Raw genomic sequence first — 72,089 nt, forward strand, 5'->3', positions numbered from 1 at the left:
CACAGATCAGCCTATATCTGATGCAGATGTGCATGATGCACTTGAGGATGAGAGACAAGAGATTGAGGGCTCTAGGAACATGCCTAGATGGCTGGTGCAGACTTTGCGTGACAGCAAGTTGGATGCCCCTTTGTCTAGTCGCACTCGTTCTGGCTCTCATGGTGCCTCTTATGCGTCAGATTGTTATGCATTGGCTGTTTCTAGTATGTGCGATGAAAGTGAGCCTGTTTCATTTGATGAGGCACAAAGTTCAGAAAATTGGATGGCTGCTATGCAAGCAGAATACGATGCCATTATGAAGAATAGTACATGGTCTTTATGTGACTTGCCCCCTGGCAAGAAGGCCATTGGCACTAAGTGGGTATACAAATTGAAGCGTAAGCCTGATGGCACAGTGGATCGCCATAAGGCTAGGCTTGTTGCAAAAGGTTATGCTCAAGAGAAGGGCATTGATTTTGATGAGACTTTTGCTCCCACATGTCGTATGACCACTGTTCGTAGCATCTGTGCATTAGCAGCTCATAATGGTTGGAATGTACATCAGCTGGACATAAAGACTGCGTTCTTAAATGGAGATTTGCATGAGGAGGTGTATGTATCGCAGCCTCGTGGTTTTGTTCAAAGAGGGCAGGAAAACAAAGTGTGCAGGTTAAAAAAGGCTTTATATGGTTTAAAGCAAGCTCCACGAGCTTGGTATGAAAAAATACATGCATATTTGACTGCACATGGGTTTCAGAATAGTCCAACAGAAAGCACTTTGTATGTTAAACGTGTGGATGGTGTACATCTAATCATTGCTCTCTATGTCGATGACATGCTGCTCACAGGACCAAATGAGAGTCATATTGCTGATTTTAAGGCTGATTTGAATGCCTCTTTTGAGATGTCAGATTTGGGGCATTTGCATCATTATTTGGGGATACAATTTAAGCAGTGTGATGGAGGTATTGCTTTGTGTCAGACAAAGTATATTGAAACATTGTTGCGGAGATTTGGCCTTGAAGACTGCAAGCCTATTGCTACTCCAATGGAGACAGGTTTGAAGTTGAGTCTTCATGATGCTGGAGATCACTTTGATGTCACACTCTATCAGACAGCTGTTGGTTGCCTCATTTATGTATGCATTACGAGGCCAGACATTCAGTTTGCAGTCTCACAGGTGAGCAGATTTATGCATAGCCCAGGCATTAAGCATTGGCAGGCAGTGAAGCGTATCTTTCGCTATTTGAGTGGTACTCGGCATCTTGGGTTGTTTTATCCCAAGGGGGGATCATTGCCGCCAGATTTACATGTTTTTTCAGATTCTGACTGGGCTGGTTGTTATGACACACGCGTGTCCACGAGTGGTTTTTGCTTCATGCTTGGAAGCTCATGCATATCATGGTTGAGCAAGAAGCAGCCTACTGTGGCCACTTCTAGTTGTGAAGCTGAGTACAGGGCAGCTTTCACAGCTACGGTTGAGTGTGTGTGGCTCAGACGCCTTATGGCTGATTTGGGTGTTGGGCAGCCATCTGCCACCACCATCTTCACTGACAGTCAGAGCGCATTGGCAGTTGCGCGGAACCCAGTGTTCCATGCTCGTACGAAGCACATTGAGGTGCACTACCATTATGTCAGGGAGAGACTCTCTGCAGGAGAGATCAGTTTGGCTTATGTGCCAACACAGGATAACCTTGCAGACCTTTTCACAAAGGCTCTGCCTCGTGAGAAGTTCGAAGCTTTTCGCAAAGCTTTGGGCTTACTCCCTTTTGTGGATTCGTCCACATAGCTAGACACTTCCCTATACATGAGTGCTAGCTCTTGTTCACCGCATCACTCCAGGGGGGATTTGTTACCATATTATAGTAGTGATGTGTGTGAACACACTTAGGACCGCCGGGGCACTTTTTCCCTCACTAGGAGGTTTTTTCCCCCGTGCATTGTATATACGCCCATTATCTTCTAGGGCTTGTGATCTTTCATTTTTGGCACTCATAATACACTACTGTGTTGTGCTCAAGCTTCCTCATCTTCTTGAAGTTGTGTGTGCATTCCTGCAACCCTAATTCCAACATGGATGTGGATGTATGCATGTAGATGCGTATGTATGAATGTGAAATTGGAAGTATGATGTGGACGTACGAACATGGATATGTATGTAGAATAATGAATGTGAAGGTGTATGTGAAATAATGTGTAGTCTATATGAGTGAATGGATGAGAATAAGTACACATTGAATGGAATGTGGAATAAGTAATGTGGTCCGAGAGTGGATAATGTGGAAAAATGAGAGTTTATATAGAAACTGTATTTGTAAACTGTTTGTAAATACTGTTTGTAAATGGCTATTTTATGTCAGGAATGCTGGGGAAGCATTTTGACCGTCTTGTGATTAAGGTCGTGGAGACCTAACTGATTAAGTTGCAACTGCTGAGAACGGAGAGTCAATGGAGGACGTCTCGCGTAGCAAGGTCGATCGAGGTCTTGACCAGCCTCAGTTCGATTTAAATGGTGAGCTTCCGGTATGGTGGATGAGGGACCAAGGAAGCGGCGTATGAGTGAAGTGCTAGGTTACCTGCTGCGAAGGATACTAGAGGGTGCTGACTATACAGTGCTCGGGCTCTGGGTCGCCGAAGATACCCACACGTGCATCGTGGAAGATATTGGAACAAGGAGTAAGAGTTGTTTTGTGAAACCGGGCATAGATCTGGTTGATTGACTTGCTGGTCTTCAATGGATGAGTCCATGGCTCTTTATATGGATCTGGTTGATCTTGCTGATCTTCAACGAAAGTCCATCTTGATTTTTATAAGTGATTATATTGCCGAGTATTATGGGCTAGGAACTATTGAAAAGGCCCTTGAGTGGACAGGTGGTGAGCGTTCTAGTTGCCAATGATGCCATAGATACTCTGATGAAGGAACGATGGAAAATTAAGAATCAACCGGATAATTTGGAAGATTGTGATCAGTGGTACTATGGTTTCATTAAAGGATTGTTTTAAGTTAGCTGATGCTAAGAAAAAGGCAATTTCATATTGGTTGTGTAAGCAGTGGTGTGGCTAATTTTATGTTTGCATGAACTTCCGGCTAGGGGGCCTTGGAACTCTTTTCCTTGGTACCCGGGACAAAACCAAACCAAATTCCAAATTGGATCCCATCACTACAGTGGTTGGGCGGTTGGCTAACCCATGGGATCGGATGGGGTTAGGCTGGACTGATGGATCCGTAAATCGAGACTTAATTTCTGTTATTACAATAGATAAAGTTAATCCCGGATAGTAATTGTTCTATGGATAGGAATCAACGGCTGTGCCTCTTTGATGGGGAAAAAAGCGTTGATCCCAATGATCCAAGTGCAAGTTTCTTCCTTGATCTGACCGAATATCTTTATAGGTACAATCGGATCAGCTTGATCAGTAATGGTCTTGACTACGTTAGAGAAAAAAGTTATCTTGGTGGAATCGCCCGTGCTTTCCGGGTAAGAGAAGGTTTTCCGAGTTCGGTTTTTGGAAAAATCAACGGATTAGTCTCTTGTCCGGATATCCGTGGGACGAGGCCCCGAATGTGGGACCCTTGTCCCACACGAGAAGTGCTACTTCCGCTGCTAGTACCCCGAATTTGTTGCTCGGTTTGGGAACAAGGAACTCACAGTTGGTATCAGAGCAAATTGACTAATAAAGATCAACTGAGAAGTCAAAGATGTCAAAAATTTATTAGGAAGCACAAAAAGGTTGTAATTGTGTGATATAATTCATACAATTTGATATTCAAACTGAAAATTCGTAAATTAGCAATTAGGTCTTCAATTGGAAGTACCGCAATTATATGGAATCCCGGACTTACTTGAGGCCTAAACATGATAGTATTTACCTTATAGTTCCAAGTACCATGACTACCCGTATATACCGAGGGTATAACTGTAGCTCTTTATCGGCAGTATATACGAGTAAATCTAAGACTTGAAATTATAAGCCTTAATGCTATCCAGATGATGATTTCGAATGTGGTTGATATGATTTTTAATTCTGTTTGAGAATTGATGAATTGATTTGGATGCTGATTGAAAAATGATGATTTCTGAAATTTAGTTGAAATATAATAACCTGAACGAAACCACAATGAGGGTGAATGGGACGAGTCCCTGTGATGATATTCGTAACTAGAATGATGATAATGAATTCATCAAATCACTATGAGATTAGTGGATTATGCTGTCAGATTGCTACCGTTAACACTTGACCGGTAGACCAAGTTAAGGGATGACAAATTGAGAACTTACTTGACTGAAATTTCTGTGGAGGAATGTTCAGAAAGAAATTTGCGGTCTAATGGACCATTATAGCGTTAAAAATATGAATGTTATGATCCGAATGAATTATATTTAATGATGAGTTCTATATAAGGGATATTTATCCCAGTATTCTGTTGAGTTGACTAGAATATAAGGAACCCTAGAATAAATTGGATCTTAAGAAAAAGAGTTGTCCTCTACCTTGCGAGATGAGGACATCTCGCATTTTTAAGTGGGGTAGAATGTAAGATTCTCCTCCAGTCTTTGAGGTATACATGAGTAAGAATATCCCTTTTTGATCTTATAATTATTCCCTCTCTAAAATAAAAGAAAGATTCTGTTTAAAAAAGAAAGACCCTTTCCCTAGAATACTTCTCACGAGTCACACCTATTTTAAGGATTCAGAACAATGAATTCAGAAGTGAAAATCGGTGTTTTGGATACCAAGGTTTTGGTTTTCATTCGAGTACGGCCCAAAAGAAGTTCTTTATCTCTTGGGGAGTATAAGAAGTTATCCCCTAGATATTGTGAGCCTTATATCTGAATTCAATGAAAGTAGGTGACTTAGCCTACAAGCTTCTTTTACCTCCTCATCTCAAAGTTCTTAATGTATTTCATAGAAATATGTGCCAAACCCAAATCAATGGAAAGACGGTAAAACTTCAGTGATGACAAGATACCGTTGGCTTCTAAGTTACGTTAGCTCCTTCCTTTATATAAGTCGTAACTTTTACATGTCGCTCACAGTAATCTTACTTCCATCGATATCCCTTCTTCTTAATCTCCTTCATGGCTTGGCAAGAGGAATTAGTTTTATCCATGATGATTTCTCACCTTCAAGATGCAAGCGAGCCTATGAAGAAAGATTTTATAGAACAGTATGAGCGCTCACTTTTTCCTCACTTGGAAACTTCTGTAGCTCAGACCAAATGGCGAACTTATCAAGACATAACTAGGGTAACACCCTGGGATCAACAGCACTTTCGTAACAATGTCCGCTTGGCCATGGTTATTGAAGCCTTGGGTTTGGGTCCCCGATACTACTGCGTCATGAGATCAAGGCATCTTGGGTTTTCTGAGCGAGTCTTCTTACTGGCGTGTTTTCTTCCTCATCAAAAGATATGCCTTTACCCCGTTTTTGGCTTGCCTCTCAGAGGTCCTTTTGTTAGATCACCTCCTACCACCACTGAGATAGGTGCGGCAATAACCAACAGAATTATTCCCATAGATGAGTTACCTTATACGTGCGCAGCTTGTGAGTGCTGCTTTTGTGATCATATGATGAACGGGCTTATGGAAGTGTAAAGAGTTCTTCTATCTTTACTGTATATGTTTCAAGAATGAATAAAGTTTAAATCTTGTTCTTATCTCGAAATCCATGCGTAGGGAGGAGATAAATCCTATTTGTAAAAGAAGATACCCAAAAATGAGTAAATGCTCACATAAGCTGAAGAGTTGAATATGTACAAGGTTTATTAGTAAAAAACTATGAGTAATATCAAAAAAATGAGATAAATTGAGTATCCAAAAATGAGTAAATGCTCACATAAGATGAAGAGTTGAATATGTACAAGGTTTATTAGTAAAAAACTATGAGTAATATCAAAAAAATGAGATAAATTGAGTATCCAAAAATGAGTAAATGCTCACATAAGATGAAGAGTTGAAAATGTACAAGGTTTATTAGTAAAAAACTATGAGCAATATTAAAAATATGAGATATTTTGGGTATAATCATTCCATTTTGACACATATGTAAGGAAGGGGAGTCCATTAAAGGAGGTGCATATTTCACATGCTTGAATGAGTTTTAAACTCAAAAATAATGTGATATTTTTATCTCTCCTCTCTCTTGAACCAAACGAAATCAAAAGGGAACCAAACCGAATCAAAAAAGAACCAAATTAGATCCAAATCTAGTCCAAATTCAACCAAACTGAATCTGAAAAATTCTAGAATTCAGTTAGCTTTGGTTAGAGCTTCCCTCTCCTATAAATAGAACATGAGTCCTTTGAAAAAAGGAGAAGAATTTTACTATACTAGAGTTATGCTGAAATAATTCAATCCCCATTGGTGGCTCCATCAACATACTTAACCAATTGATTGGTTGGGGGCCTCTACCGTGAACAAAGAATCAAGCAATTCGTAAGGTAAATGGTGAATTTTGATCTTTTCTATAATTTCTCAATGCTTCTCTCTTCTCAACCCCTCTCAAGCTTGAGAAGCTTAATTGGAATGGTTTTTGAATGTGCTATTGAAGTTAATTGATGAATGGTAGTGAAGAGTTACATAAATTGATGAATGCTATTGAAGTTAATTGATTAATGATAGTTAAGAATTACATAAATTTCCATTTAGGCTTAATTCAAAGGGTTTTTATGTAATTTCTCTCTCTCACTCAAGAAATGGTCATACTCATGACCCATTCTCAATCCAAATGAAGCTTTTCATAAAGCTTTTCCTTAATCCAAGATTAATCTATGCTTGAGGTCAAATTAATGGCTTTTTTGTATGCTTCTAGTTTATGTATTTCATGAATATTGATGATTCAATCCATTATTGGGTTAATGATCCAATTAGGGATCATTCTAATCATTCTCTTAATGATAAGCTTTATTCTTCAAAATAAATTGAGATTTATCAGTCATAGTAGCGAAGCTATGGCAAATATTTTATAAAAATTACACATAAAATAATTTCATTCAAAGCATGAAAAGAGAACTTCCTACCATATTCTAGGAATTATCATCCTAGATTAATTGAAATAATTTTATTGTAATCATGGAGAAATTGATTTTTATGTTATGCATAAAAGAATTGATTATTTTATTATAAAAGTGTGACTTTTATCATATTTGGATTTCATGCGTAGAGGTATGCATAAAAGTTGATTATTTTATTATAAAAGTGTGACTTTTATCATATTTGGATTTCATGCGTAGAGGTATGCATAAAAGTTGATTATTTTTTTATAAAAGTGTGACTTTTATCATATTTGGATTTCATGCGTAGAGGTATGCATAAAAGTTGATTATTTTATTATAAAAGTGTGACTTTTATCATATTTGGATTTCATGCGTAGAGGTATGCATAAAAGTTGATTATTTTATTATAAAAGTGTGACTTTTATCATATTTGGATTTCATGCGTAGAGGTATGCATAAAAGTTGATTACTTTATTATAAAAGTGTGACTTTTATCATATTTGGATTTCATGCGTAGAGGTATGCATAAAAGTTGATTACTTTATTATAAAAGTGTGACTTTTATCATATTTGAATTTCATGCATAGAGGTATGCATAAAAGTTGATTATTTTATTGTAAAAGTATTACTTTTATCATATTTGATTTCATGTATAGAGGTATGCATAAAAGATATTATTTTTATGCTAAAAGTGTGATTTTCATCATAAATGGATTTTATGCATAACTTAGATGCATAAGAGAAATTCTTTTATTCTAAAAGTGTAATTCCTACTAAATTGAATTTATGCATAAGAAGATGCATAAAAGATTGATTTTTAAATTCAAAGTGTCATTCTCATCTAAATTGAATTTATGCATAGGAAGATGCATAAAAGAATGGAATTTCAATTCAAAAGTGTTATTCTCATCCAAATTGAATTTATGCATAGGAAGATGCATAAAAGATGGATTTTTAATTCAAAAGTGTGAATTCTCATCTAAATTAAGTTTATGCATAAGAGATGGATTTTTAATTCAAAAGTGTCATTTTCATTTAAAATGAATTTATGCATAGGAAGATGCATAAAAGATTGATTTTTATTTCGAAAATGTTAGTCTCCTTAAATGGAATTTATGCATAAATAAATGTGTAGAGAAATCTTATATCAAATATAAGAATTCTCTTGTATTCTATAAAAAGATATAAGATGTGATAAGATGCGTATGGGAAGTGATAGGATGTGATAAGAGGTGTATGAGATGTGAAAAGATGTAATAAGATGTGTATGAGATGTGACAGGATATGATAAGAGGTGTATGAGATGTGATAGAATGTGTTAAGATGAGTTAGGATGTGTTAAGATGTGTATGGGATGAGGTAGAGAGTGTATCTGATGGGATAAGATGTATATGGGGTGTGTTAGGGCGAGAATGGATGTAATATGGATGTATGAATGTAGATATAGATGTATGAATGTGAATATGGATGTGTGGATGTGGAAATAGAAGTGTGGATGTATGAATGTGGATGTGGATGTCTGCATGTAGATGTGTATGTATAAATGTGAATGTGGATGTGGATGTGGATGTATGGATGTCGATACGGATGTGTATGTATGTATGTGGATGTGGATGTATGAATGAGGATGTGAAAATGGATGTATGTATGTAGACGTGGATGTATGGATGTGAATGTGAATGAAGATGTGGATGTGGATGTATGGATGTAGATACAGATGTGGATGTATGTATGTGAATGTGGGTGTATGAATGAGGATGTGAAAATGGATGTATGCATGTGAATGTGGATGTATGAATGTGAATGTGGATGTGTGAGAAAGTGGAAATGGAAGTATGGATGTATGAATGTGGATGTGGATGTATGCATGTAGATGCGTATGTATGAATGTGAAATTGGAAGTATGATGTGGACGTACGAACATGGATATGTATGTAGAATAATGAATGTGAAGGTGTATGTGAAATGATGTGTAGTCTATATGAGTGAATGGATGAGAATAAGTACACATTGAATGGAATGTGTGGTCCGAGAGTGGATAATGTGGAAAAATGAGAGTTTATATAGAAACTGTATTTGTAAACTGTTTGTAAATACTGTTTGTAAATGGTTGTTTTATGTCAAGAATGCTAGGGAAGCATTTTGACCGTCTTGTGATTAAGGTCGTGGAGACCTAACTGATAAAGTTGCAACTGCTGACGGAGAGTCAATGGAGAACGTCTCGTGTAGCAGGGTTGATCGAGGTCTTGACCAGCCTCGGTTCGATTTAAATGGTGAGCTTCCGGTACGGTGGATGAGGGACCAAGGAAGCGGCCTATGAGTGAAGCGCTAGGTTACTTGCTGTTGCAAAGGATCCTAGAGGGTGCTGACCATACAGTGCTCGGGCTCTGGGTTGCCGAAGATACCCACATGTGCATCGTGGAAGATATTGGAACAAGGAGTAAGAGTTGTTTTGTGAAACCGGGCATGGATCTGGTTGATTGACCTTGCTGGTCTTCAATGGATGAGTCCATGGCTCTTTATATGGATCTGTTGGTTGATCTTGTTGATCTTCAACGAGAGTCCATCTTGATTTTTATAAGTGATTATATTACCGAGTATTATGGGCTAGGAACTATTGAAAAGGCCCCTGAGTGGACAGGTGGTGAGCGTTCTAGTTGCCAATGATGCCATAGATACTCTGATGAAGGAACGATGGAAAGTTAAGAATCAACCGGATAATTTGGAAGATTGTGATCAGTGGTACTATGGTTTCATTAAAGGATTGTTTTAAGTTAGCTGATGCTAAGAAAAAGGCAATTTCATATTGGGTGTGTAAGTGGTGTGGCTAATTTTATGTTTGCATGAACTTCCGGCTAGGGGGCCTTGGAACTCTTTTCCTTGGTACCCGGGACAAAACCAAACCAAATTCCAAATTGGATCCCATCACTACAGTGGTTGGGCGGTTAGGCTGGACTGATGGATCCGTAAATCGAGACTCAATTTCTGTTATTACGATAGATAAAGTAAATCTCGGATAGTAATTGTTCTGTGGATAGGAATCAACGGTTGTGCCTCTTTGATGGGAAAAAAAGCGTTGATCCCAATGATCCAAGTAGAAGTTTCTTCCTTGATCTGACCGAATATCTTTATAGGTACAATCGGATCAGCTTGATCAGTAATGGTCTTGACTACGTTAGAGAAAAAAGTTATCTTGGTGGAATCGCCCGTGCTTTCCGGGTAAGAGAAGTTTTTCCGAGTCCGGTTTTTGGAAAAATCGACAGATTAGTCTCTTGTCCGGATATCCGTGGGACGAGGCCCCGAATGTGGGACCTCTGTCCCGTGCGAGAAGTGCTACTTCTGTTGCTAGTACCCCGAATCTGTTGCTCGGTGGGAACAGGGATCTCACATAAGCATAGGCTTAAGGCGTATGCATAGGCCTTAAGAATAGGCTTATGCATAACTTGATCTAACCCTAATCTTGACACCCAAGTGTGTAGTAACACAAAGAGAAGAAGCATAGTCAAAGAATGGAAAAATAAGGCTTACCTCTTCATTGAATGACTTACCTCTTCATTGAATGGCCGTAGGAGAGGATGAATTTTTTATAAATCAACTTAAAAGTGAGCGAAGTTTGGACATTTAGAATCTACTCTCCAAAACCTTTCTAATGAAATATAGCATGACGAAAAATTTTACATATTCAAGAAGTCCCTAAATTTGGTGATGACATGGCACGTTAAATGCCATGTCATCACCAAATTTGGGGATTTCTTAAATATGCAAAATTTCTTGTCATGCTATATATCATTGGAAAGGTCTCGCGAAGAGTAGATTACAAATATCTAAACTCCACTCAGTTTTGAGTTGATTTGCAAACATTTTACCATGAGCCCATTTTTGTGGAGAGAGAATGTGTCCAAATCCTTAAAGGGCCTACTTCTAGTCAAAATTTCCCCTAATGTTCCTCCATCTGGTGCTTCACCCTTTTTCCAATCCATCCAACTTAGCTAGCCTTGCTTTGAGCCCAAGAAGAGAAGAGAAGAGAAGAGGCAGTTGGTCTTGAAGCTGCGGAGAGAACCCTCCATACCTCCTCCTATGCTACAACCAACTCCATCTCCCACTTCTACACAAAGGTGCTAGAAAACCTGAAATGCTTCGTACTCTCCCACACTTTCATCGCCATCATTGACGACGACGATGCCTATTACAAGGGCACCCTCACCCCCATCATGGGCTAGATCATGGAGGTCCATAGAGTGCACTCCCTCACCAACGGGCCACAAGGGTGACTTTCTCCCAAAATTTGGTTAGGCGGATTATCTTATTGGTGTGAATAAATGCTTCAAAGGTGCATGCAGCTGATTATCAGGTATCGATAATCCTTTTTCCCTAAATTCAACAATTATTTACTAGCATTGCTTTACTCTCATGACCTCACGTCCTTGGTCCTATGGAGCCCTCTAAACTTAGCTCCATACGTGCATTCCTTTTATGAGAAATCAAATTATGTTTCTTAGTAGAATTACATGATTTGGTCCTCTTTAATATATTAGAATTTTCTGTCATCATGATATACTTTAGAGTTTTCTTTCAGCATAGGATACTCCAAGGTTCAGAATAATATATTTTAGGGTCTCTCCTCCAATGACTTGCTTTATGCTATTATCCAAGGCTTTTCTCTAAGGCTAAAGATTTATTGTAAAGTTTTTAATGTTTTCTCATAAACTTTTTAAGGTTTCTCTATGCCTACATGTTACGAGAGTGACATGAAACACTATAAGGTAAGACTAGAAAAGATTACTTATATGTAAAAGGTTTTCATATAAATAAGGTTCAGGGGATTTCAAATTGGAAATACCTAAAGCAATGGTTAATAGGAATTAAGGTCAATGTAAAAGCGATGTAAATGATGCATAAGGGAAGCCCAAGGGTCACAAAAGCAGGCGCTCCCTTCTAGCGGGAGTTGAGGAGGCATTGGATAGTGAAAGGGGCATGCCTAGCCATTGAAAGGTCAAGGGGCTAAAGTTTGAAAGTCATGCATCACCTAGGCCTATATAACCATGTGTTTAGGATCCATTTGGGATATGGTTGGGTGGAGAATCAAAGTTCTAGTCTTATAAGTCCTCAAGCTATTGATGCAAGGAGCATTACATTGGTATCAGAGCTAAGTTCTTTCTTTTCCATGTTTCCATTTGAGATAGTCATTGCTAACTCGAATCTCTACTCCTTAATCTCTTCTCTATTCATTTCCATAAGCTAATCCCTAATCTCTTCTCTATTCATTTCCATAATCCTCATATTTCTCAAATATTCTCCATACAAATATTACTTAATAGATTGGGCATACCTCTTGCCTAAATGATTGAGCATAATTCTTGCATAATAAATTGGGCATACTTTGGAGATTCTACATGAAACAAGTGGAGTAAATGACAACATTGAGGAATCAACAAAATTGTTCTTCACATCATTAGAGATAATTCATAATTACCCAACCTAGTAAGGCCGTTGTGTTGCATCTATTTTTTTCTTTGTAAGAAACTTTCCTTTTTTTTAAATTGCTAGAGTAAATGGCTTCTCAAGGTAGGAAGGATGAAAATGGGGAGCCGGGAAAAACCCAATGTCCTCTTTCCACAGGAAAGACGATATTACAAAAACAAATGAAATAGATATGAAAGATTTAGATCTTAATGAGTATGAGGCTATAGAGATGAAGAAAATGAAAGAAAAATATCTAATATAGAGAATAAATTTGAGAAAATGATGGGTCTTCTTAGCTACTTAATGAGATGGGAAGGATTGGGAGTAAAAGAAATATCTAAAAATAACATTGATGAAGGAAGGGAAAAAACTCTAGAAAAAGGATTGAATGAAACCATAGTTGAAGAGGGTCCCAAAACTAGAAACCAGGGTATGGTATTCAAGGTTTAAAGGCACCCACTTTTAGTGGAGAAGAGAAGGAGAGAAATAAAGATGCGGTCCATATTTTTCTTCAAAAATGGTAAGATTTGCATATTTTAAGAAATGTGCCTGATCATAACTGTCCCATTCAAGCTAGCCTATCCTTACAAGGTAAAGCTTATAAGTGGTGGATGAGCTTAGTAGAAGCTACGCAAGTACCCAATTCCTGGGACTCATTTAAGGAATTATTCTTAAAGGAATATCTTCTTGAAAATGAAGAAGACCAAAATTAGGAGGAGTGGGATAATTGTTCTATGGAACAAAAGCATTTAAATCTCACTCAATATATAGCTTGCTATAGAGAAATTATCTTAAAGATTAAGGAAATAGATAATTTTAAAAAAGTGAGAGTCTTCATTAGAGGCCTAAAAATGGAGTACAAGAAGGAAGTTCACTCCAAAGAGCCAAAAAACTTAGATGAGGTTATAATTTTTTTTTAAAAATAACGATACCATGGGTAATGGTAATCGTAAAGAAAATGATTTAAAAAAAATTCATATAAGCCTTATGAAGAAAATTTTGGCTCTAAAAAAGGAAAGGTTTTTTTCTTTAAAAAGGAATAACCTCTTAAAAATAAAAAATCCAATCCTAGTAAGTTTCTAAAAAAGCAAGATTTTGAGAGAGCGATTAAAGAAAAACTTTGTTTTTCTTGTCTTGAGATAGGACATGATAAAAGGAATTGTCCTAAGTCCTAAGAACAAGAACTTATTATAGGAATGGTAATGATAACCCTAAAAGAATGCCAACTTAAATTATTTTCATTGGGAAAAATACTTTGAGAAGCTATTTACATAATACACTAACATTTCAGTATAAAGGAAAACTTATTACATTGCAAGGAGAGCACAATGTACCAAATCTACTTTTTTATGTAATATTGAGCTCCAAAAGCTTCATCAAGATAATGGAATAGAACAAATGTTTTTCTGTTATGCAATGTCTTAGTTTAAAAACCATTTTAAAAATTTTGATTCAAGTATTTGTGTAGTTAATCCTTCTTTAAACAATTTATTAGAAGAATTTCAAGATGTATTTCTAGAAACATTGCCAAAAGGCTTACCCCCAGATAGAGGGATAGATCATCCCATAGAAGTTTTAAAGGATTCAAAACCAATTAGCAAGTCATCTTATACAATTCCTTTGACAAAAACACAAGAAGTTGGCTGAATATTTAGAACAAGGCTTAATTAGGCCAAATAAGTCTCTCTAGACTTATTAGGCCAAATAAGTCTCTCTAGACCACCAATATTAGTTGTGAAGAAAAAAGATGCATATATATGTGCTTGTGCATATAGTATTGTGGATTAAATTCAATCACAATAAAAAATAAATTTCTTATTTCTAGGATAGATGAGTTATTTGATCAATTCAAAGGTGCTAAAAATTTTAGTAAGATAGATTTTAAGTTTGGATATCATCAAGTAAAAGTTAGAATTGAACATGTGCTAAAAGTAGCATTTAGTACATCTTTTGGGGACTTTGAGTTTTGAGTTATGTTAATTCTCTTGCTACTTCTATATTTAAGAAAATATGTGGTGGTTTTTATTGATGATATATTACTCTTTAGTTAAAATGAACAAGAACACATTAAGCACCCTAGAAAAGTATTTCAATTAAGAGGAATTATTTTTCCCAAAATAATTCTAAATTATTTGAAAGTAAAAGTTGAACAAATCTCAAAGTAATTATTCAACTTATGAAAAAGAACTATTTGAAATGCTGCATGCTTTTAAAAAGTGGAGTCATTATTTGTATAGTGCTAATTTGGAAGTATTGTCTAACCATAAAAGTCTTAAATGGTTAAGTACTCAAAAGGAGTTAAATCGACCTTTCTTGGAGTCATTATTTCCATAATGGCAGACATGGTACAAGAAACATTATAATTGTTTCTATATATGTATAAAACGTTTTCAAGTAAATAAGTTGCTTGAAAAGGGTATATAAATAAAAAGAAATGCCTATGTGGACATTGTTTCACTTATTGAAGTGTAACGAAGAAGAAGTTATTACCTAGATCAAAATTCAAGGACGTCCAAACTTTTAAAAAGGTAGCGTCTAGTTTTAATGGCTAGTTACTCAAGATACTTGGGAGAAACTAGGTGGAATGGGATGCCTAGTGATGTGTGCTATGCCAACGTATGAGTAATCGAAAGGAGTTGACCGAGAAAGGTTGAGATTGTCTCATCCAAAAGAATTTCTCGATTGAGTTGAGGATCGAGAAGTAAAAGGAATTGGGCAAGGGAGTAAATGGATACTTTACTCTTCATTTCTTATGGTATGCAAGGTCAGGCAACTAGTACATAAATGGATACTTTACTCTTCATTTCTTATGGTATGCAAGGTCAGGCAACTAGTACGTAAGGTACTAAAATGTAATAGAACAATCTTATTTGGGAATTGTGTCTCACAGAAAGGAGGCTATTCATAATATTGGTTCTAGTTAGTGTATACAAGTGTGCACTAGGAAAAGGGTTGATGGTAATCAAGTAAAGCTTCTGAGTGATCATGACACTTGAGAAGTAAAAAAGAGCAATGAAAATTCATTAATTGCATACAAGCCTTTAATCAAGGACATATGCAAAGTTGCTGGACATAATCATATTGGTTTGTCTTCATTTTTAGCATCAACCAGAACAAAATATTCATCAATGCTGACTGAAGTTCAGGATTCTATCAGGAGTGCTCAAGATAGGTCATAGTTCTATGCTAATAGAGGATGTTCAACTTGGTCTTTTGAACTAGGAGCGTTGGTTTATTTAAAAGTTCCTAAAGATTCTCAGACTTTGTCAATAGAAAAATGCTCGACTTTATCTCCTAGATATTGTGGTCCATTTCGAGTTATACATCGGATTGTTATGGTTGCGTATGAACTAAAACTACCTCCACATGTTAGAGTTCATCCAGTCTTTCATATCAGTGGATTGAAAGGGAAACTAGGAGGTGAGGATAACACTAGAAATATGCCCCACCCATGACTACCCAGCACGTAGCTCGCTTCTGCCAAGTCTTGAACGAATCTTTGGATTCCCAACTCAAAGCAATAAGGCTAAGTACATTGCAAGACGCTTTTGTGAAGGAGTTGAATTCTAGCAAAGCTAGGCCCTAAAAGAGCCTATACGTAAATTTTAAGTTAAATTATAGTAGACGTCCGATCTTAACAAATGCCTGTTCGAGTGTTTGATTCACATACAGATTGCACCCTTACCAAAAAAATAGCTCGTAAAATTTCACCTAAATGTTTTTGGGACAATGCTAGCATGCATATCAAGGCCAACATCCTAAAAAGGGTTTCGCGTCCCAAAAGATGCCTCCTTGGGAAGCGTACATCAAAGGACCTTACCTTGGATCATACACATACCAGAGCATCCACACACGAACCAAAAATTGGCTGCCCTAGTGTCATTAGGGGAAGGTTGAGGTCTATAGGGGCCCTTTAAGCTGCCATATTATGATTTTAATGACTTTTTGTTAAAATGTTAAGTTTCTTTGACTTTAGATACCTTTTATTCTTCAAATGGCTAGAAGTTTGAATTTCAAAGTTTCCCGCCAAAATTAAATTTAAAATTGAGTCGGCAAAACCATATCATGTGACATATCTATGGAAAGAGCTCAGCGGAGTAGATTCTGGATCTCTAATATCTGACAAATTTTGAGCTCATATATAGAAGTTATGGATGTCCGAAATTTCAAAAACTTTTCTCCCCACTTTTTGGGAATGAAAAGTACAAAAAGGCATCTTCTAGAGAATCTTTTGACCACCTTTAATCACCCAACGTTTTTGTATACATGGCATCACATGATTGGTCCTTTTCCTTAATAACCTTTTAATCACATGGCATCTTAAAGGGCCCCTATAGACCTCAACCTTCCCCTAATGACAGTCTTTCCTGGCCATCGCCACATGGACACCCATGTGACCACTGCCTTGGAAGGCCCATGCGTACCCCACCTTTAGCCCGATTATAGGCACCACCCTTTCTACATGATCATGCAACCACAAACCAGTGTACTTTCACATACACCATCCTTTACACTCCTCTTTGCGCTCTCCTTACCCGTATCAACAGACCCTATATAAACCCCTAGCCCCAACACCCCCCTCTATGTCCAACAACCGACTCTCTGAGTGCACATTGACCTCATATTGCTTCACCTCATGAGAAGTATAAGCCATTTTTCTTCCTTCTTAGGCTAAGAAAACACCAAGTGCTAGACTACTGTGGCATCAGTAAAACCACCTCAAATTATCTACTAAAATCAAAAAGTTTCAAGACTAGTTCTGATGCAAGGATGGCTTTGAGCTAATCAAAGCTGACTTGATGGATTGGTAAACACACTATTTTGCAATCCTTCTTAAAATGATCGATCAAGAGTGCCGCTACCAGGGAGTAATCCTTAATGAAAATCCTATACCATTCTGTGATTCCCAAAAATCTACAAACTTTACAGATTGAATTAGAGGGTGGGGATCTACTGAGATACCATGTTGGGAGACAATGAATCCAAGATACTGAAACTAGTGAGAAAAGAAGGTAAATTTATTTTTCTTAGCATAGAGTTTATGTCTATGTAGCAATTGCAACACTCTATGCACATGCTCCTCATGTTCTTCCACTAACTTGGGGTAGACTAGAATGTCATCAAAAAAGACAAGAACAAATTATTCCAAGTAGGGATGGAATACATCTTGCATTAGGCGGTTGAAAGTTTGCAGGAGCATTGGTTAACCCAAATGACATCATAGTAAACTCATAGTGTCCATAACAGGTATTGAAACCTGTATGGGGTATATCTATTTCCTTGACTCTGATCTAATAGTAGCTAGATCTTAAATCTATTTCAGAGAAAACCTTGGCCCTATAAAGCCTATCAAGAATCTTGTCGATGCGAGAGATAGGGTACTTGTTCTTGAGAGTGACTTGATTTAACCCCCGATAAACTATGCAAAGAGGAAGAGTGCCGTTCTTCTTTTTTTGGAAAAGAATGGGTGCTCCCCAAGGAGAACTTATTGGGCGTACAAATCCTTGCTCATAGAGCTAGCAAAGTTTCTCCTTCAGTTCAATGGCTTCTAGGAGAGACACCTTATAGGGTTTTTTGGTGAGACAGGTTAAGAACTAGGGATTATCTCAATTTCATGGGGTCAGCTTATGGAGGGGGTGGTAGTCCTGTAAGCTCATCAAAAAAGATGTTAAAGAATTCTTGTAGCCAAGAGAGTTCTGATTCTTTACTAGGTTTAGGACCTTTATTAATCTTGATAAGGAAAACCTGTTGTCCCTTACGTGCTACCTTGAGAAGATGTTTTGCTTTGACTACCCTAGACTTGGGTTTTCCTGTCTTCCCACCATGAACTAGTACTACTTGGTCTTGCTTATTTTTAAAAGTAATAATCCCCTAGTTATAGTGAATACTAGCATTGTTTGCCACTAACTAGTACATCCCAAGGATCTCATCATAAATGCTTAATGATAGGACTCTAATATTGCCATAAGTTTGTTCACAGGCGACGACCCAATTAAAAATAAAGGTTTCCTATAGAGTGGTGAGATACTACTTCCTTCCCATTAGCTAGCTCTACAACCATTTTCCAAGTTTTTTTTAAATCCACGTTTAATTTCTGTAAACACCTTGGAGAAAGAAATAAATGGGTACTGCCTGCAACAAATCAAAAGCTCGAATGGCTTACCATGATGAGTATCTTGGGTTTGAATAACACCGAATTTCTCATTTGGCCCTTGATTCTCTACCGCCAAATGGATGATGGAAAGCTTTTCTTTGGTCATTTTCAAAGTTGGTTCTTCATTTATAGCACATGCATGGACAACTTCTCCACATGCATGGGCAACTACTCCACAATCTCTACCACATCCACTACCCCTTGTACCTTGGTGGATGGGGGTTCCATAACCCTAGTTTTCTTGACCTCATTGAAGAAAGGATGTTGAAATATTGAGGAAATTGTCTTTAAAGTGTTTGGGCTAGGAACACATAAGGGCCTCTCTAGTAGAGGAAGTATATGTGTAGGGAACAAAGAGGTTGCCATCCTCGATTGTACTTTGGAGCATTTTCCTGGGGTTTCTTGTAAGACTAGTAATTAGGGTTTGACTCAAGTCCATTTTTTTTAGTGTTATAAAATTCTATGTTAGGGTTAAATTACATTCAAATTTCAAATTTGGACTCAAAATTTTAAGATTCTAAATAGCTCAATTATTAAAATAAATTTTTTAATAATTAAGCTATTTAGAATAGCTTCATTATTAAAATAAAATAGCTCAATTTTCAAGTCTAAATAGCTCAATTATTAAAATAAAATTTTTACACTATAAAAGGGACCATAATCTCATCTATTGAATGGGCATATATTATTATTAAAAGGGACCATAATCTCATCTATTGAATGGGCATATATTATTATTAAAGATGGGCATGTTACATCCTTCTCCCCTTAAAGAAATTGAGATGGCCTCATCTCGCCTCATGAATTAAGGATAATCTCTTTAAGAAGGTAGCTTCATCTTCCTAAGTTGCATCCTCTTTAAGGTAGTCTTTCCTTTACACTAGATGTTTTGTAAGGGTTCGATTATGGAGTTACCTTTCTCTAGAATCTATGATTCTACTAAGTTGCAACTTAAGGACTCCTTGAGTTGGGATTACAATTTGTTCATCATCAAGAATATGATTGAGAATAGGTACATAAGGCTTCAACAAGCTTAAATGAAATACATTGTGGACCTTAACATGGGTTAGGAGTTGTAGCTTATAGGCACTTTTTCCTAAACACTTGATGTTTGTATAGGGTCCACAATATCTTGGATTGAGTTTCTTATATTTCCCAAGTGATAAAGAGCTATGCTTGGGTTGCACTCGTAGAAGAACTTTGTCTTCTTCCTTGAAGATCCTTTCAGACCTCCTTGTGTCGGCATAATATTTCTACCGACATTGAGTAGCTTTAATATCTTTTTGGATAGCCTTCGTCAGCTCTTACATCTCTTGTTTGTATTTTTTTGGAGGTTTCAACTCTAAAGGTTGGATCAGAGAAATTTAGAGGAGATAAGCATTCTTGCCCATAGAGAGTGCTTTAAATGGTGACATCCCTATGCTCTTGTGATAAGATGTATTATACGCAAATTCTACTAGAGAAAGGTATTGAATCTATCTTCTTGGATCCCACCTGCAATATGCTTTGAGAATCTCTTCAATTACTTAGTTGACTCTCTTAGTCTGGTCATCAGTTGTTGAGATATCGAGCTCGTCTAGTGAGGCAGTGGACACTGAGATGACCCGCCTGGGGGATAGGCCCCACACTTACACCACACTGGCATGGGTGATATGCGGCCAGTGGCATAACAGGCTGTGTGACAGCTATTCTAGAGACTGGCATAGTTATAGCGCCAGCTCATTTAGTTGGGTTCACACTATAGAGAACCCTTGTATGTATTGGTTGAGTACCTTTCATATTGTGTGTCCTCTTATCTTGTATATGGTGTGTTGAGTGTTGAGTGAAGAAGAAGATTTTCAGCCTCTCACCTTGTGTGTTCTCTATTAGGGTTTTGTGAGTGTGTGTGTGTGCTTATTTGCAAGAGCTCAAGCTCTCTTTCCCCCTGCATCTTTTCATGGTATCAGAGCCTGGTTCATGCTAAGGGCTGAGCTGCAAGCAAGAGAACCACAGGAAGCGGTACGAGGGTAAGAGCTTCAACTACTCATCCCTATTTGTGTTGGTGACTACACCCTTGTCGGAAGCTCTACGGGAGGCACCGCGATCTCTGATTGAGGAGCTTTCTTTGCGGGAGTAAAGCTATAGGGAAACTATACTGTCCTATCGGACTAAATTTCCTGGGCCGAAAAAGCGTTTCGGGCACGTCTAGACCTCTGTTTTTTAGAAAGCAGGCAATTTCGAGTACTGTGGGTAAGTCATCGACTCTCTACAGAACTCTGTTTTAAGAACTGCAGGAAGACAGATTGACTGTGCAGACACAGTGGGTGCTACAAAGAGGTCAACAGTTGCCATTGGGTGTATGTATGCACATTGAAGTCACTGGTTGTGACATTTGAGAGTACAGTACCACTGCAGAAAATATAGTAGTTTGTGCAGGACAAACCAGAGTGCTATTTCTAGTAAAATTGTGTGTTTGGCAAGATGTCAAATGATGGCATAACCCAGATTGTGACTGAGAAGCTTGATAAGAACAACTTCCATGCTTGGAGGTTCAGGTTGATGAATTTCCTGATGGAAAAGGGCTATTGGGACTACATAGAAGGTGAGCATGAAGAGGCACCGGAGATACCGGACATAAATCTGACTGCTACACATGTGAAAGAGTTTGAAGACTGGAACCAAGGAGCCAGGAAAGTTATGTATTGGCTCTCCATTAGTATACAGGACACCATGATTGGGCACATTCAGGATGCCAAGTCCCCCAAGGAGGCGTGGGACACCTTGGTTAAACTCTATGAAACAAATACCAAGGCATGCAAGATACAATTGAAGAACGAACTTCATACTATGGAGAAAAAGAGCATGTTTGTGAATGACTATGCATTGAAGATAAAGGGTATTATGGGATCCCTTGCATCTATTGGTGTGTCAGTAGATGATTATGATAAGGTGGAAGTCTGTCTACGTGGTCTCGGGCCACAATACAAGGCATTCAAGACGTCTATTCAGACTCAGAAAAACGTTCCCAACTTTATAGATTTGGTGTCTATGCTGATTATAGAAGAGAAGAGCCTAGGTGAAGACCAACAGTCTTCACAAAACAAAAACAGTTCAGAGCAACAGGCCTTCTACACAAGTTCAGGAAGAGGACGAGGTAGAGGAGGCCATGGACACGGTCAAGGAGGTGGCCGAACAGGTAATCAGAATTATGGCTAGCAGCAGCAACAACAACAGTCCCAGAATACACAACAACAACATCAACAACACATAGGTGGAAGAGGCAAATTCAGAGGCAGGGGGAGTCAAAGAGGACGTGGAAATTGGCAAAGGCAATATAATGATGCACGTGAATGCTTTTATTGTGGTAAGCCTAGACATGTGTAGGCAGAATGTTATAAGAAGCAAGCTGACATGCAAAATGGGAAAGTGCAGCAGAACAGCTATGCATCCTCAAGCAGAAACAATGAGGATAATGAAAGGTTGTTTGTTATGTAGCATGTCGTGAATGCCATGTCTGAGATGATGTATGCTATGTGGATTCAGGTGCTTCGAACCACATGACAAGTCATGGGGAATGGTTCAAGCAGATGAAAAACCTTGAACGACCAAGTTTTGTGGAAACAGGGGATGACACTGCTCATCCAATTGCCCATGTTGGAGATGTGCCATTGTCTATGCAGGATGGCAAAGTGAAGTACCTTGTAGATGTACTTCACATTCCGAACATAACAAAGAATTTGGTTTCAGTTGGCCAGATGATTGAGTAGGGTTTACAGGTTCGGTTTAACCCTGATGGTTGTTATGTTGAAGACTTTAAAGACAAGTGCAGGTTGGTTGCAAAAGGCAACAGAGTGGGCAAAATGTTTACGTTGAATGTAGACATGCCTGAAATGAGTGCTGCGATGTTTGCAAATGGTTCAGGGATTGTTTTAGACACAGACATTTGGCATAAAAGAATTGGACATGTGAATGTGCAGCGAATGAAGTCTATGCAGAATAAATGAATTGTGACAGGGCTGCCAAAGTTTAAAGTGGAAGGTATGCAGAGAATATGTGAAGCATGCCAATTTGGAAAGCAAACAAAGCATGTATTTCCACATAATATGTGAGCAAAAATGCACTAGATGTTGCATTCAGATGTATGGGGTCCTACGAAGACCATGTCTATGGGAGGCTACAGATATTATGTGACATTTATTAATGACCACACAAGGAAAGTGTGGGTATATTTCATGAAGGAAAAGAGTGAGGTGTTCACTCACTTTCAAAATTTTAGAGTTTTGGTTGAAAAGCAAATAGGGAAATATGTAAAGTGCCTCTAAGGTCAGATGGAGGGAGAGAGTACTTCTCCAATGAGTTCTCTGAATTTTTGAAGAAGAATGGTATTCGGAGACAGTTTACATGCAGATACACTCTGCAGCAAAATGGAGTTGCTGAGCGAAAAAACAGGCACATTGCTGAGATTGCGCGAGCATTGATGGAAGAGAAGAATATGTCGCATAGCTATTGGGCTGAGGCTATTTCTACAGCAGTATACATCATGAACAGGACTCCAATACAGCCATACATGATGTAACTCCAAAGGAGAGGTTTACTAGCGAAAAACCTGATTTGTCTCATCTGAAAGTCTTTGGGGATGCATTGCATATGTGCATGTGCCAGATGATCTGAGAAGAACTAAGCTGGATCCAAAAGCAAAAAAATGTGTGTTTATTGGATATTCCCTTGAGCAAAAGGGATACAGGTGTTATAACCCTGCTACACGTGAGTTGAGGAGGGTAAGCAGGGATACAGGTGTTATAACCCTGCTACACGTGAGTTGAGGGTAAGCAAGGATGTTGTTTTTTATGAGATGAGCATCTGGTATGCTGCTGAAAAAGAAGTTGTGGGGACTGATGTGAGTGGAAGTGTGGTTGCACAGAATGCAAGTCAGCAATCACAGTCATTGAGTGGATCAGGAGAGTCCTCATCTAGTGGGTCTGTTGATAGACCATGGAGTGGTAGGCTGCGTCATAATACCAGTCCTGCAAATGTGATTAGTACATCACGTAAAGGAAAAGAGAAAGTGGTTGAGCTCCTTGGTATGCCTGACATTTCTGCAAGGCATTCTCATGTTGATGGAGAGTCTAGTGGCTCAGATATGAGCCTTGATGAGGAGCTTGGGATCCCAGCTATGAGAACACCTGGGGTAAAGAAGGCTATGGAAGCCATGAATGAAAAGCTGCGAAGATCTGGGAGAGTGAAAAACCCTGTGCAGAGGTTTACAAAGGTTGTGCAGGTTGTAGAGCCCACATGCATTGATGAGGCTGTTGGAAATGTGTGTTGGGAGAAAGCTATGGATGAGGAGATGGATGCACTATATGGAAATGAAACCTGGGATTTAGTGCAATTGCCTGAAGGCAAGAAAGCCATTGGATGCAAGTGGGTAAAACATAACACTGATGGAAGCATAAACATGTACAAGGCTAGATTGGTAGCCAAAGGGTATGCGCATACATATGGCATTGATTATGAGGAAACTTTCAACCCAGTTGCCAAGATGGCAACGGTGAGAGTTGTGATAGCAGTGGCTGCATCAAAGCAATGGTCTTTACATCAGATGGATGTAAAGAATGCATTCTTGCATGGGGATTTGCAAGAAGAGGTGTATATGTTGCAGCCACCTGGTTCTGAGAATGTGGGTCACCCCGAGCATGTTTGCAGGTTGAAGAAAGCCTTGTATGGCTTAAAACAAGCACCAAGAGCATGGTCTGACAAGATTTCTGAATATCTTGTCACTATTGGCTTTCATGTAGCCAATGTAGATTTCTCACTGTATGTGAGACATGGTGATAGAGGGGTTGTGCTTGTTGTCATCTATGTAGGTGACTTGATCATTACGGGGGACCATGATGCAGAGATCTTTGATGTAAAGATCTTGCGTAGACAGAAGTTCGAGATGAAGGATCTGGGGGAGCTCAGATATTTCTTGGGCATTGAGGTGATTAGGTCACCACATGGTATTGGATTACTGCAGAGACAGTATGGCTTGGACATGTCCAAGGATGGTATGAGACAGGCTGTAAGCCTATTTCTGTGCCATTGGATCAGAATGGCAAGTTGAGTGCAGATTCAGGAGAGATCTTGGAAGATCCTACTATGTATAGGCGCATAGTAGGAAGCTTGATCTACATGACGATCACCAGACCAGATTTGAGCTATGCTGTTGGGTTGGTGAGTTAGTTTATGCAGGTTCCACGTAAACCGCATTTGGATGCATTGAGACGCATACTGAGGTATGTGAGGTCTACTTTGCATTGTGGACTATTCTATGAGACTGGGACAGAGATATATGTACATGGGTACACAGATGCTGATTGGGCTGGTAGTATCTCAGATAGAAGATCTACTAGTGGTTTCATGTTTTCTTTGGGGAGTGCTGCTGTGACTTGGAGCAGCAAGAAGCAACCAAGTACGGTTGCTCTATCGAGTACAGAGGCCAAGTACAGAGGAGCTGCTATGGCAGCATGTGAGGTAGCTTGGTTGAGAAAGCTACTTGCAGATTTGGGTCTATCAATGGATAGACAAGTTGTCATTTTCTGTGACAACATTAGCAGTATATAGTTGGCCAGGAACCCAATATTTCATGCTCGCACGAAGCATATAGAGGTCCACTACCGTTTCGTCAGAGAGAAGGTCTTGGCAGGAGAAGTTGACCTTGTTTATATCAGCACAGAGGATCAGGTAACTGACATCTTCACCAAAGCATTGGGGGTACAAAGAAGCTCCGCAGATTCAGAGCTTCACTTGGTGTACATGAGATGGAGTCATTAGGAAGTGAATGGAGTCTTCTTGGGCCCTTTAATTTGCCCAAGCCTAATCAAGGTGATTAAGGAATAGCCAAATGGGGGGTTGCCATGTGGACTGAAATGTTGGGTTTGTAAGAGAGGTGTAAGAGTGGTCAAAGGGTGCACTTTTCCCCCCAAAAAGGGGGGGGAGGCAATTTTACAATTTTCGGACCTCCATAACTTCTACATTAGGACTTGTTTGGGGTCTTCTTGGTCCCTTTAATTTGCCCCAAGCCTAATGACAGTCATTAAGGAATGGTGCAATGGGAGAAGGCCATGTGGAGAAAAATGTTGGGTTTCCCTGCCCCTAATATGTAGGGGTCAAACTTGAATCATACCTTTTTTTTTAAAAGAAATTGGGCTGAAAATGCAAAATCTTTCAATAAAATCAGATTTCCCACCTTTTTTTAATAAAGACAGCTCAAACTGGCATAAATGACCCCACCTCAAAAAGTGGGCTAGGGCCAGAAATGCCCCCCCATCATTATCCCTCATTTAAAGCTACTTTTCCCTCTCCCCACTCCCTCTTCCTCTCTCTAAAACTAGCAATTCGGTTTTGAGTCTCTCTCTAACTAAAAGAATCTTTTTTGGCCTCCTCCCTCCCCATTCTGCCTTCCCCTTCCCTCCTAAAGTTAGATCTATCTTTCTGTGCCTTCTTGGCTATGGAAAGCTTGGAAAACAGTCCACTTTTTCCCCCATCAAGTCCATCCTCTCTTGCTTGCACACATTCTTCACTCTCCTCTTGCTAGCTTATACACATTCTTGACTCCTCTTGCCAGCTTATATGCTCTGCTAGCATTAGGTTGCAGAGATCTTCTTGGCTATGGAAAGCTTGGAAAACAGTCCTTTTTTCCCCATCAAGTCCATCCTCTCTTGCTTGCACACATTCTTCACTCTCCTCTTGCTAGCTTATACACATTCTTGACTCCTCTTGCCAGCTTATATGCTCTGCTAGCATTAGGTTGCAGAGATCTTCTCACACACCTACAACTTCATAGCATTTAGCTTAGTCGGTTAGCCAAGCACAATGAGTCGCCGACCTCGTTCAAGGGTGGAGTCCTTTAGCAGAGCAGCAACGAACAAGACGACACTGGCTTGTGGGTTACAAGCACCTTTGCAAAAGGAATGTGGGTGACGATGCGTCCAAGCACAAGGGGAGCCCACAAAGTCTCTCGCAGATACATAGGGTTAAAGTCACACCATTGGAAGGGTCGCATAGTGGATCTCAAGCAGGGGGCTGACGGAAGCAAGCAGGTGATGATCCAACACGTCTACAAGGCATCGCAACTCCGTGTTGACAATGCCAATCACAAACGCTTTCCTGCAAATTGTAAGTTTTATTTGTGCTTCTTGTTTTGTGGGCTGCACTGAGACATGCTAATATCATTTCATGTTACGGAAGCTTGATTTTTTCAAGTGTGTTCTTGTAATGTTCTGTGCAGACATCTTTCCGTCGACATTTGTGGAATGGGAGCCTTTAGAGGCCCTTTCTGGAACCTTTGAGGCGCACCACTTTGAAATCGGCAAGCTACTATATACTGGTTGTTCAACATCAGAGCTTTTAGAGCGCTCAGTTTTCTTCTTTCATGCAGAGTATATTGTACCCACGTCAAGAGATGGTTATGGGACTCTACGGAGGCTCCCTACACCAAGTCTCATGGACCATGATTGGCCAAAGCCCGACAATACTTTGGTTGCACTAACCAGACGTCGGATTGAGATTGATGTGTGCAATGCAATGAAGTGCACCTATGGGTCACATCGTGCGACTCTCACGTTCTTCATGCCTTTACATTTGTTTGTGTTTTTGTTCAAGGAGGCTGATGTTCACCGGACTCCTACAATGTGGATTGCAAAGGGAGACACAGTAATGAGTGCCTTTTTGCCACCTTCGTGGGATTTGAAGGTTATTCAACATCAGGGTGACAAGATAAAGTGCATGGTGGTGTCGGAGAAGATGGTCGTTCGGTACCAGCTTGGAAAGCAACAACTCTCTATTATCTTTCCTTACAGACGTTGGAAGCTGACTGGAGGCGAATGGCAAGCACTCGATTTGGACATCAACGATGCAGAACAGCTTGATGTACATGTTAGCACGCAAGCTGATGTGTGGGATATCGTAGTAAATGCTGATTGGAATATGGCGAACCTAAGGGAGTACTTAGGCCTTAGGTTTGCACTGAAAGGTGACTTTTCATTTGTGATTGATAACACACCTCTACGTAAGAGGAAAGAGGCATCTTACTTTTGTAAAAGCATTCCCTTCCCCAGATGTATCCATATCAAGCAAGCTATGTAACAGATTTTGAGAGATTAATTCAAAACAATTTTGGCTACTCGCAATTTGCGTTCAATTTTGTGCACTTTTAAGTTTTGTCGCGTGTTTTTATTTTTTTGGAGGTTTTAAGTGAGTTTTTAAACATAAAAAAATTTTTAAAGACCTCTTTATAAGTCACTTTTGGCCACTTTGAGTTCATCTCCTCACTCTCGGCATCTTTGCGGTCCCCTCGCCTTCTTCGCTACTCAAGCATGGCCACCCCCGCCCAAGCTCTCCTATCTCAATTGCACAAGCTTGACCTCGGTCACTTGATCGAGAAGCTTGCACCCATCTTTCAGACATCTATTGACATGGAAGGCACCGCCGAACTCCATAATGACGTGTTTGGGGCGTTCACTAGCTACATGGACACATACATGGCTGAATATTGTGTCAACTTTGAAGACGAGGAGGGAACTTGGGTGCCTGTGGATCTTATCAAGCATACCTACAAAGCGGACAAAAATTTCAGGTTTAGGCTTGCAAGATTCCTCAAAGGCCTTAGTAGCGCATATCTAAGGGAGGAGGAAGAAGATAACCTCGTAGGTCTTGGAATGGGCAACATTGGCACAAGTTTTTTGAGGTGGGACATGACTCTTGCCCTCCTGATCTTAGAGGGAACAGAGAAAAGCAAGGGAAAGAGGAAGGCCACTCCTCCAAAGAAAGCCACACCTTATCTTTTGATCAAGGAAGCTGACCCAAAGGAAGAGATTGTCACCCCAGTGCAAGAAGCATCTCTTGCACTTGTGACTCTGGCGGAAGAGCCGCAAGCTGAGGCTGTGAAACGAGACATCAAAGGGGACGATGTCATGGATGAAGTTCCAGAGCTCGAAGTGCGAACTCTACACCCCATCATAGTAGAAGGTGTAGAGTTCTTATTTTTGGATGACATCGCCCATGTCCTTGGGCTACACCAGGATGAAACTCTCTCAGTCATTGCTATGTACGCGGGCATGCGAGACACACAACAGCCGTCCAAAGATGATGACATCCACATTGACTTCAGTTCCGCAGATGTCACAAAGGTGCTTGCGCTCCCGGAAAATCATGCCTCAATAGAGTCCCTTGTGGTGGCAGAGACTCTTGTACAAATATCCCAGTGCAAGGATTTCTACGAGAGTGTGCCAGAAACTAGCTTTGCCCCTCACAAGCCGCTTGCCATTTCGGATTCTGTCAGCCTCGGGAGCATCAATATTAGTGATGCAGACCTTGCGGATCATGATGATGCCACTGAGGTAGTACACCCAATTTCTTCCCTTCTTAATTTGTAATTTTTTGAAGTCAACTCATTCTTCTATCTACTTTGTAGACCGCAAGAGAAATGGACTGGTTCGCAAGCCGAAAGGGTGGAGCACAAAAGGAGGTGGAGGGGAAAGATGCTGCGCTATGGCACTACATCCCGAGCTTCAATGCCGAGATGCTTTGCGTAATTCACAACGACTTTTCAAATGATGCGCAAGCTGAATTTTTGAAGTGCAGAGCCCTAAGCGCCATCCTGTCTGAAGCCCCTATAGCCCAAAATGCCCATAAATGTATTCTTGTAAATAGGGAAGCAGCTATCTATAGCTTTGGTGATAAAGGTGCAGGGTCTTTCCTAGGATTTTGTGGCCTTAGCCTTGGACAAGGCATCACTGATGCCAAAGAGATAGCCGAACGCATTGGTGACAAACCATCAGTAAAGACTCTCACCCACGAGGCTTTCACCAAGCTCATCAAGCGAGTTGGCTAGATCCAATGTACTCATTTGCCTTCTGTGAAAATCAAACAATTAATGACATCAAGATGTTTTTCGAGCTGATTTTAAGTTTTATCTTCTTGATGTGTTTATATGTTGTTGTCGTGTCCTGTCATGATGTTTCAATCAATTTTTGTGAATACTCGTCTGTGAAAATCAAACAATTAATGACATCAAGATGTTTTTCGAGCTGATTTTAAGTTTTATCTTCTTGATGTGTTTATATGTTGTTGTCGTGTCCTGTTATGATGTTTCAATCAATTTTTGTGAACGCTCGTCTGCCACCGCCCGTCCGACTTTGGCTCGACTCGACGGGCCGATTTCTCCCGCGTATGGCCCCAGAAGGGTATATCAGCTGTGCGGGGTGCGCCGGGGCCGAGGGGGGGGGGCCGGTGGTCGCTCCGTGGAGCCTGTGTGCCACGGAGCGACTTTTGGCTGGTCAACCAGCCAAAAGTCGCTCCGTGGCACACAGGCTCCACGGAGCGACCACCGGCCCCCCCCCCTCGGCCCCGGCGCACCCCGCACAGCTGATATACCCTTCTGGGGCCATACGCGGGAGAAATCGGCCCGTCGAGTCGAGCCAAAGTCGGACGGGCGGTTGGCAGACGAGCGTTCACATGAGGTCGAATGTACATAGCGACAACAATTACATGCAAAAGACTACAATTACCTTGACAAGACAACAATCACTTGCAATAGAAAATAACTTTTTTGAAAATAGACATGGTTTTTCATTAATCAAATTGAGATTACAAAACACGGTTTGTTGCATTACAAGGCTTCCCCTATCTAGGGAAAGAGAGCTTCCTCTCCACGGATACGCCTAGCTAGATGAAGATCAGATGGCTTCAAAGTGACACGTTTTGCAAGCACCATGCACAAAACCGCGTCTTGGAAAAGCGAAACCAAAATATCCTCGGCACCTTGTTGCAGAGCGCCTAGTGCCGCCGCTTGCACACGATTGACATCCCGGCGCACTGGTCGTGGATAATCTCTTTGACGAGACGCCCAAAAGGTGCCTTTGGAATAATTGGTGTGCAGGTCTTTTGATATTTGCTAATTTCTCTAAGGGCAACTGTCCCTGGTCTCCACCTTTGCTTCTTCTGCGTTGTTGGGGGCGGTGGTGCTTGCGCGTGGTGAGTCCAAGCTGGCGTGTCATTTTTAAACTTCTATCGCTGCTCTTGGAAGTTATCGGAAGGGAGTTTTGTGCGTTTAGGAATGGTTTTCCCCTTCTTAGCCTTTGCAGGTGTTGGAGTTTTCTTTGTCTTTGCAGATGGAGTCTTCGGAGCTGCTCGCTGCTCTGCCTCCTTCCTTACTCGCTCCTCTTCATCTTTCCTGTCTTTTTCCTCACGAAGCCTCCGTGTGTTTGCTGCCCTGGCTTCTCGTTCAAGCTTCTGTCTCTTATTTTCTACTTCCTCAGCTGAGAGTTTTCTAGTGCACGAGCCAAGACTCTGTCTAGCATTGCATTGACAATCCTATTGCTCGGCAGGTGCTCCCTTTCTACTGTGTCTTCATTTCTCCTCTTTGTATATTCTGCTCGAAGACTTTGTATGGCCGCTTCCAAAATTGTGTCATCTTCGTATCCGGCCATTCGCAGGTCAGCAACAAATCCGTGAGCTTTTCTGTTAAGCCAATCCTCCTCCGCAGCAAAGAATGCTAATCTTCTCTTGTTGCTTGCGGCGGCCTGAGCTTCTTCTACAGCCTTCTTATCTGCCTCCGCCTTCCTAACTGCCTCGTCTTCTTCCTCCTTCTTGGCAGCCTCATCCTCCTGTGCTTTCTTTGCTGCCTCGTCCTCTTGAGTTCTGACCGTCTCTTCGGCTTCTTTTCTTGCTCTCTCAGCTGCCTCCATGTCCTCTGCTTCTTTGTGTAATCTCTTCGCTTCTTGGGCTTCTTGGGCCTCTTGGGCCTCTCGCTCAAGCCTCACACGCTCAGCTTCCAGATCCACTTGGGCTTGTGGGTAAATGTTTGGGATTGCAGTTCTATGTGCCACCGGTAAGGGCCCAAGGTCTTTGAAAATGTCATCCTGCGTATTGGAGGGAGAATCATTTGGGGGCTCCATGTGCGTGAGATATTACTGCACGAGCGAGAGAGAGAGAGAGAGCGCGCGTGAGAGAGTCAAGGGGAGAGGAAGAGAGAGAGCTCACAAGTCAAGACTTTTAAAAATGACTATAAAACTCAATGATATTTATAGGAGGCCAAAATTACAAAAAAGTCAATTTACAAAATGAACGCGCCAAAAAGTGGCGAACAAGAATTATTGGGTGGGTAACCACACACGGCCATTTCTTAGTCGACCACTGTGCCATTGCCTCGCTCTTTCACGTGCCATTGACGCATTGCACCCTTCTCTTTCGCCTTGCACCTAACACCTTCATGATTTTGCGCCTCAAAGACAAATTTCCGGCTCGCTTTTGGGCCTTTCTCCCAATAAGTGCACGGTAAAACCAATTGAACATTTAATGAAACGCATTGCTGCGAACCTTGCCACCACCATGACCCGTGTTCTTAAAATAGGCCGCCTTGGCTTGGTAATGTGATCGTTCCATGCCTTGGTTGCTCCAGAGTGCAAGAGACCCATATTCATCTAGAAAGAAGGAACTGTGCGCATAGAGAATATGCATGTAGTGTGTTATATGAGTTTCCCCCCAAGCATCGATCATTTCTTCTGTGAATTTGTCAATCGAAGTCTTGAATGTAGCTATCTCTGCTTCATCAAGATACGGGTGCTCAAGAAGCCTCATCATCTCATCACAAGCTTCCCACACATGTGCACGCTTCAATCCTAGTGTCGCCTCATTGCCTCGATAGGTTGTTACATCACAAATCTGCTTCCATAATTCAAAATGTGTATGGCTTTGAGCCTCACCATAGTTTGAGAGCAGGTGTCTTGCTTTTGCACCACCCATACATATCTTATTAGGGTTATCTTGGGTACTTGATGGGTTTTTGCGATCCTTAGAGAGGGTGACAGCACCTGCGTGAAGCCCCACGGATGATAAAACAACTTCAAGCTCTTGGATGCCCTGTTCTCGCCGTGACTCTGGCTCCATGTTCCAAGCATAATTGATGTGGAGCATCAACAATTTGTCCAAAATTCTAAGTCTTGCGTGCAAGGTACACACATGTACTCGCGACAGTGGAATTAAAAGAATAGGGTTCCAAGTAGCATCCTCCTCTGCGCGAGATGGTGCCTTGCTTTGATTGCAGCTCATAATTCCATTGAGCCAGACGTGCATACCCTTCCCTTTTTGTAATTGATTTGAGCCCTTTGCACTTGCCTGCTTACGACCTTTCACCTTGGTTGCTTGTTTGGCCTTCCCCACTGCGACACTTGGCATCCTTGGATGACAACAAAAGATGCATGGAAACAAAGTGTTAGCACCGCTTTTAGTTCCCAACATGCATTTGAGGGTCTTGAGATCACCACCAAGGTGCCACTCTATTTCAAAGTGACCAGTGCCAGGCACATGCAAGACTTCACCATTTGATTGCCTGTGTATCACTCCTTGAATACCTGTACGGGTGAAGTACCACCTCAGACTATCATGGTCCTCGTGCGGAAGGGTCCATGCCGCCTGCCACCATATGTTCTTCTCAGACTGCACTCCAAAGTAATCTTGCTTGCGTCGCTTTGTGTGCAAGTTATTCTCCGCATCACCTGTTTCATCTTCGCCGTCTAAGCTCTTTCGCTTCAATGCCCTGCTCATGAGTGTCAGACTTGTACGTTCCACCCTTTGGCCCTTTACAACCTGACATTCATCCAATTTGAGGACAAATATAGCCTTTCCATCCGTCTCCTCTAATGTCATATCATAAAACTGAATCATAGCTCGTTGAAGCGCCTCCACCTCGACGTAAACATTGTTAAACTTGTTGTAAGCAAAATCTTTTGAATTTGACATTGGCATGCTACCATCCACCCATCTGTAGCCGCCTAGCAAGTCGGCAATATTGTTGTTTGGTGACTTCCTTGCCATAACTATACTGTATGGTGTTGGAAGTATAGATCGTGTCATTCCTTTGCCTCGTAGACGTGCTGTGATGCAAGTATACAAAGCCCTGTATCCCTTATCACTGATACCTGCTGTGTCGCACACAGTGAGCATGTCAATGGGACTGACAATCTGCTCGAATTCCTTGAGAAAATACTTTTGAATCCTGTCACGCAACGCACCATTTACTGGATTGGTTATCATATTGATTACTTTCTGCTCTGGAATAATGTGCTCAAGGATAGACTCTTCAGTATTGGAACAACCTAATATTGCTTTAGCACATTCCCTGGACATCACATAGTTCAAAGTCAATGACATAACTATATGAAAAAGGAATGTAATGCTAGTTTTGAAGCTGTGATTACCTTGTTTGACGCACACGTCGCTTGCGAGCCCCCCCATCTTTGGAAAGAAGACTCAGAGGCTTGCGCTTTCGCTGCCTTGCATTATATCCCACGGGGAGGTGAGTGAAATGATCGACACGTCGGCGAAGGTTCCGAGTTGAGTTTCGAAGACGGAGATAGTTCTCTATAGCTCGATCCCTCCTTTCCACACCTTTATCAAGCTTCATCTTCTGCTCTGCATCCTCCTTCTCTAGATCCTTGACTCGAGCCAGCATATGTTCTTTTGTGGCCATGAAAGTTGACGCACATTCTTCCTTTTCTGCCTTGCATAATTTTAGAAGCTTCCTGAGGTGATTTTGATTTGAGAGTTCCTGCAAGTACAAAGAATAGAGCCTCTGACAGTACCCTAAGAAACCATTATAACCATCACCCAAGAAGCATACGACCTGCGTGATATTATGAAAAGGGGGAGGTGCACCAGTCTGTGGATCAAGGGGATAAATGCTTCCATCAGTCCAAAGATCAATGGCTTTTGCACCTTGAAGTCGTAGCACCTCAGCAGGAATACATCCCTTCGTTCGATTACTTCGCATTGTGGCATACTCCTCGTCTAAGTCCACGTGCAAGCGAAACTTTGATTGCTTGTTGGTCATGTCCCGTAGAGCCATTGTACCTAGCAAATGGAGATGGAGATGTAGATGGATACAGAGATGGAAATGTGGATGGTGATGGAGATGGAGATGTAGATGGATACAGAGATGGAAATGTGGATGGTGATGGAGATGATGGAGATGGAGGATGGAGGTGGAGGATGGAAATGTGGATGGTGATGGAGGAGATGAAGATGGAGATGGTGATGGAGATGGAGGTGGAGGAGATGCAGATGGATATAGAGAAATGGAGGCCTTGAGGAGATAGATATGGAGAGCTTGCTAGTGATGGAGATGGAGAGCTTCAGCTTGCAAGGATGTGTAGATCTGTACCTTCACAGGAGGGGATGGTGAGCTCTTCCATGAGAGCTGGTGGAGAGGATGATAGATATGGAGAGCTTGCTAGTGATGGAGATGGAGAGCTTCAGCTTGCAAGGATGTGTAGATCTATACCTTCACAAGAGGGGATGGTGAGCTCTTCCATGAGAGCTGGTGGAGAGGATGATGGAGTAGGAGGTCCAGATCTGCAGGCCATGGCTCCTAGAGAGAGAAAAAGAAGCCCTTACCCAAGTAAAACACCCTAAACGTGTTTTAGAGAGAGAGTGTAGAGAGGGAGTGGGATCTGCAGTACCTCCAAAAAGGGAGGGAACAAAGTGATGAAAATTTTCAAACATTCTTTGTGAAAGGTACTTCACTACAAGACAAAAAGGCATTTAGGTCCATATTCCTTCCCAAGGACAGAAGATCTAATGATTAGATTACCTTTAGGCCTATTCTCTTTTTTGTAGAAAAGGAAAAATGCATTTTCAGGCCTAGGCCACTAGCTTGGTCAAAGCTTGATTAGCATTTTAAGCATTTCACTAAGTGTCCAAATAAAAGGGCCCAAGAAGACCCCAAACAAGTCCTAATGCATACAAGCTTCGATTTGAGCGGAGATTATAGATCCGTGATCTATGCATCAAGAGCTTTCCATAGATATGTTACATGATATGGTTTTGTCCGCTAGATTTTAAATTCCATTTTCCCTCCAAAATTCAAATTCGAATAAAGTAGCCGTTTTGAAGCTTCTAATTAGAAAACGTTTCTTCTTAAGAGAAAAGGTTTGACTCCTTAAACTGCCAAATAAAAGGGCCCAAGAAGCCTTCCATTGAGGTCCTAATGTGAGCTCGAGGGGGAGTGTTGAGATATCGAGCTCGTCTAGTAAGGCGGTGGACACAGTGATGACCCACCTGGGGGATAGGCCCCACACTTACACCACTGGCATGGTCGGTGAGATCTTGGGTGATATGCGGCTAGTGGGATGATAGCCATTCTAGAGACTGGCATAGTTATAGCGCCAGCTCATTTAGTTGGGTTCACACTATAGAGAACCCCTGTATGTATTGGTTGAGTACCTTTCATATTGTGTGTACTCTTATCTTGTATATGGTGTGTTGAGTGTTGAGTGAAGATGAAGAAGATTTTTAGCCTCTCACCTTGTGTGTTCTCTATTAGGGTGTTGTGAGTGTGTGTGTGTGCTTTGCAAGAGCTCAAGCTCTCTTCCCCCCTGCATCTTTTGATCACCTTGTGTGTTCTCTATTAGGGTTTTGTGAGTGTGTGTGTGTGCTTTGCAAGAGCTCAAGCTCTCTTCCCCCCTGCATCTTTTGATCAGTCTCTCTGGATGGTAAGTTGTACTAAAGAAAAGTTGAGTACCCAGGGCCTGAAATAAGGAGTTCCAAAACTTTGAAGTGATGTCAAAGTCTTGATTTTTGACTTTCCTTTTCACTAAACCATGAAGCTTGAAGACCTCCTTAATGAATAATTGGTCAACATTAGAAGCTTTTAAGGTTTTCTTTGGCCGATATAAGATGAGCTACTTTAGTGATCAAGTCCACCACTACAAAAATGGAATCATACCCTCCTTGTACAGTAGTGTGGGGGAGACTTGTCACAAAATCCATACTAATGCATTCACACTTCATTTGAGGAATATCTAAGGGATAAATATTTCCAAGAATCTTGACTCTTTTAGCTTTGATCCTTTGACATGAGACACACTGCTTTAAGTATCGAAGGAGGGCATCATTTTTCAAGCCTGCCCAATGATAGATCCTCCTTAAAGCATTCAAACACCTTTGCATAGCATGGGTGCCCTGTGATGACAGTGGGGCTATCATGAGCTTCATGGAGGAAGGGTCCTTAGAGGAATACATAGCATGTGATTGAATTAGAGACACCCATCATGGCTGAAGTAACCCTTGATTAGATGTTTTTCCTTCTCTGAGATTCCTCCTTCTTTGACTAGCTTCACCATTGTTTGGTAGTCAAGATCATGAAACGAGACTTCTTTTTGGGGTCATGAAACAAGACTTCTTTTTGGGGTCATGAAACAAGACTTCTTTCACCTTGATCAGTCTAGCGTCATGAAATGAGACCTATTTCACCTTGATAAGTATACAGTCATTTGACATAGAAATTGCACTCAAGAAAGATTTGCGGCTAAGTGTGTTTGCTACCAGATTATCCTTCCCAAGTTGTAGGAGGGAAGAATTTGATGTCAACGTCATGTTCTTGTAGGATTTCAACCCATCTTTTGTGCCTCATATTGAGGTTAGGCTGGGTGAAGATCCACTTTAGACTCTTGTTGGTCGATTACAAGCTGTAACTTGTGCCCCAAGAGGTAATGTCTCTATAACTTGGGGTGATGAACAACTTATAAGAGTTCCAAATTACTCTAGCCCTTTGCAGCCCAACAAAGCCCTTTTTCAGCCAAGCTGCCAAAAACCTCTCTACAATTAAGCTTCTAGTAGTAGGTGGGGACTCTCCTCAATATCCCTTTGCAGCCAAGCTCCTATAGCAAGCTCTTTTTGAGCCAAGCTCCCAACAACCTCTGCAGCTAAGCTTCCATAGCCTCCCTTCCTTGTCTTGTGGAGGGGTTGTCCCATACGCTTTTAACACATGTCCTTTTTATTTGGTGAAACTCAAGTATGGATTGTCCAAAATGACAATACTAACTCCACCTGATTTGTGATTATTCCCTTTGTACGTATTTGTCTCACTGACACAAATGTAGTGGTGGTAACACCTCTTTCTATAATTTCTTTCTAGTAGCATAACACCTCTTTCTGTAATTTCTTTCTAAGCAGCATAGAACTTTCTTCTATGTATGTTAAGAATCTATAATGTTTTCTTTTGGTCTATCTATTTTGGAATTCAGTACCATCATGATTCTAGCACATTTAAGGAATAATTCATCAGTGGTTTTAGGCTACTTCACAATCTTGAGTGTATTTTGTATCCCTATTATCAAAGAGCTTTGGGCATTTGCATTCTGCATATAACCATAGTATAAGTCCCTCAAGGATGTGTGTTGTGAACTACATTACTTAATATCTCTACCCTTGCCTCATCATCCAGACCATGTGTATGGAACTTCAAATATTGCACAATAGCAACGAAAATCTTATGATGCTTCTCCACAGTGTTGCCAATGCAATTCGCATCACCTCTCTCTCTCTCTCTCTCTCTCTCTCTCTCTCTCTCTCTCTCTCTCTGAGAATAGACTTAAGAGGAGAACCCTTCTCCTCCCCCCCAGCCATCTAGTTTTGTTTCGTGCGAGCCTTGCTCTAAACGTAAGGACATAGTCTCTTTTGCTCATAAAGTAAACTGTATATGGACTCCAAATTGCAATCCATCTAGATTTTTGAGGTCGTGATTGCACAAGCTATGGGTGAGTGGAAAGTATGGCTCCTCCTTGAGGATGCCAAAATGTTGTCCCACGAAGCGTGCATGACAAGAACACAAGAGAGAATGCTCCGAACACGGCTCCAACTCTTCCCTTAGGAGTCATTTTGATAATTGAGCTATTTCTACTTATAATCTTAAAGTTCTGAGTCCAAATTTGAAATATGTGCATAACTTTACCCTAGAATAGGATTTTACAACACTCAAAATTGACACCGGAATAAGCATCTACGTAAACTTTTCATAAAATTATGGTAAACTTCCGACCTTAACAAATGTGTGTGTCCGGGTGCTCATTAAAAGTACTAGTAGCAAGAAATTATCTATGATGTTTTCCTGGCTATAGTAGAATTCTAGCTAGGGGGTAAGTTAGAATAATAAAGTCAATAGTTATAATTAATATAGCCAATAGTATTAGAGTAGGGAGGAAATTGGAATTCTTACTAGAACAACGCTATATCCTGGAAAGTCATGCATTGTCCACATCAACACTGCTTTTAAGTCGAAGTGTCGAGAGGAGGGAGGCCTACTAATGTCCACCACCGCAACACCTCTCCACCGCAATGCTATATCCTGGAAAGTCATGCATTGTCCACATCAACACTGCTTTTTTTTTTAAGTCAAATTCGAAGTGTCGAGAGGAGGGAGGCCTACTAATGTCCACCACCGCAACACCTCTCCATAGTTCCTCCAACTCATCAATCAACGGTTTGAGATAAACATCCATATGCTTGACTTTATGTTTCCCTGGAATTAGAAGGGAAAAGATAAGATGTCCCTTCTTGATCACCATTCATGGTGGAAGGTTGTAATTCACCAACACAACTGGCCACACGCTATATGCGGTGCTTTTGAAACCAACTCCATCCACACCTAGGCCAAGTCTCAAGTTTCTGGGCTCTGTTTTAAAGCTGGGCCACTCATCTTCAATATGCTTCCAAGCAGGAGTGTCTGGGGAATTCTCCACATGCCATCATCCGATCGATGTGAGGAATGCCATGACATGAGCTCTGCTATGGATTTGCACTTGAACATGTGTTTGATGCGAGGAATTATAGGAAAGTGTCACAAGACTTTATGAGGTACATCAAAACTCTTCACATCTGTTCTATACCTTGCTTCACCACAAGTGGAACAATGTCGAGCCTCCTTATGCGTCCCACGAAAGAGAATGTAATCATTGACGCATGCATGCAATCATAATCCAATCCTCCAAGAGATGTCACATAGCACCTCGTTATGTCTCTTGAGGTGGGTAGTCTATTCCCCTTTGGAAGCATGTTTGATAATAGCCTGCATCCAATATCATCAATTAGTCCTAAACCCTAAACCCTAAACCCTAAACCACTAATTCAAATTTGCAAGTTAGAATGCTTACTTCAATATGTGTCAAGACTTGCATTGCTCCATCCATAAATTGTTTGTATATTGAGTAGTTCAAGTGAAGCACGTAAAATAGAGAATGTGCACCCTTCAAAAGCCGGTGTCAATGAAGCCTTGTAAAGATGCTCTTGTTCCATATCATCGTCTTCCATACCTTTGGGATCATCCCTAAAAAGATATCGCACCATATCATCAAACACTTTCTCTTTCACAACTTCGTGGGGTGGTGCAGGGCTATTGTCATCCCTTTCCCACTCATCTCTGACAATAGATCCCGAAGCTCCAGCATCATCTCATCGACACTTTGCGTGCTGCACCATCACGTACTCCCTCATAGCCACAGTCACGTAGAAAATCCCCCAATCGCGACTCCACAGTAGGAAGAGTGGGAGTGGAGGATGCGGCGGGTGCTTTGGTGGGGGAGGTAGTAGTGCACGCGGTGAGAGAGGAGATAGAGAGAGAAGAGTTAGAGGAGACAGTGAGGATGAGGAGGAGGTGAGAGAGGTGGAGGGAGTGATCTGCTATGATGTGACGGATAGGGGCGGGGTAGTGATGGATGCGAGGGGGAAAGAGGTAATGGAGTACATGCGTGGGGTAGTTTCAAACTTGTATAGAAGTTGTTTTATTAGATTTAAAGATCAAAATAGCCGATTAGTTAGGGAGGTGATAGATGTTATACATAGTCGGTACCCCAATCCCCCACATGCAACATTCTCGGATGTATGGGGAGGACGTGAATAAGGGAGATTTTAAGTAATAAAAGATCTCACCTTAAGAAACTCGCGTATGATGATGGGCTAAATGTAGCTGCGGGTGGCTATCCTGCCGAGAAACCTGTCCCACTGCTGCGCACAAACGCGAGTGGAAGGAGGCAAAGAAATGAGCAAAGGGTGGCGTGAAGAGCAGGCAGCATGTGGAGGCACGACGGATCTAGATGGAGACCATTGGATCCTCGCATTTCGGATCTGGCGGCGTTGAGTCATGGGAGGCAAAGTTCATAAAGTATCTTGCCACTTTATTTGATTGTTTACTTAATTCATTGATTCTATGATTGTTTTAATCTTACAAATTGTGTTGATTATGATACAGCGCAACGACGGGTTATGGGGAGGAAGCCCACAGCCCACGATATTGGGTATGCTCAGCGGCATAGCAGACGTGACACATGGGCCCTCTTCAAAGCCGAGGGACGTATTACGAGCATGCAGTTTGAGATGGCCATGAGACCATACGGTCGAATGATTTTGGTTTATTGAATTACATATATATATACTTATATACTATATATTACTTGAACAGGCACAAGCTGTTGCTGTACCTGCTGATGATCCTTCCACTGATGATCCACCCGCTGCCACTACTCTTGCTGGACGTGAGCACTACTCATCGGACATTCCGACTGATGTGAGCTCATCTGATCATGGAGGGAGCAGCGAGTCATCATTTGGGTCTGAGTAGTACTCAGACTTATAGTATCACATTCCATATTAAGGATGTGGTTGTATATATATTTTTGTAAAACTGAAGCCATGGGCTACTTTGACATATGGACTCCCTTGTATATATGTGTACACATAAAATTTTGATAGTAATATTGAATCGTGAATTGATAGTATTGCATTCATGTCTGTCTTGAATCGTGTATTGACAATGTATACATTCATGTCGTTCTTGAATGTGTAATGACAATGCACTAAATCTTCCTCGTGGATGGTGCAATGCACCCAAAAAAAAAATCCAGAGAGCGCTATTGGGTGCTGAAACAGCACTCACGTACCAAATAGCACTCTCTATATTTTTTTTCTCTCTATTTGCGTGTATATACGTGGATTTTTTTTTCTCTCTGTTTGCGTGTATAGACGCGTCAACTTTGCAAAAGTCGCGTGTATATACGTGGATACTTTGTGAAATGCGCGTGTATAAGCGCAGCTATACACCCTCGTATCAGCGCGTCTAAGCATAGCTAAACTGACAAAACACGTGTATACGCCCTCGTATCAGCACGTCTGACTGGTTCTATACACGCGCTTTTACACGCATGTCTCTGGCCGCGATTATACACGTGCTCATACACGGGCCCGTTACTTTTTTTCCACAAGTCATTTTTAGCGGGCTAGGAGCGCGGGTATGAGCCCGATCCCTTGTAGTGGCTCTTTATACCATTGAGAGAGAAGGTCAAGGAAAAATTATTGAGAATGTTTGAAGAGGCACTCCAATTGGCTAGGTCAAAAGATAGAGTATCAAGCTCAAGTAGCTAAAGGGGGAGAAGTAGCAAGGGAACAAGTTTCAGCCCGAGTGAAGTGTGTGCAAGTAGTCAAAGGGGTGAGAGTGACTGTTTGTGGGGTTGAAGGACCTATAGGCATGTATGTTATGGCTATCCATTGATTCTAGGGAGACCTTGGCTAATAGAAATGAAGGTAAACCAACATTGGGAAATCAAGATGCTAGTATAAAAGCCATGCCATGAGGAAGGAGGAGGAAGGAAGACCATCACATATAACATGAAAGTTGAAAGAAAGTGAATCTCAAGTATGAGGCCATAGTAGATGAGTTTAGTTCTAGTTAGATTGCACCATCAAGCAAGGAATGAGATGAGTAGTGAAAGTGAGGATAGTTCATTGGAAGTGATGGGTCTAGTCCTTAGAGAGCCTATTTCTCCTAGGCGAGAGGAAGATACTACCATGCTTGAGGTTGATGAATGGAAGCTAGAAGGGATGTTATCCAAGAGTCTTTCCACCTAGAAAGAGAGGGAAACGTATCTTAGCATGCTAAGGAAGCATCATAATTTGTTCATCACCAACTACACACACATCATGGGGGTATCTGATGTGATTGAGCACCACATTGATTTAAAGGAGGAAGCAAATCCAGTAGCACAAAAACTAAGGAGATTGGGAGTAGTACAAAGAGAGGCACTATTGGGAGAAGTGAAGACATTTCTTCGTGCAGGGTTCATCTATCCAGTGGGAAAATGCAGAATGGGTCTCACCAGTGGTAATTGAAAAGATGCAGGGGAGAAGAGAGCTTCAGCTCTTGCAAGCACACACACTCACACAAACCCTATAAGAGAACACATAAGGTGAGAGATTGAAAATTCTTCTTCTTCTTCGCACAAAAAAAGGTCTACAAAGAAATAAAGTGACTAACACACATAATAGGGTATATACAAGCGGTCCATAATGTGAACACACTAAGAGGAGTGGGTAGGTGTGGACTAGTTAGTGTAATCCAACTATAGAATCTCTGGTGGGACAAAGATATGTCGGTGCCAGTACTAAACCCACCAGTGATGTAAATGTTAAACGGTCATGTAGGGGCCTCGTGAGTGTCAGCTCATGCTGAGCTTGACATCTCAACACTCCCCCTCAAGCTCAACTCTAGCTCATGAACTCCAAGCATATCTCAAAATTTACGGCCCTTCTTAGCTCCTAAGGCCTTCATGAAGATGTCAGTGACCTGATCCTATGTGCTGACATAGGCCAAGTCGATGTCGCTGCCAAGACTCTCTCTCTGTGAAGTGGTAATGTACCTCAATGTATCTTGATGAAGTGGTAATGTATCTCAATGTGTTTCATCCGTGCATGGAAAACTGGATTCCTAGCCAATTGTATACTACTAGGATTTTCACAATATATGACAACCTTTCTCTCCACATGCAACCCTAAATCAACCAAGTAGCTTAAATAAGCATTATGCAGGCTACCTCACACGTTGCCACCACAGCTCCTATGTACTCGACAAGGCAACTGTGGGCTACTTTTCTTGCTGCTCCATGTCACAGCAGCACTCCCTAATGAAAACATAAATCCACTGGTCGATCTCTTGTCTAAGATGCTACCTACCCAATCTACGTTTGTGTATCCATATAGCTCCAATGGTACACCTGTTCTACATAAAACAATGCATAATCAATAGTTGCCCTCAAATACCGAAGTGTGCGTCGCACATTGTCAAGATGTGTTTTGAGCCGCAACTTGCATAAACTAGCTCTCTAAGCCAATAGTGTAACTCAAATTTGGCCTACTAATCGTGAGATAGATCAAAGTCCCCACAATCTTCCTGTACATAGTGGGATCCTCCAACACATAACCTGCATCTGCACTAAGCTTGCCATTTTGATCTAATGGCATCAAGAATGACTTATAATAAGCCATCCCATACTTGGACAACGTGTCCAATACATACTGTCTATGTGAGACAACCAAATACCCTCAGGTGTGCTAATGACTTCAATTCCCAAAAAGTAGCACAAATCTCCCAAATCCTTCATCTCAAACTTCCTTTTAACAAGACTTTTCACATGCTCAATCTCATCCAAGTTGTCACCCCCAACAATATGATCATCTACATATATGGTGATGATCACAATATCCTTATCACTCTTGTGCACATACAAAGAGTGATCTGCATCTACCATATGAAAACCAATAGTGACAAGATTCTCAGCAATCATATCATGCCATGCTCGTGGAGCTTGCTTCACCCCATACAAATCCTTACGAAGCTTACACACATACTCTGAGTGACCTGTATCCTCAAAACCAAGTGGCTGATCCATATACACATCTTCTTGCAAGTCACCATTGAAGAATGCATTTTTTACATCCATTTGATGTAAAAACCAGCCTTTAGGTGCAGCCACCGCAATCACGGCTCTTGCAGTTGCCATCATTTGCAATCAGAGCAAATGTCTCCTCATAATCAATCCCATGTGTGCGCATATCCTTTGGCTATCAATCTAGCTTTGTACCTTCTTATGCTACCATCACTGTTATGTTTCACCTTATACACCCACTTATAGCCAATAGCTTTCTTGCCTTCATGCAATGGCACCAAATCCCAAGCCTCATTTCCATACAATGCATCCATCTTCTCATCCATAGCTTTCTCCCAACACACATTTCCAATAGCCTCATCAAAACATGTGGGTTCTACAACCTGCACAACTTTTGCCATATAAGCATAGTGATGTGCCACATAACCATCATAAGTCAACCTCTGCACACACAGGGTTTTTGACTCTTCCATATCTTTGTAACTTTACATTCACAGATTGCATAGCCTTCTTCACACCAGGTGTCCTCATTGCTGGAATCCCAAGCTCGTCCATCAAGGCTCATCTTCGAGCCACTAAACTCTCCATCAACAAGATAATGCCCTACAGAAATATCAAGCATACCAAGGGGCTCAACCACTTTCTCTTTGCCTTTGTGTCATGTACCAACAACATTTTCAGGGCTGGTATTATGACGTAGCTTGCCACTCCATGGTCTATCAAAAGAACTGCTGGATGAGGACTCTCCTGGTCCACTCAATGACTGTGATTGTTGACTTGCATTCTTTGCAACCACGTTTCCACTTACATCAGCCCCAACATCTTTTTCAGCAGCATACTACCTACTCATCTCATCAAATACAGCATCCATGCTTACCCTCAATTCACGTGTAGCAGGATTATAGCATCTATATCCCTTTTGATCTGCGAAGTACCCAATAAACACACATTTTTCTGCCTTTGGATCTAGCTTGGTACGCAACTCATCTAGCACATGCACATATGCAATACATCCAAAAACATTCAAGTGAGACAAATCGGGTTTCTTGTCAGTAAACTTCTCCTTTGGTGTTACATCATGTATGGCTACAATAGGAGTCATGTTCATGATATAAACTGCTATAGACACAGCCTCAGCCCAATAGCTCCCAGTCTGCCTTAGATCTTATTTTCTAATGTTGACATAGTAAAACTAACACAACTTCATGTTCTACTCAATCATCGCATGGACAAGTGTAATGTAAATAAAACTTGACAAATACCAAAAAAAGGACAATTACAATTCATGGTTTTAGGAATGTCAAAATTCAATTACAATACTTGGCAGAATTTCATAAGTATATGATCCAAAAAGCTCATATACAAAATAAAGCGTAATGAAAAACTATGGAGCTAGGGGCTACATTGAGGGAGTCTACATCTCATGCATTGTGATTATTATTATTTCTTATAGCTCCACCCCCTTTGCTTCTTACATTTCCATTACTTCTTGCTTGGACATTTGCACCATCGTTTCTAGTTACATTATCCTAAAACACAATAAAACTATCGCAAGTGGAAATCAGTTTTGCAAAAATAAAGATGTTTAGGGTTTAGAAATGTACTTACTTGCCATGTTTGCCAAGCATGTTCTCTAGTAATAACAATATATCCTTCATCTTGCACCCTTTCAAATAGAGCTTCCAAACCCCGTTGTAATGCAAAATCATATTCATCTTGCATAGGGGGTGATCCACTACTTCAAGCTATAGCCATACAAACAAATGAACATTTTAGAAAGTTGTTATTTAAGATAACCTTCTTTAATTAAAAGATAAGATACAATTTGAGGCCAATATATACTTACAAATATTGTTGGTATATGGACTCCTCCTTCATGTGTAACATCATGCCGCAAGTTATTTTCCATCTATCTAAGAAAAAACATAAATACTTAAAACTCTCATACATATGGCCTTATGCATATAGCCTTATCATATGGCTAATGCATAAGGCTACTGACATGCCTATGGTGCTACCCGCATGCCTAGGTTGCTACCGGCATGCCTTGAAAGCTACCGGCATGCCTAGGTTGCTACCGACATGCATTGGAAGCTATCAGCAAGCCTAGGTTGCTACCAACATGCATTGGAAGCTATCGGCATGCCTAGGAAGCTATCGGCATACAGTGGAAGCTATTGGCATGCCTAGGTTGCTACCAGCATGCCTAGGAAGCTACCGACATGCCTAGGAAGCTACTGGCATGCCTAGGTTGCTACCAGCATGCCTAGGAAGCTACCGACATGTCTAGGTTGCTATCCGCATGAATTGGTAACTACTGGCATGCATTAGAAGCTACCGGCATGTGTGGAGCATGGAGCATGGAAAAAATAACAAACCCTATAACATGTAAAATCATAAGAGAAGAAACATACAAGAAAGAGATCTCTTATCTCGTAAAGCTTGTATATGTTGAAAACCTACAAAATCAAACCAAAATAAGAAAAAAAAAGTATTAATATCAAACCCTAATCTTAAAAGCCCTAAAACTTACAAACCCTAAAAACATGTAAAAGCATGAAAGAAGAAACATACAAGAAAGAGATCTCTTATGAGGCTTGTATGTACTGAAACCCTACAAAATTAAACCAAGTCAAGAAAAAAAAAGTATTAAGAAAAATCAAGATCTCTTACCATATGAAGCTTTAATGGAGAGCTCTTAATTAGGAAAAAAGAAGAAGGGAAAATACTCGTAATGGTTAAGCTTCTATAAGAAGGAAAAAAGAAGAAAGAAAAACTTAAAAGAGAGGAAATAGAAAGGAAATATTCATAAGAAAGCTGTCATGGAAAGCTTGTTTGCATAGGAGATAAATAAAAAGAGTAGACATACCTTGCTTGAGCTTGAGGAGGAAGGGAAGGAGAGGTAGAAGTGATAGATAAGGCATAAACCTGTAAAGAAAACTTAAGAGTACAAGTTTATTGTTGTAATTAAAAAGATAAAGCTACGCGACGGCACAAGAAGAGGCATAAAAAGCGGGATATTTTTACAGTATAGCAACGTTTTTTTATTCCTATGCAAGCTACACTGGATAGCGAAATTTCATCAAAAAAGTGATGCTTAGCAGTGGAAAAACCGCTGCTCAGCATCGCGGTCAAGCTGTAGGTGGTGTCATAATTCATGATCCTTGAGGGGATATCTTTCTCAAGAAAGGAGAAGTTTTGGAGGGGATAAATTCCAACAATGAAGAAGAATAGTCCACTCTTGTCATGGGTCTCAAATTATGTTTGGATCATGGGGTAAAAAGGTTGAATGTTAAAGGTGATACATTGTTGTAGTTAATTAAACAAATTCAAGGCACTTGAAATTCTAGTTTAAACACTTGGCTAAGAAAGGTCAGGAAGCTCATGCAGGAGTTTGATGTCATATAATGAAGAAGAATATTCCACTCTTGTCATGGGTCTCAAATTATGTTTGGATCATGGGGTAAAAAGGTTGAATGTTAAAGGTGATACATTGTTGTAGTTAATTAAACAAATTCAAGGCACTTGAAATTCTAGTTTAAACACTTGGCTAAGAAAGGTCAAGAAGCTCATGCAGGAGTTTGATGTCATACAAGTCACACATGTGGCTAGGAATAGCAACAAGGAGGTAGATACACTAGCCCCAATGACATGCTAGAGACACCTTTTCTAAGAGCTATCAAATTTCAAGAACCCTTATTTGAAGGGCAAGATCACCTTCAAGAGACCATACAGTTTTGGGAGCTAGGGGAAAGCCCAACTCACATGACAAGGAAGCAAAAATGATGGTTGGTTGGCAAGGAAGGCAGTCTGGTATAGGCTTGTTGATGGTGAATTTTACTGCACGGGTAAGGATTTGATTTTAACAAGGGTACCAAATTCCTAGGAAATTGAGTCTGTTTAAGGAGTTGTCATGCACTCAGCACACTGGTGTAAAACATACAAGGAATGACAAACAATAGGGGACAAGAGGCTTTCTTATGAGCCTCAAACACCCATCAATTCTTTTGTCCCATTTGAGAAGTGGGGCATGGATACAATAGGTCCTCTCCCTACTAGGACCAGTTCTAGCAAAAAGCACATCATCATTGGGGTAGACTACATCATAAGATGGGTCAAAAAGGCGATGAGAACAGCAAGAATCACAGCCCGAGATGTAAGTTTATTTTTGAATTCATTTTCTATAGATTTGGGATTCTGTTGGAGATAATTTCAGACATAGGACCGGGTTTCCACTCCGATCTTGTGAGACGGACTTGATGCAAAGGCTAAAAATTAAGGATAGGAACTCTAGCCCATAATACCCTCAATGTCATGGGCTAGTGGAAAAGGTTAATGGAATTATCTACAAGATCATCACTAAGAAGGCAGACAACAAGACAAAGGAGTGGGACAGGTATCTTTTAGCAGCTTTGTGTGCTTATAGGACCACCTTCAAGACATCAACAATTTCACACCTTTCCACTTCGTATATGGCTAGGAGGCTCTCCTGCCCATTGAAGTAGAGCTATCAAGTCTCAGATTGAGTGTAGACAATGGTTTGGGATCAAACACAAAGTTTCAAAGGAGGTTGTTTGATCTGGAATGACTGGCAATGGATAGACAAGAAGAAATCACTCACTACATGAAACAAGTAGAGAAGTGGAGGCTAAAGTACAATCAAGGTCTAGGAATGAAGGATCTACAAGAAGGTTCATTAGTGCTCAAGTATGACTGTTATTTTGACAACCAAGGATAAGAAGTTTTTTTCATTGCTGAGAAGGTCCTTTTATCATCATCAAGAAGTTCTCAAATGGGAGCTATTAGTTACAGGATGTTTCAAGAAAAAATTCACAAGACACTTGTGTGAACAGCTAACGGCTCAAACCGTACTTTCAAAGGTTTGACTTCAGGAGAGATCTAGCTGGACTCCTCATCAAGGAAGCATCATGCAAGTGAGAGTATTCTTCCTCGATCATAGCAGCATTGTGAGGTGAATGCTAAGCCCCTCCCAAACATGATATATAGATGGGCGAAAAGAACATATGATGGTATATAGTGAATCAAAGTGGATAAGCGCAAATGCACTAAACGAGAATAGAAAGCATATGGTGACCCAAGGAAGCTGGGCAGTGATACGTTCTAGAAGATGCAAGGTGGCAACGGGGTTCAAGAAGGCAAATGGAGTTTTTTTGAAGGGTCTCTCCAAGTCACGGTGGCTGAGAACAACCACCAGAGAACAAAGGAGAGATTGCAGTTGAGTGGACTCCTATAGGTCTCATTTCTTGTTTAGAGTTGCAGGCCAAAGATCCTACAGATGTTGAAGGTCACAAAGAATAGTGCAGTGAGAGGATTTTTTGGTGGATCAGAGCAGAGAGAGGGCTGGAGACTGGAGAATTGGCCAAGAGGTGTGTCCCTGGGTTCTCAATGCAGCTTCTCTGTTAGATAATGACCCAGTTCATTTTTTTCTCTGATTGTAGCTATAAATATGGAGTTTTGAAGTATTTTTGTAGTATTTTTGTTGGGGTCTTCTTGCAAAGGATCCTTGAGCTTATTATGTTCTCTTATGATATGTTGGTGCCCAGGTCCCAGGGCTGTTAGGAAACTCTTGTTTAGTCTATATAAAGAAGACAAAGAGTTGGGTTTGTGTAAACTATGTTGGTTGTGAATGGATATATAGACTTCTGTTTTGATGTTTAGCTATGATATGTGTGTTGTTTTCATTGAGTTTATAGAGGTTGAACCCCTATGGGTGTTAGTTTAATGACCAAGGATTTTCTACTGAGTCAATCCTGACTCAATTAGAGGAGGTACATGGTCAATTTTGTGTCAACAACTGAGCATCAGAATAGTCAGGTAATGGTGTAGATTTCTTATTTAGGTTTGTTTGAGTTGAGGGGAATCTCGAGTCATAGCTAACTGTCAGAAATTAGATGATGTAGATTTCTTGTTTAGGTTAGTTTGAATTGAGGGGAAGTGATCTTGAGTCACAACAACTGACTGTCAGAAGTCAAATGTCAGTAGTCATAGGGTTTGTGGTATGATGGGGTTTTTGTAGTAGCTATGTATTAGCTACGTTCATAGCATAGTGTCCACGCAACTGGTTTCTAGTGTAGTTTGAGTGTTCTCAAAGTTTAGAAGTGTCAGACAACTGACACAGAGGAGAGAAATTCTAACCTAGTAGTGTTGGCTGAGTTGGATTGGAAAGAGCAGTTAGTTGTGGGCTTGTACCTGCCACAGTAGAGAGTCATTAGTGTGATATCTTGATCAGTTTGCTGTTGCCCAAGGGTCGACGGGGATGACAGAGGACACTTGAGGAAAGATACTATTTTAGTTGAGAGACTCTGAGTTAGCCAGTTCTGTGTTAGGGTTTTGAGGCAAAATTCAGTCAGCACAAAGGTCAAAAAAGGGTCAACAGAATGTCCAAGAAGGTCCTACGGTTGTGATTTTAAGGGTAGCTAACCTTGGAGGATAGTAGATGATCCTAGAGGACGTGTTTTGGATTGGAGGCAACATCAACCATTCAAAGGTAGTTTTTAGTCACATCTATGTCAGTTGGAGGAGGTTTCGAGTCAGTTGGATGTCATTTGAGTTGAGCTATATATGTGTATGATAAGAGGATTTGGAAATGAGTGGATGTGATTGAGGAGGACAGCTGCATCAGATAAGGAGGTTGGGAGGGTGTTAAAGTGTCCAGTTGAGTCAGCTTGAGGGTAGAGGATAGAAGCCAGATTGATTGGTGCCCTTGGAGCTAGGATTACAGTGTCCCCTAGTTCTGATCCCATTGTGTCTTGTTCTTGTGTGCATGCTAGTGGTGTAGTAGAGGCCATCACCTGGACCACCACACATGCTTTGGTGCCCCCACTGATGATGATTAGACAATTCTTGTTAAGGGTTTCGGTTAGCAACAAGTTGGAACCCACCTGTTGTTCAACTCAAGACAAATGGTTGAGTTTGGATATGAGGTGTTTATAGGTCAAAATAATGAGGAGGTTTCCCACTGGTTCCTTAGGAGGATTGAATTGGTGGCTTTGAGAAATAACAGAGATGAGGATGCCTATAAGTTGAGACTAGCATATCTATTGTTGGAAGATGCAGCCAGAGTGGTTTGCATGTGAGGCCATGGATGCTGACAAAGAACGTTGGGATAGTTTGAAGGGAGCCTTGAAGAGAAAGTATGGGAAAGGTGATAGCCAGAGGATTTGTGGAAGGAGCTTCATCGGCTGAATCAGGGAGAGTGTGAAGACATGTCAACCTTTGTTGGAAGATTTAAGGCTATTTGGAGAAAGCTTCTGGAAGATTTGGGTGAGAATGAGGTGCCACCTGATTTTCTAAAAAAAGACAAGCTCATTGTGTGTTGCATGAGCGCATCAGGCAGAGTGAAGGTGGAGTTGAAAGATCCAAGAACCTTTGTCAAAGCACTGAGGATCCGGCAAACAACTGAGCAATGGAGGAAGAAGATGAGGAAGTAGTAGCTGACAAGGAATAAAAGAGAAGTAGACAAGCTGGTAGTTCCTATGGATATGCATATAGAGAAGGGAACCTTTATGGAGGCGCTGAGGGTTGTGAAACCAAGTAAGGGTAAGAGCGGTCTGCATCAGGAGGTACAGAAGTTGACTGTTCAAGTAGGGAATTTGGATGTTGCTATGCTCGAGATTCTGGGAGTTGATTGGGATCAAGAGAAACCCCCAAATCAATTTGATAATGTGGACATGACTGGAGCTTTTGTGGAAGTGACGGGGTCTTTGGATGGGTTAGATGAGGAAATAGATTTGGATCAAAGTATGTTTGAGTGAGTAGTGGAAGATACCGGCATTGATGCTCATGGAATCTTTGGGGTGACTGTTGATATGCTTTGATAGGAGGCATATACAAGTTTGAAGGATTCTGACTATGTGTTTCAAGAAGGGAATTGGAGGATGATGGCATTGTGGAGAAAATACCTAAGTGTGTACTACATGTGATGGGGAATTCAAAAGATGTCATAGAGGATGCATGTGTTCAAGATGAGCTGGAAGATGCTCCTCTATGTTTTGTTAGTACTTTCTTGGATGATATTGATGATGCCTGTTTAGAAGTGGATGATGAGGGAATTTCTGCAAATGTGGTTGAGGATATGGATGTGGGGCGTATGGGTATGAAGTGAGGTGACTATGGCGTTATGTTTAAGGGGAGTTATTGCTTGTCTAAGGTAGATTGTTTGAAGAAGGGACCAAGCTTGGGTGTAGTAGAGAGTGAGCAGGATGATGGTAATAATGCATCTATTGTTTTATGGGGAAATCAATGATGTAACAAAGCTTGTGTGACTCCATGCCGGGATTTGATCATTTTGTTCATGTTAATGACTTAGCTAGTGGGCTAGATGACTCACCTTGTAATAAGAAGGATGTGTTTGAGGAAGAGGAAAATGTTTTTCTTGTAGATACAGATGCATTTGGGAAGCGGGATGAATGCCTTATGGAGGCACATAGGTTGAGGAGAGGATATGGGTTGAATGATGGTACAAGGGTGCATGTGGATGGAGGAACTAATAAAAGGGATAGCAAGAAATATGGTTGAATTGAGCTCTTTGCTAAGGGAAAAGTGCTGAAGGGGTTTGTAAATAGTTTGCAGGTATTTGATTCAGGTGGGTGGATAAATGTAACGGGAAGGCTATGAAAGATGATGTTATACCCCTTTGATTCAGGGGGATGTTGAAATGTTGTGTGGTGTTGTCGATGCTGTAAATAAAACTATTTTTAAGTGATATTTAGAAGAGAAGATTTGGAGCTCAAAGGATGTAGTAGAGGGGTGGACTATATGTGAGGTGAATCCTAAGCCCCTTCCCAAGATGATGTATATATGGGAGAAAAGAACATATGATGGTGTATGGGGAATCATAGGTGGTGAAGAGACACGTGTGCAACAAAGTGGATAAGCATAGATATACAAAATGAGAATAGAAAGCGTATGATGACCGAAGGAATCTAGGCAATGATGCGTTCCAAAAGAAGCAAGGCAACAAGGTTCAAGGAGAATAATGGAGTTTTTTTAAGGACTCTCCACACTGAGAGAAACCACCAGAGAGAAGAGGAGAAATTGCAGTTGAGTGGACTCTTGCAGGTCTAATTTCTTGTTTAAAGATCCATGTTAGAGATCTTGCAAATGTTGAACGTCACAAAGAATAACATAGTGTGAGAGGAGTTATTTGTGGATCAAAGTAGAGAGAGGGCTGGAGGCTCGAGAATTGGCCAAGAGGTGTGTCCCAAGGTTGTCAGCTTCTCTGTTAGATACTTGACCCAGTTCAATAACTGTAGCTGTTGAAGATGGAGTTTTGAAGTACTGCCCACCGGGGTCTTCTTACGAAGGATCCTTGAGCTTATTGTGTTCTCTTCTCATATGTTGGTGCCCAAGTCCCAAGGGGCTATTAGGACATTGTTGTTTAGTCTATATAAAGAAGATAGAGATTTGGGTTTGTGTAAGTTGTGTCAGTTGTTGTGAATGGATATATAGACTTATGTTTTGATGTTTACCAATTCATAATTAGTTGAGGAGGTATAGGGTCAATTTTTTGTTAGGTGAGCATCAGAATAGTTAGTTAATGGTGTACATTGCTAGTTGAGGGGAAATAATCTTGAGTCATGGCTAGCTCTATTAGAAGTCACATGTCAGTATTAGTAAGAAGCGTTAAGGTTTGATGGGGTTTCTGTATAGCAATTGTGTATCAATTGTCATCAACTGAGTGTCCCACAAGATTGGTTTCTTGTGTGGTTTGAGTGTTCTTGTAATGAAGCGATGGACACATAAGTTTGGACACAAGTTGTACATATGAGGCCAAGGGCCAAGCATAAGTTGTATTCCTGACCAAAGGGATACATTTGTCCTGCCACATAACATAAAGTTTTGGATCCAACCAGAGGGATACATTTGTCCTCCCAGAACATTGTGAGTAAGTCATCTTTAAAGTAGATCCAAAGGATCCAAGGTGGGTGTTTGCAAAAAGACATACATTGCGCTCACTCAAGCTCTCGTCTCCCCCCTTCTCCTGCCTTCGTCTCGCCTGCTCGCGCCGCCGTCCCCCCTGCCCACATGCCCGCCCCCCTTTCACACCCATCTGCCCCCCCCTTTCGCGCCCGCCTGCCCACATGCCCGCCCCCTTCTGCACCCATCTGCCCCCATTTCGCACCCATCTGCCCCCCCCCCTTTCGCGCCCGCCTGCCCCCCTGCCCACATGCCTGCCCCCCTTTCACACCCATCTGCCCCCCCCTTTCGTGCCCGCCTGCCCACATGCCGGCCCCCCTTTCACACCCATCTGCCCCCCCCCTTTCGTGCCGCCTGCCCACATGTCGGCCCCCCTTTCACACCCATCTGCCCCCCCTTTCGCGCCCGCCTGCCCCCCCTTTCGCACCCGTCTACCCCCTGCCCCCTTCTGCACCCGTCTACCCCCCCTTTTTCCCCCGTCCTCGTCCGCCTGCCCCCCGGCCCCTTGCCCGCCGCCTGCCCCCCTCTCGCGTTCGCTTGCCCCCCGTGCCCGCCTGCCCCTTCGTGCCCGTCTGCCCGCCTGCTCCCCTTTCGCACCCGCCTGCCCCTACCCCCCCTTCACGCCCGCCTGCCCTCGCCCTTTCCCCGCCCCCCCTTCGCGCCCTTCGTGCCCCCCTCTTGCGCCCTTCCGCTCCCGCTCCCCCCTCGCCTCCCCCCTCGCCTCCCCCCCTCTGTCATCCGCCCCTCCCCCCTTGCTTTTGGTCTTTCCCTCCCCACTCTGCACTTCCCCCGTCCCACTTCGCCCTCAGACTCTGATGGAGGCCCCTCTCGCCCACCTCAGAGGGACTCTTTCACAGCCCCCTCGCCCGCCCTTGTGAGGATACCCCCATCAGGCTTTCTCTTTCGCCAGAAGAGGAAGTGAGCCTCGCCGTAGAGGTGGAACGCCTCCAGGCACATTCCACCATCTGCCATATAGTTGGCACCCGCCCCAGCAGAGCAGAGATTCGGGATCTTCTCCAGGCCCCCACCTTCTTGCAGATGTGGGCAAGATCCTGGACATTCAATTACTGGGCCGCAGCCATTACCAAATTGAGTTTGAGACAGCCCAGAGTGTGGCCCAGGTCCTAGCCATGAGTCCCCTTGACATCAGGGGTGCTCGGGCCTTCTTCAGACATTGGCAGCATGGTTTCGACCCAGCACAACGGCCGAACAGGGAGAGCACCTATTCCATGTCACAGTTTTCTTTCCTGGACTTCGCCCGCGAGTACCTTCTGCTCCTCTCCAGGATAGGATCATTGGTGGGCTTGGTACTTTGAGACTGGCCCCACTGCAGCTTCAGTGGTGGCTAGAGTAGCGGGCCTACCTTAGAGTTTTGGTTCCTGACATCTCCTCCCTTCCAAAGGTCATTCAGTTACCTAGGATGGGGGGGAATGGATCGATCAGAGAGTGGAGTTTTTGGGGCTCCTGAACCAGTGTTTTATATATGCAGGCATGTCGGCTGCCCTCGCAGGAGACCCGACCTTCACCGCAGTAGCAGACCTCCAATGGCCCGTTCACAGATGCGGCTCGGTAGGCAGCCTTCGGGACGCCTGCTCAGTGCACAGAGACCTCTAATTGGGCAGCCTGGATAGGGGTGCCATAGAGGGAGACAGCCACAGCAACATGCCCCGAGACCGACGCACCAGTAGACACAGCCTCAGCATCATTGGGTTCCAGTAAGAAAGAGCTTTGCTCCCCTCCAGGAGGAGACCCCAGTGTAGAGTGAGGATCAGGAGATTCCAGCGCCCCCCCTTCACCTCCACCCCCTCCCCCCTCCCCCGTCCCCCCCTCCCGCCTCACCTCCACCCTCGCCTCCTCTCGTTCTCGCTCCTGCATTTTCAGCGTCTCCTTCCCCACCCCCTTCGCCCCCCCTCCTCCCCCTCCGCTCGCCTCAGCTCCCCGGGAGGCACTAGCATTCACCTGCAGTCCAGCGAGCACACTGAGCACACTGACCTTGCTCGTGTACCGTAGAGAGGAGCACAGAGAGGATACCTACCATGCTGATTCGTGCTTCACGGATATCCTCTATTCGCAGTCTATCCACAGTTGGCTGAGTAGTCTCGACACTAGACAGTGCTCGAAGGCCTTGGACTACTCCTTTACACGCCTATTTGGAGCAGAGGGCCCCAATGAGCCAGCACCTATCAGAGTTCATATGGTGATACTTTCGGCCCGAGGGGAGGAGGCACTTGATTCAGCGGTGGCCTTCTCCTTCCCTCTTTGCAGCACTAGCAACCGCCGAGAGTAGACTCTGGATCTTGCTATTAGTATTTTGTAGACACAGGCAGTTGAGTTTTATTACCATGTGAGCGATTTGGAGATTACACACATGGCAGGCCGACTCTAGGAGTTGGCACATTTCTTTGATACCAAGAGTGCGGATGCCTCCAGGAATCGACACTTGGTGGTTCGTATAGTGGCAGACCTAGCGTGAGACCCTGGCTATGTATGCATACATGAGGATTCTTTCTCCGAGTAGGAGATAGTCGCTATGGGACATAGCCACTGGCGCTTGGTTCGAGACTCTTGCAGCACACCAGGTGGGCAGATTCGTAGTTGCTCGGATGGGGATTACTCTCCATCCAAGCCGCTTGCGAAGGCCTGCCGTATGGCTTGTTGAAAGAACGGTAGAGGGGGAGGAGATACACACACAGGAGCAAACCCTAATGTATATTGCAAACTCTAAACATAGAGGGAAGCCATGTCCACTCTCACACAAAGCATAATGCACTAATCCATAATCCACACAACACACTATATGTTGTGTCCACACTCATCTAACCCTAGCTAATGTCCACACACTCATCTAACCCTAGCTAATGTCCACACACTATGACCAGCTGGACACGCGGTCATTTATGTCTCACACATGTTCCTACCTAATCTGCCAGCACATAGCATAGCTGGCTCACACTGACATCGAGCTTGAATCTCAACAGCCCCTCTCAAGCTCATGATGTACTGCGGATGTAGATGAGCTTGGGATATCAAGACTCTCAACACTCCCCCTCAAGCTCATCCCATGTACTCCCAACATAGCCCGGAAGTACTCAAACTTCTCCCTGCTAAGTGGCTTCGTAAAGATGTCTGCCACCTGCTCATCAGTCTTCACATAGGGAAGATCAACTGTACCATCCAGCACCTTTTCTCTGACAAAGTGATAATGGACCTCTATGTGTTTGGTCCTCGTATGAAACACTGGATTCTTTGCCAACTGTATACTGCTCATGTTGTCACAATGAATGACAACTTTTCTATCAATAGGCTCACATAAATCTGCCAAGAGACTCTTTAACCATATAGCCTCACAAGTAGCAATGGTGGCTGCACCCCTGTACTCAACCTCTGTACTGGATAAAGCAACTGTAGGTTGCTTCTTGCTACTCCAACTCACTACGGCACTTCCAAGTGTAAAAGCATATCCACTAGTAGACCTCCTGTCATATGCGCTACCTGCCCAATCAGCATCTGTGTAGCCATGTATGTCCAAGCTTTTACCACTCTCATAAAGTAAACCATAATGTGCTGTGGTCTTCACATATCTCATGATGCATCTCACTGCATCCAAATGTGGTTTCCTGCTGGGGCTCTGCATAAACTGGCTAACTAGCCCCATAGCATAACTCAAATCTGGGCGTGTGATAGTCATGTATATGAGACTACCAACCATCTTCCTGTACATAGAAGGATCATCCAATTCCTCACCATAATCAGCCCGCAACTTCACATTTTGCTCCAAAGGTGTACTCATAGGCTTACACCCTGTCATGCCATACTTTGCCAACATATCCAATGCATATTGGCGCTGTACTAACCAAGTACCTGCATGATCTTTGACCACTTCTATTCCAAGAAAGTATCTCAACTCACCAGGATCTTTCATGTCAAATTGCCCACTCAAAGCTTTCTTGACGTGCATCACATCTGCACTATGATCACCTGTAATAATCAAATCATCCACATAGATGACTAGTAAAACAATCCCGTGCTCTGTCTTCTTCACATAGAGTGAAGAATCTGTTGTAGAAATCTGAAACCCAAGTGAGATAAGATATCTGCTCATCTTATCACTCCAAGCACGAGGTGCTTGCTTCAGACCATATAATGCCTTTTTCAACCTGCATACGTGAGTGGGATATCTTGGGTGTACATACCCTTCTGGCTGTGCCATGTACACTTCCTCTTGTAGATCTCCATTTAGAATTGCATTCTTGACATCCATTTGATGCATTTCCCAACCATTAGCTGCACAGCCATAGCAATGACTGCTCTCACTGTGCTTATCTTAGCCACTGGACTAAACGTCTCATCATAATCCAATCCTTGGGTCTGTGCATAACCCTTTGCTACCAATCTTGCTTTATGTCTCTCAATAGAACCATCAGATTTGCACTTCACTTTGTAAACCCATTTACATCCAATAACATTCTTGTCCTTTGGTAATGCAACCAAGTCCCATGTATCATTATGGACCAATGCGTCCATCTCAACATCCATTGCTTTCTCCCATACATGCTCTCCAATAGCATGTAGGTTCCACATGCTTCACCATAGATGTCATATATGCATAGTGCATAGCAAAATCTCTACAACAGGATATCTGACTCTCTAGGATCTCCGCAATGCATGCGGGTCACTCTGTACACCTGTAACTCTAGCATGTGGTGGCACATATCTGTCCTGCCTAGCACCAGGTGTGCGTAAAACAGGTATGCCAAGCTCCTCATCCAAACTCTCTAAACTAGATGACTCATAACCTGTGATTCCAATTCCTTCAACCTTCTTCTTTCCTTTATCAATAGCACTACTCCCTCATAACCTGTGATTCCAATTCCTTCGACCTTCTTCTTTCCTTTATCAATAGCACTACTCCCAGTGCTCACACTCTCATGCCTCAAACGTCCTGACCATGGACGTACACTGCTACTGCTGCTGGCCCAGACATAGTAGTAGAACTAGAACTTGCTTGTGGCAAGTTCACAGGCACATCAGCCTCAAGTGACTCAATGACTCCCTCATCTTTTGCTTTGTACCAACTAGCAAGCTCATCAAACACCACATCTCGTGAGATGACCACTTGTCTAGTTTGTGGATTATAACATTTGTATGCCTTTCGATCCTGTGCATATCCAACAAATACACATTTCTCTGCCTTAGGATCCAACTTCCTTCTTCTTTCATCAGGCACATGTACATAAGCTATGCATCCAAAAACTTTGAGATGTCCAATGTCTGGCCTGTAACCTGTAAGCCGCATCTCTGGCGTGCTTCCATGAATGGCTGCTGTAGGTGTTTTGTTCAATATATACACTGCAGTAGCACATGCTTCTGCCCAATAGTAATCTGGCATGCTCGTTTCATTGAGCATTGCCCTTTCCACTTCACATATGACTCTATTCTTTCTCTCAGCCACACCATTCTGCTGAGGTGTATACCTGCAAGTCAATTGTCTTCTTATTCCATGCTTCCTCAAGAAATGCTCAAAAGCTTTTGAGGTGTATTCATTACCTCCATTTGTCCTCAGACATTTAATCCAACAGCCATATTGCTTTTCTGCAAAAGCTTTGAAATCCATGAACTTTTCCAACACTTCACTCTTCTAAGAAAGTATATCCATGTCATTCTGCTGAAATCATCGATGAATGTAACATAGTATAAACTGCCTTTGATAGATGGGTTTTGTGCAGGACCCCATACATCACTGTGTACTATCTCAAGTGGCCTGCTACTCATATTTCCTTCTCTAGGAAACCTCAACCTTGCCTGCTTTCCAAACTGACAGGCTTCACAAACATGCATATGTCCATCATATTTGAACCTAGGCAATCCACTGACAATGCCTCTTGTTTGCATGTTCTTTAATCTCTGTATATTGACATGTCCAATCCTCTTATGCCACATATCAATGTCCTGTACCACATTCCTGCTTTTTGAGAACATGGCTGATTTTAGCTCAGGAATTCCAGCATCCAGCTTAAACAATATGCCTTCTTTCTTGCCTTTAGCAATCACTCTACATCCATGTTTGAAATCTTCAACGAAGCATCCATGCTCGTTGAAGCGAACTTGTAATCCCTGTTCCACCATTTGACCAACTGAGGCCAAGCTTTTAGTGATCGAAGGCACATACAACACATCTGACATAGACTTTGTCTGACCATTGTGCATGACCAATGGTACACTTCCAACATGTGTAATGACATGCTGGGTATCATCACCTGTTTCCACATAGCCTTTTACATCCATAGGCTTCATATGCTCAAACCATTCACCATGACATGTCATATGGTTTGATGCTCCTGAGTCCATATACCATGTGTCATCATTCTCAGCATTTGTCGTCATAGAACCCACAACATGCTTCATGGCAAACAAATGATTTACAGTTCCATCATTGCTGCTTGATGCATAGTTTCCACCATGTTGTGCATAATTTCCACCATAATGACCACCACGTTGTGCTCTTTGACGATGCAAGAGCACCATTTGAGTGAGAGCAAGGTTCGGAGATATGGTTCGGTGATGCTTGGTAGATGGGACAATTTTTGGTCTGCAGGTTTTGGCCCCTTGGGAGGGCAGGGAGGAGTATGTATGGTCATTGCGGATGTATGGTGGCAGGCCATTGTGGATTGCGGGGTCATTGTGCTTGGTAGAGCGCAGTATGTTATTCTGAGGATGCACGATGAGCACATTGGTGTGCTCAATGTCTATGCGCCCAATCATGCTAGTGCCAGAGCAGAGTTGTGGACCCTTGTTACAAATGCATTGCTCGAGGCCGCACATTGGTGTGTTGGTGGGGGAGACTTCAACATGCTTGAGGACCCGGCCGATAGGGTGGGAGGCAGTCATGTTACAGTGCACGGCACGGAGCTTGCAGCTTGGAAGCGATTTTGTATGACACTGCGATTCACTGATGCATGGCAGCATGAGGCTTTCTCCCGTTCTCAGGTCAGTCTTAGTTTTTCTCGGTCGGATCGCCGAGACAGGGAGGGACTAATTTATCATGGATTGATCGCTTCTATGTGGGCGACAGAGTTGGGGAGCGTGGTGGCTCCGTTGGCATTCTTGCTGGCACCTCTTTCTCAGACCATGCGCTAGTTATTTTGACTCTTGAGGAGAGGACACGGGAGACCAACTTGCAGTTGAGGATCCTAGAGAGGATACTTATAGACCCTAGTCTTTTTGAGGACATTGAGAGGATCTGACCTAGATGCAGCAGGCCAGTGTGCCTAGGGGCTCATCGAGCTCGGCTCTTTTTTGCACGCTACAGCCTTGACACGGCTAGAAGAGACACGAGAGCGGGAGCGTCGCTTGAGATGTAGCCTTGCTTCACTCGAGTGCCTTCAGGAGCAGCAGCCCACATGTGAGTGGGTGGCGTCCTAGCTGAGCCAGGCACGTCAGGAGGTTTGAGAGGTAGAGGAGCAGAGACATGAGTTTTACTATCATCGCCAGGCCTCTCAGTGGATGCAGCTTGGTGATAGAGTGACTGGGGAGTTTTTTGAGATCACCAGACCTCGCCATGCTCGAGCACGAGTACGCCAGCTTAGGAGGCAGGACGGATCGTTAGCCCCACTGAGCCGCCCGAGGAGATTAGAGCTATTGCCACCGAGTTCTACAGAGACCTGCTTTCAGCGGAGCCAGCCAGAGGCACGTGATGCTTGCAGACAGACTGTGTGGACCCATGTGCAGAGGAGGGTCACATATCGTATGCGCACAGCTTTGGGTGCGCCCCTTTCAAAGGATGAGCTTGTTGAGGCTTTGAGGGCCCTCCTGCATCATAGGTGCCCTGGGGAGGACAGTTTGATGCCTGCCTTTTTTATGCGCTATTGGGACCTTTTGGGGCCAGGCCTCCGCAGGGGTTTTCAGCATGTTTTAGACAGTGGAGTGATGCCACAGAGTTTTTCAGAGGGCTTGATCTTTCTTATCCCCAAGGGGGAGGGAGTGTCAGATGATATTTGGTAGTGGAGGCCTATTACGATCCTCAATAATGTTTACAAGGTCCTAGCCAAGGCCTTGAGTTTGAGGATCCAGCCCTTCCTTGGGGATTTGATTCATGCTACCCAGACAGGCTTTGTCAAGGAGCATAGTATCCTTGACAACATCTTCACCTTCTGGGAGAGGCGACGGCCCGAGCCAAGTTTCTTGGCGAGGACTTGGTCATTATGCTTCTCGATTTTGAGAAGGCATACGATAGAGTCGATTGGGGTTTTCTAGAGGGCACTATGCTTCACCTGGGTTTTGAGCCAGATTGGATTCGAGGAGTGGCGGCTCTATATTCCACAGCAGCTCGTAGCAGCAGGTGCTGATGGTGGCAAGAGGACGAGGGGTCGAGTTTTGAGCTGACCAGATCAGTCTGTCAGGGATGCCCTCTTGCTCCATTTCTTTTTCTTTCCTTTGCAAAGGCTATGAGCATGTATCTGACACAGTAGAGGAGGTTGGCTTGAGAGGACTCCAGCTTCCAGTCCGGGGTGACCAGTCCGGGGTGAGGACTTGCTTGATTCTGAGTTTGCTGATGACACGAGATTGTTTTTGCATGGCAAGGAGGCCAATCTACAAAGGGCACAGCAGTATCTATAGGTTTTTGGTGTGGCTTCAGGAGCATTGATAAATTGGCGCAAGACAGTGGTTTTTTGGATCAGTAGCGGTCCCGCTCTGGTGGCATGGAGCCCAGACCTGGGTTTTAGATGGATTCCTCCTGGCACAGCAGTGCACGGTATCTGGGATGCCACATTATACTTGATTTGTAATCTGAGTAGTAGATCGCCCTGCTTCTTCCTGAGCATTCGGAAGAAGCTTCTATATTGGAGTACAGCTCGGCTTTCTTAGCTAGAAGGGTGGTGGTGACAAATCAGGTGCTTTAGCGACTATGTGGTATCTTGCTGGATTTTCTCGAGCTCTTGCATCAGCCAAGTACAGAGGCTGCTTAGGAACTTTCTTTAGTCAGGGGCGGGATGGTCAGTCGGCCCGAGCAAAGGTTGCTTGGGCACTTATTACTCTTCCACTGGCCCAGGGGAGCTTGGGCATTATAGATCCAGCTGATCAGAGTAGAGCCTTGTTGGGGAAGCTTATTGTTCGGGGGTTGCTTCCAGGCACTGAGCCTTGGAAGAAGCTTCTTTTTTCAGCGACGGCGCAGGGTGCCCCCTGCTGGTACGCACAGAGCAGGGTCATATGCTGGCCAGATAGCCGCTCATCTGGAGCCCCCCGGTACACACAGTGCAGGCTAGAGCTCCCCCAACAGGGGGCACTTGGGCACCAGAGATACGGTGGATCTTCAAAGAGATGAGGAGGATAGGCCTCAGTAGAGGATGGGAGGACATATTTGCCTTGAGCATCCTGCGAGCTTGGGAGTTGCTGAGACCGGAGCTTTCTCAGAGACCTCCCACTTGTGATGAGGAGCGAGCCAGACAGCCCCTCATCTGGAGCCCCCCGGTACGCACAGAGCAGGGTCATATGCTGGGTTCTCAGCCTCGTCTAGCCTGGGGACCATTGGGGCGGGCAAGCCCAGCATGCAGTTTTGGAGATTGGAAGGCCTTTTGCAGTCTCCCGGAGGAGATCTAGGCAGAGAGGCTGAGTCACTTTAGAGGGGGCTGATCTGAGGAGTGGTTCACATCTTGAGCCAGCGGCCCCACGGTGGATGGGAGCCTTTACACAGTTGTTGGAGATCGTGATTGCTGTCAGAGCTTGCACTGAGGATATTAGATGCCTCTACTATGAGATAGGGGCAGACTTTAGAGAGTGGAGGCGGAGTCGCCTTTGGTTGCAGAGTGCATCTTTCAGAGGATACGGGTAGTGGTCGCCGCTTCTCAGAAGTGGCATATTGATCCAGACCCTGCAGATGTGGACTCTAATTGGTGTATATGGGCATATGCTATGCGCCCCTTGGCCCGGATCCCAGTGGGACCCTGGCGAGTACGAGTGGCATGATCCTTATGCGTTCCTCGAGGCCATAGAGATCACCTTTTTCTAGTACATTGTTCGGTTGGGGAGGCATATTTTGACTGCGAGGAGGAGGATGGTCGCTCCAGTTGCATCGGTGCATTGGTGGCTAGAGGGACTCTCACAGGAATTCCTGGAGGATTTTTGGACCAGGCTCTGGGCTAGCAAACAGGCACGTAGGATCTCGGCTTTCTAGCGGGTGGCTGGTTGCCCACAGGGGCTCTGCAGTTGACACCTGGCTTGTCTACAATGGCCTTCTGTCGGCCTGCGTCCAATGCGGCCACCCATTGGAGACACAGTGACATTGCCTATGGGACTGTCCATAGGCGCACAAGATTTGGCTAAGGATTCTGGGCATTTTGGCCCCCCGCTCTCCAGAGGGAATGTATATGTGGGAAGCCGCTACTTGGTCGACTTCGTCAGGGCTAGCTATGGGATACGAGACAGAGCAGGCCAGCCAGGCCATCAGATTCATTGGGGGCCAGCCTCGCCTTGTTCCTTCATCGGATTTCTTGACAGCCGGGCGGCTGGACATAGGAGAGGGATTTACAATGGGAGCTCCTCAGCAGCCTCACCATATGGTTCACCTCGAGAGCCCGTTGTTTTAGGGCTTTCGAGGGGAGACTGGAGCCACCAGCAGAGACTGTTCGGGCTATCTGGCAGGAAGTATGACAACATCCGGGGCGACTCGGATCGAGCGATCTTGCGACGCCAGGCTTTCCACACCACTTGGCACAGCGGCCCTTTCTATACTCTACACCTCGCTGGCACTACAGGCCACCTGTTTGGATTTTCCCCCCTCCTATTGTATGATATAGCCTCTCAGTTTATTTATACTTTTTTGCACCTAGGGAGAGTCTCCCTAGCTGCCTTGATTGGTCTTTTCTTTGCCTTCTTTATGAGCAGGAGAGGGTTTGTAGTCCATTGGGCTTTTTTATAACTAATGAAAGGATCTTTTCATGGAAAAAAAAGGTGGGTGTTTGTAGTCTAAGTTGCTCCTCATTAGCAAAAAAACTTTTAAAGGAGAGCAACTAGAAGAAGAATCATAGAGGCGTAATGATGGACTTGATGTTATTGAAAATCAAGAGCCAAATAATAGAGTTGATGTTGAAATCCAAGAGCCAATTGCCTTGAGTATATTAGTTGTGGAACCTACGCGGCTTGAGGGACAAATTCAAGAGCATATGGAAGAAAGGTACTCATGAAGTTCTGATGGAGAGACAAGTTCATCCCACAAGGAGCACATAGATGACCTTGATCCTACATAAGAGCAAGCCATTGACCAAATGGTTCAACACTCTTTTGGTGAAATTGAAGAGGATACATAAACATTTCTTGAAATTGACCTTTTTCAAGGGGCCATGGATCTAGCCGTGGATGATAGATTAAATGATGATCTATGACTTTGTAGCTTTGATTATAAATATGAGCAATGAACTTTAAATTTGTAATATGACCAGTGATTTTTTCTTGAAGTCTTTTAGGCAAATTATTATTATTTCATTATCGGCACAGATAACGGTGCAAATACCGATGCACATACTGGCACCCGTCAAATGACATTTTCCCTTTGATTTACCACCGCTTACATTGGTGCCCCTAATAGCCACCATCGATAAACGAACCGTCTATAATAACCAACCATTTTCTTGTAGTGCTAATTGCTTTTGATAATTATGTGAATAAAAGTCGTGGATTTGGAGAATTCCATTGATGCCAATGCAAGGTACAAACAATGAAAGACTCCCATATATAAGGCCTTACTTCTGCAATTCGAAATTACTTCTAGTCACATGATGTTAATCGCGTGATACCCTTATGCCAAGTTTACATGTGAAATGAATTGTGTAGTTCCTATCAGTATTGCAAGCCTAAATAATGACAAATGAATCTTACACTTGAAAATAACAAATAAGAGAGTGATATGTTGTGGGAGGTTAACATGAACCCAATGAATTGATTACAAAATATTAAATACCAAGTATAGAATAGAATAAAAAATTGCTCAAGACACAGCCCCCATAGAAGAGAGAGCCCATGCTTCCTCTTGGTGTATTTAAATATATTGTTTGAAATAACTTGTGGGACTCTACACAACGTCCTTTTACAAATATGTTGACTTTTTCAGAAATAGTTTGCTTCGTTAGACGTGCAAGCTAATCTACTCAAAAGTAGATGTGAACCTAGAATGATATACTAATGTGCACGTATCTTGTAAAGTCAAATATGCACAAGGGAGATTTCACATGTCCCAAATAATATATATACATCATCAATAAATATGGATGGCACCCAAAATGAATTAATGGCGCTTGTCACAAAATCAAATAATATTTGTGGACACTCAAAATTGATTATCTCAAAATATTTTGATTATCTCAAAATATTCCTGACCAACCACCAGCTCGCCTCCATTATCCAATCGAATAATATGCACTTACATTAACTATGCCAATCAATTAATAAATTAATTGATTAAAAATACAAATAACCATACGAAACTCATAACATCAAGATGATGCAACAGATACTCAAATGCATGTACAGATTCACCCACATACATGTAAAGTAAGCTACGATCAACCGTATTTAGAAAGGCATCCCAATCTAAACCCATCTAGGAGAATTCATGAATAATGGAAAATGTGGGTATACAATTATTCCATGAATTAGCTCCTCATAACATGCCCGGGGCTGGAAAGCAATTCTCTTCAGTTGTCACAAAATCATAAATAATCATCATGGGCTAGTATGAACATACGATGCAATCAAGGATGGATAGGTAAGGGCATGATCAAGTAGCCATTGAGAATCTTCGATGATGGGGTGGTCGTAAATATCGGTGATAAATATTACCTTTTCTTGTTATTGTTATTGGAGCTCTTAGAAAAAAGGATTAATAGTATATTATGGATATAGTGAATAAAGAAATGTCTATATATTATGAATTAGTTTGATGCTATAATTTTATGTTAAATTTTTTTCCCTTAACAGAACAATGATTCTATAGATTTCTCCATTCTCATATATATATAGAAATTCAAGAGAGCTTTTTTCCTTCCAAAATCATTAATTTTACACCAATCCCTCTTATTGAGACAAAAAATATCCTAAAAATTTTCCATCGAATTTCTAAAAATTTCCCAGAGTTTTTGTGAGAAATTACTTATGTTTTTAGCCACTTATGTGTGCTAGTGTCAATCAAGGTAACACTATCGATTAATTCTTTTTATATTTAAGACTAACATACTTGATACTTTCTTTTTGCCAGAATATTCAGTACACATCGCAATGACTTGCCCATCCCCTCATAACCCACATCAACCATCTAAACTCTTAGAACTCATGGCACAAGTATGCGACTCCCTTATATATCCACATGTAACACACTTATTCGAGGCATTATTACACATCTTCAATGATAAACCCAAAGATTAATGGTCAAAGAACTCGATGAATGATCATGAAACATTTTTTTATGATCCCCATTGGCAACACTCACATATTTCCTCCTAATATTTAGTTTTGTCAAGTCATGGAGCAATACAGAATCATTCGTGGAACAAAATAAAACTGACACCACCATAGCCCATGAACACTTTCTCTCACTTACGTTTTCTTTAATCTCACTTACTTCTTGAAAACATATTTGTCATGATGCATACACATGTCTTTCGAGGATTAAAGATGCTTCTCACGATGCATACACATGTCTTTCGAGGGTTAAAGATGCTTGTCTCACGATGCACACATGTCTTTTGAGGATTATAATATAACACTTTTATTGAGATTTTTGAGTGGTTTTGTGGGTAGACAGAAACATGTTTCTCTTCCTTATAATTGGTAAATGAAAATTACCTCTTCTTGATTTCCAAGGCCTCTTTGTCTTGTGGTTCTTCATTGCTTACAATTTTTGCAATCAACCTTGGCTCTGATACCAGTATTGTGGGAGGTTGACACGAACCCAATGAATTGATTTCAAAATATTAAATACCAAACATAGAAAAGAATAAATAATTGCTCAAGACACAAGATGATTGGGTCCAAGTTTTCCCCACACAAGAGTGTACCCATGCTTTCTCTTGGTGTAGTTAAATATACTTCTTGAAATAACTTGTGGGGCTCAAAATAGTGCCCTTTTACAAATATGTCAACTTCAAAAATATATTGCTTTGAAATAACTTGTGGGGCTCAAAACAGTGTCCTTTTATAAATATATCAACTCCTTCAAGAATAGGTTGCTTTATTGGATGTGTAAGCCAGTGTATTAAAAAATAGTTGTGAACCTAAAACCATATAAATAGGCACATATCTTATAAAATCAAATATTATGCACAAGGAAGATTTCACATCCCAAATAATATATACACATCGTTAATAAATACGGATGGCACGCCCAAAATGAGTTAATGGCGTTTGTTATCACAAAATCAAATAATATTTGTCGACATTATCTCAAAATATTCCTGACCACCACCAGCCTCCATTACAAGTGAGATGTGTCTCATTAATAAAGACTTTCTAGACATTAAAAATAGTTTTTTTCAAAAATTCTAGTTATAAAATATGCACCAATTGAGTGTTATTCTTTCAAGCAAATTTTAAATGTTTTTAGAGCTTTTACTAAATATAACTTATTGTAGATGTATGATAATGAAATCTAGTTTGGTGTTTTTGTAAAGTTTTCAAAAATAGTTGCTAGACAAACCATGTTTAGAATGATGTAGATCTATGGTTACAATTTTAAAGACATCATTAGCAATACTAATTTAACTGAATTTGGAGGCCATTTTTATATAGTACTTAGTAGAAAAGAGTAGTACGTTATCATGAAAACATGCACAACAAAGTTCACATGGATAAATCATGAACACTACATGTGGTCCCCCAAGTCCAAAAGATCACTGCAGATCATAATCAAAATTTTGAAGGACTTACATTGATATATTAAATATGAATACATTTGAAAGAAACCTTGTTCTTTCAGAAAGCTTATGTCTCTTTTGAAGAGTATTTTTTTTCTCCTCCAGGTAAATAAAATGGCAGGCAACTTTAAAATGCATGGTTAGGTAAATATAATGTAAGATTAGAATGGAAGTGATGAGTTGAAATTGGTGTGATGAACCTAAAAAAGTGGCAGGCAAGGTTTAAATGCATGGTTAGGTGAATGTAATGTAAGATTAGAATGGACCGGGCTATCTGATGAAAAATATGCCAACCTCCACATGCAAGGATCCAGGCATGGAGTCTTGGGGTTAGATGAGCAATAGTGCAGAGCTCCACATCTAGGAGATTTGGTGTCGATTCTTCTTAATTATGTATATTCAGTGCACTTATTGAATTGGACACCCGCCCTTATGTATTGTAGTTATTGTTGATGAAGGTTTTCCACTAAGAGTAATATTGGTAAAGTTATGTAGTCTAGGTAGTAGGTACACAGTGATTGTCAAACACAAGCAAACTGTTTTCGTTTTCGTAGGGTTGACTTGGCGGTGAGGCTGGTTCAAGTCCAAGTCCCACTCTAACACTACAAGCCTCTGCTTTTGCGAACTGATGAGCTGCAACAACATTATCGACAGTATTAGCGAGTTCTACATTGATGGCCTTCGATCCCCACTACCCTCCTCTCGAGTTTTTTTCTACCAGTACAATGTTATCTCCACTTTCAGATCATGAGCTATCCACTAATAGCTGCAAGGATCACCTTCCAGAAGCCTTCGATAAGCCATCCAATGACAGAAAAAGATGCGCATCTATTGATCTGCCTGACATGTCGGCCCAAAGTGATGGCTGGCGCATTACCGATGAGATTAGTGCTAACCTACAAGACCAGACGCAGCTGATCGATGGCAATAACCTGCAAGACCACGTGCTGATCGATGATGATTATGCACCTATTACAGCAATGATTACCGCTAATTATGGCTGCAGAGATCTTGAAGATGTTCTTGACTTTCACTTCATGGAGTCTGAGACAGTTTCAAGACAATCAGAATCTCCTCTTGAAAACACGATCTCTCTTGGTGGATTTGATTGTTGGCAGTGTGATCCTAATGATTCCATTAACCAGGTTGAATCAGCTGGTGACCCATCATGTGTTTTTCACAACACGGAAGTGGAGACGCAGAATGGGGATGAAATTAGGGCTAGCTGGCAGAAAAAACAGAGTGGTGAGACTAGGGCTAGCTGGCAGCATGGTGAGGCTAGCGCTAGCTGGCAGCAGAAACAAGGTGGGGAGGTTAGGGCCGCGAGCTGGCAGCCACCAAGTGAGCAAGAAAGGTATAGAGAAGGTGCGCCCTCATCAAAGCTGCAAGATATTGTTGGGCCAAGGGGCTCATTTCGTGCAATCTGGGCAGGCCCAACCCTCATGGACATAGAATCAGCTTTGGCAATGAGTGGCTCCCCCGTTCATATCCATACCAGTATAGTCACCTCTAATGGTTCTTCCACTGTTCCATCTACGTTACTGGGGGACACCCACCAACAAGAGAATATTACATCATTTTTGGATATGAAAAACATGCTCACAGATGAGCTTTCCACCTGCAAAGAGGAGCTGCTACAACAACATGAGCTGTAAGATTCCATTAACCCAGTTGGAAATATAGTAAATCTACTTAATATTAGATTATATCATCTTGTCTTGGATTATTATGTCTTCGTATTATATGAAAAAATCTTAAACTAAATCACGAGGTTATGCTGGCTGGCTGGGCGCAGAAGTTTGAGAAAATTTATTTCAGGTGGTAGCAGTAAGAGTGAATTCTGGTTTGGCAGCTAAAGATTAGACTAAATTTAGTTTGTTGTAACTGGTAAGCATAGGATTAAAGCAAGTTAATTCTGATACTTCAGTTTAGTGACTAACGGAGAAGCTAATATTTTGCTTTGTAGAAGTGCTTCATGGAGATTAAAATTACAAAAGAGAAACCATTTAGAGCCAAAGCATACAATAAAGGTGAGGAGTGAAGGAGATGTAGCTGATGATGGATACAGATGGCGCAAGTATGGCCAAAAGAGTATTAAAAACAGACCCTTTCCGAGGTATAAAAAACTGGGATTGCTTGTAGCTTGACGATGACAAATGATGACTTACTCTTATTTTATGTGAATGTTTAAGTAATATTTCACGAGTCATGTCTCACATGGTTACCCTAAGATACTGTGTTAAATGAAAGCAAAAGTATCAAGGCCTTACATTTTTTTGAAGTTTCAAGTTATGTCATTATCTGATCCTTTATCTTTGTGCATCACTTTTAAGAGTTCAATAGACACTCTATTTTGTGCGGATTTGTGTAAGCGTTGTTTGCATATTTCTATTGTAGCCATGCAATAATAATTCAAAATCATAGCTTTTGATGTACTGGCAGGTGTTACTATAGGTGTAGTAGTGGCAAATGCAATGCAAAGAAGCAAGTCGAGAGGTGCCATGAAGATGCTGGACTATTGTTGGTAAGATATCAAGGCATACACCTCCACCATAGGCCCAAGCAAGGAAAATTGTCATGCTAGTGGAGCATAAAGATGAGAAAATTAAAAGCCCCCTCCTCACAAGTTCCCCATCTTCTCCCCATCAATGATCCTTTCTTCTCTCAATCATTAATGCCCTCTCCCCTCTGCCTCATCCCCCAACCGCATGTGCCCTTCGACACAACGACCCCTCTCTAGCAAGCCACCATTCCTTCTCTATTTTCCTCTAAATCTGGCTGTATCTTGACAAATTATATGAATCAGGTAAGTAAAGAAATAAATCAACATTGTATAAAGGGCTCAAAGAGCCACCTCAAAAGGCTTTCTGTGGTCATGCAACTCTTGACTGCCAAACATGCTCTCCTAGCCTTTTGATTGGTCTTTCCTTTTGATGCAGTTTTCCTGATTCAAAGTGCATCCTATTATTATGTGCATGATGTGACCATTTCCATCACAAGTGCCTAGTACTCATTATAGTCTTCTTGGTAGTGAATCATGATAATCTCTCTCTGTCTCTCTCTCTCTCGCTTTATCTAAATAAGCATGCACATTATGTTTCACTTTTTTACGTCGCTCACTCATTTTTAAATATCTTTCAATGGTCA

Source organism: Cibotium barometz, chromosome 10 (genome assembly GCF_041138505.1).
Source record: "Cibotium barometz isolate CiBa-2024 chromosome 10, ASM4113850v1, whole genome shotgun sequence".
NCBI classification, from domain to species: Eukaryota; Viridiplantae; Streptophyta; class Polypodiopsida; order Cyatheales; family Cibotiaceae; genus Cibotium; species Cibotium barometz.